The 64621-nt window shown below is 46.4% G+C and overlaps 1 protein-coding gene across 3 annotated transcripts; it reads right to left on the reverse strand.

Annotated features, from left to right (window-relative positions):
- Positions 1–27342: 27342 nt before the first annotated feature.
- LOC137421183 (methyl-CpG-binding domain protein 2) lies at positions 27343–57197 on the reverse strand. Of its 3 annotated transcripts, XM_068106981.2 has the most exons (8): positions 56902–57197; positions 55803–55967; positions 41772–41925; positions 37036–37173; positions 35721–35811; positions 32209–32386; positions 30993–31148; positions 27343–29463 (listed from the first exon to the last, which is right to left on the reverse strand). In XM_068106981.2, exons 1-7 carry the CDS (start codon positions 57012–57014, stop codon positions 31019–31021), a joined length of 969 nt encoding a protein of 322 aa, XP_067963082.1. In that variant the 5' UTR covers positions 57015–57197; the 3' UTR covers positions 27343–29463; positions 30993–31018. The 3 variants fall into 3 exon arrangements, with proteins under 3 accessions (XP_067963082.1, XP_067963083.1, XP_067963084.1); XM_068106982.2 differs by lacking the exons at positions 55803–55967; positions 56902–57197 and adding an exon at positions 47584–47863; XM_068106983.2 differs by lacking the exons at positions 55803–55967; positions 56902–57197 and adding an exon at positions 47561–47721.
- Between the last annotated feature and the right edge of the window lie 7424 nt (positions 57198–64621).

The raw sequence follows: 64621 nt of genomic DNA on the forward strand, positions 1-64621 counted from the left end.
ACACACACACATACACACAGAGATTAATGGAATTATAGATAGATAATAATAATAATATTAATTATTTTATTATATCATTAATTATATTATCTATCTATAATTCCAGTAATCTCTGTGTGTTTGTTTGTTTGTACGTTTGTACGTTTGTTTGTCTGTGACCGCTGTTTCTCGACAACCACGGGTCCGATATACTTTTAACTTGCCAGGTATATTGCTGGGGACCCGAGGATGTGCCTTTTCAAGGTTTCATATTAATCGGACAATTACTTACCGAGCTATGTCCAAAAAACGATTCAACCAATCAGAGAGCAGCGAGCTATCGCGTGTGCCGAACGTGGCGGACACACTCTGCCTCGGATGGCACATTTGAGAGCGTATTCATTTATTTCCCGTCGGCAAACTATGTTGGCGCTATGTTGGCGTTAAACGATGTTTTAAAACTAATTAAAACCCCGGGGGGATTGTCACTGTACTCGCAAGCCGTTCGCCGTTCGCTTTGGCGTTGCGAATGGACCAAAACATTTCATGCACCAAACCATTTCATGTAAAGCGTTCGCCGTTCGCTTTGGCGTTGCGAATGGACCAAAACATTTCATGGACCAAACCATTTCATGTAAATAGAGGGGGGGATATAATTTTAGATATAGATATAGTACGGGCATGCCCTAGTATTATTAATTATATTAAGTATTAATTATATTATATTATTATTAATAATTATTATATTATGATATATTAATAATTAGGCGCACCCCCTGCCGCACCGCAATAATAATAATAATAATTATTATTGTAGCATGTGGACATACATTACCCACAATGCAAAGCAGTGAACAGGTTCACAGCGTTCATTTCAAATCTACCTGATACACACACACACACACACACACACACACACACACACACACACACACACACACACACACACACACACACACACACACACACACACACACACACCGTCTACCTCCTGCAAACCGTCTAACTCATATCGTAATGTAACTACTATTAGTACTATAGTACCATGAAATGTAACCTTGGGCGATAAAAATTAATATTTTCTACTACAATTCAAAGTGACTTTTCCAATCCTCTTTCCTTCTTTCGTTCCCCATTCATTTTTTTACCTGATACATCAACTTGTTCTCCCACTGTCTGCTGCATGATACATTCCTGCTCTCCCTCAAACCAACACTGCATACAAGATAAATAAATAATGTGGACCCTCTCCAAGCCAACACTGTATATAATAATAAATAAATAATGTGGAACCTCTCCAAGCCAACACTGTATGTAATAATAAATAAATAATGTGGACCCTCTCCAAGCCAACACTGTATATAATAATAAATAAATAATGTGGACCCTCTCCAAGCCAACACTGTATATAATAATAAATAAATAATGTCGACCTTCTCCAAGCCAACATTGTATATAATAATAAATAAATAATGTGGACCCTCTCCAAGCCAACACTGTATATAATAATTAATAAATAATGTGGACCCTCTCCAAGCCAACACTGTATATAATAATAAATAAATAATGTGGACCCTCTCCAATCCAACACTGTATATAATAATTAATTAATAATGTGGACCCTCTCCTAGCCAACACTGTATATAATAATAAATAAATAATGTGGACAATCTCCAAGCAACACTGTATATAAAATAAATAATGTGGACCATCTCCAAGCAACACTGTATATAATAATAAATAAATAATGTGGACCCTCTCCAAGCCAACACTGTATATAATAATAAATAAATAATGTGGACCATCTCCTAGCCAACACTGTATATAAAATAAATAAATAATGTGGACCATCTCCAAGCAACACTGTATATAATAATAAATAAATAATGTGGACCCTCTCCAAGCAACACTGTATATAATAATAAATAAATAAATAATGTAGACCCTCTCCAAGCAACACTGTATATAATAATAAACGTCTCGCGAGATCTCGGAGACGGTGGGAGGGATTTTCGAAGCTCCACACGGTCTCCACGTTTTTCGAAGTTAAGTCTGTTCACAATTGTATTTTGTCGAAACTGTATTTATCTTTCGGTGTGTGTAGTTATTGTGTGCAACTTTGGTTGTTTCTCGGTGTTTATCTTTCATAAATTGATCGTCTGTTTGCCGTGTCGCGAGCAAGGCCTTTGCCGCGTCGCGAACGATTTGAAATCGAAGTTAAGTAATTGTTCCCATTTGTATTTTCGTTAAAACTATTTATTTATGGTGTGGTACGTATATTGTGTCCCGACGAAGATTTTTCGGTGCAAATCTTTCATACCTGTATTGAAAATCGTGTTAATTCGTGTCGTGTCTTGAGGCCTTGTACAGTGTGCACTGTACAACCTTGAGGCTTTGTTTTTCTCTCAGCGGTCCGTCGTTTGTGATCCAATAACTTTCGTTCTCTGTATTCCCAGTCTTTTCACCCATAGCCTACTTCCTTGTGTAAATCTCAACTCAAAAAAAAAAAAAAAAAAAAAAAAAAAAAAACATTTCCTTCTCTGTTCTCATTCGTTTATTCATTCTTATTCGTTCGTTCGTTCTTCGACCACGTGTTTCTCCCCCATTTCCCCAGATAGTTTTCACTCATTAACCTTCAATGTTTACACTTTCCCCTCAAGTTATGTATTCCGTCATATTTTATAACACCTTTTTCTTCTTCTTCTTTAAAAGGCTGCTTTCGACTTGCTCACCAAATCAATTCATCCCAAAAAAAATATCCATCTCCTATAGTGCCTTTTTTCTACATTCCCTAAACTCTCCTGCACTCCATCCTCCATCCAGCGTCCTTAAACGTATTTTTAACTCGAAGGTCACAAGAAACTCATTTTGCAATAAATGTTCGTTTCCCATAAATCGTACACTTTCAAAAATCCAATCTCACCCCTCCCCTCCAAATCTTCCCCATAACCCCTCCCCTCCAAATCTTCCCCATCACCCCTCCCCTCCAAATCTTCCCCATCACCCATCCCTTTCAAATCTCCCCCCTTGCCCCCTCCCTCCTAAACTACCCCCTCACCCCTCCCCGCCAAGACGCCCCCTCGCCCCTCCCCTCCTAGACTCCTGCCTCACCCCTCCCCTCCAAATCTCCCACATATCCCATCCCTTTCAAATCCCTCCCCTTGTCCCTTCCCTCCCAAACTCCCCCCTCACCCCTCCCCTTCAAATCTCCCCACCCTCATTGCTTCTCAATTTCCCCCCTCTCACTCCCCCTCCTCAAAGCGTCCTCCCCACTTCTTCCCCCTTCAAACTCTCACCTCCATCTCCCCCAACCTTCTGCCTCGCTCTTCCCCCTCCTCAAATAACACCTCATTGTGGCTCACCCAATCACCATCAAACCTTTTGTCCGCCCCATCCTTCCCTTTCTCCGAGCTATTCTGAAATCTCTGACACACCTTCAACAGCTCTCCCTACCTCTTCCACCTCTTCCACATCTTACCCTACCCCTCCTCCCCCCTGTTCTATATCTGATGCTCCCCCTTCCTCTTCATTAACGGTATGGACCTCAAACATCCGGGGCCTTCGTTCAAACTTAACTGATCTCTCCATACAGGTTGCTTCTGTCAAACCAGACGTGATCTGCTTAACAGAAACTTTCCTCCTTTATGATGTCTCTGATTCCATAGTATCTCTCCCGGGCTACTCCCTCCTCCGGTATGATAGACCTGAGCCTCGTCCTGGAGGCAGGGTTGCTATCTTTATCAAAAACTCTCTTCCTCACTCGCCCTGCACTGCACTCTCTCCACCTCACCCCCAGGAATACCTCTGGCTACGGCTTCCCCTTCGCTCCCACCTCTTGTTCATATGTGTGTTGTACCGTCCACCAAACAGTGATGACTCCATCTACATCTCGCTGTCTGATGATATGGACCAACTTCTATCTACCCATCCCAACTCTCTCTTCCTCATATGTGGTGATTTCAACTGTCATCATGCCAGTTGGCTGGGTGTGGGTACCTCTCTCACCAGCCATGGCTCCTCAGCAAAGGACTTCTGCGACTCACTGGGACTGACACAATCTGTCAATTTCCCGACCCGGATCTCAGTCAACGGAACATCTTCTCTTCTGGACTTGGTTATGACTAACTTCCCTGAAAATGTCTGCTGCTCTTCTTCTGCTCCGATCGGATCATCTGATCATGTCCTTGTTAAAGTGGACATCTCTCTGACCATCCTCAGGGAGCCTGCTCAGCGTCGACGAGTCTGGCATTTCACTCAGGCCAACTGGCACGGTCTTCAAGCAGCCATCAATCATCTGGACTGGTCTCCCATCTCTACCACCTCTGACATCAACTCATCCTGGGAATTCTTCCAAAGTAAATTGCTCTCTCTCATGCACAGATTTATCCCATCTCGTCTTCAGTTGTCATACCCTTCCTCCCGTCCATGGTACACGGAATCTTGTGGTGAGGCTGTTGCCCAGAAACAACTTGCCTTCGTCTCCTGGAAAGCAAATCCAACGGAAGGAAATCTCATTTCCTTTCACAAAGCCCGAAACAAGTGTGTGTCCACCCTCAGGAGAGCCAGGAAACAATATCTCTCTGTTCTCAAGACCGAACTCTCTTATCTGTCTCCCTCTTCCAAATCCTGGTGGCGTCTGGTCAAATCCGTTTCTGGTGTTTGTTCCCCCTCCATCCCCTCCCTTACCTCAAACGGCTACACAGCTGACTCCGCACGTGAAAAAGCTGAATGCCTCAACTCTGTGTTTGCCTCTAAATCTTGTGTCCCAAACCCATCCCTCTCTGTACCCACCATACCCAGTCGTACCCTGCTGCTCCTGGACTCCGTGTCCTTTCCTCCTGACAAGGTGGAAAAGTTTCTGTCAACCCTCGACTCTGATTCTGCAACTGGACCCGACGGCATCAGCCCACGGGTCCTAAAATCCTGCTCTGCTGCTCTATCTCACCCTCTCTCTGTTCTCTTCACCCTCTCTTTTGCTCAAGGTCAACTGCCATCTGCTTGGAAATCAGCCAACATCACTGCTTTGCACAAAAAAGGTGCAAAAACAGATCCTAGCAACTACAGACCAATCAGCCTTCTCCCAATTATCAGCAAAGTCATGGAATCCATCATTGCTTCGGATATGAAATCTTTCCTCTTCTCCAATGGCTTGATCTCTGATCATCAATTTGGTTTCAGACCAGGTCACTCTACTCTGGACATGCTGCTTCTGCTGTCTCAACAATGGATGGAGGTCCTCAATGCCAAACAGGAAATTAGAGCTGTCTCCCTCGACATATCACGTGCCTTCGACACGGTCTGGCACCCCGCTCTGCTCACCAAACTCTCCTCCTTTGGTATCCATGGAAATCTCCACGCATGGCTGGCGGACTTCCTCTCTAGTCGTCGTCAACGTGTGGCCCTGAATGGGTTTCTCTCATCTCCTCTTCCTGTTCAGGCTGGAGTTCCCCAAGGCAGTGTTCTGGGCCCCGTGCTTTTTCTGGTCTTCATCAATGATCTCTCTGACTCTCTCGAAAATCCTCTCTATCTCTTTGCTGATGACTCCACTCTCTGCCGCTCCATTCCTCTTCCCTCAGATCGGCAGTCTGCTGCCTCCTCACTCTCTGAAGACCTGGACAAAATCACAGACTGGTCAAACAAGTGGAACATGTCTTTCAATCCTGACAAATCTCACACTCTTACTATGTCTCTCTGAAAAGATCGACTGGACAACCCTCCCATCTACTTTCTCAACAATCCTCTCCAAGAAGTTCTGTCGCTCAAGATTTTGGGTCTCACTATCTGCCATGATCTTTCTTGGGAAAACCACATTTCCAAGCTGGCCTCCAAAGCCAGTCGCCGACTGGGCATCCTCCGTTGTGCGAAGTCCTTCCTCGGCACACCTGAGCTCCTCACCACATACAAGGCTTTCATCCGCAGCTCAATGGAATACTGTTCTCCCCTATGGGCCGGTGCTCCTGCCTCACACCTAGCTCGGCTTCACGCTGTTGAAACCAAAGCTTTCAGAATTATTGGAATCTCCCGCGATGAAGCTATCTCTGAGGGCCTTTCACTCACTCACCGCAGGCAGGTAGGTGGTCTTTCTGTCTTCTACCGACTCCTCTCCGGCCTTGCACCCCCAGCTCTCTCTGTGCTCTGTCCCCCAAATATTCCTACAGGTCGCACAAGATCTGCCAGCAACCCTCTGATGGTTAAACTGCCGAAATCTCGGCTCTCTGCTCACGTTCACTCTTTCATTCCTCTTTTCTCCCGCCTCTGGAACAAACTCCCTCACTCCCTTCAATCCCACTCCTCCCTCCAGGTCTTTAAAACAGCTGTTCACCACCATCTCTTATCTTCCCCCATCCAAAACCTTGATCTTTTCTACCCCCGCTATTTCACCCCAGATCCACCTTGTTTGAAATTCCAACTTCTTTCCTGGAAGTCCTGGCAGTGTCCATATGTTTTATACCTCTACCACCGCCCCCTTCCCATGCCCCCCCCCCCCAAAGCCCTCGCCCTCTCTCAGATCTCTCGATGTCTCCATGTCTCTCGGTCCCTGCTCTCAAATGTTGTGTTTGTGTCCTTCCCCCTCTCTCCCCATCTTGTCTACCGCTCCCGATGTTATATGTTTTATGTGTCGGTTTGTCTTTCTGTGTGATTAATGTTCGCGCTTTCACGAGCCTCGATCTTGTATACAAAAAAAAAAAATAATAATAATAATAATAATAATAATAATGTGGACCATCTCCTAGCCAACACTGTATTTAAAATAAATAAATAATGTGGACCATCTCCAAGCAACACTGTATATAATAATAAATAATGTGGACCCTCTCCAAGCAACACTGTATATAATAATAAATAAATAATGTGGACCCTCTCTCACAAACCAACACTGTATATAATAATAAATAAATAATGTGGACCCTCTCCAAGCAATACTGCATATAAAATAAATAAATAATGTGGACCCTCTCCAACAAACCAACACTGTATATAATAATTAATAAATAATGTGGACCCTGTCCAAGCCAACACTGTATATAAAATAAATAAATAATGTGGGCCCTCTCCAAGCCAACACTATATATAAAATAAATAAATATTGTGGACCCTCTTCAAGCAACACTGTATATAAAATAAATAAATAATGTGGACCCTCTCCAAGCCAACACTGTATGTAATAATAAATAAATAATGTGGACCCTCTTCAAGCAACACTGTATACAACAACAACATGCATTTTAAAGGCCATTTTCCCTGCAAGAGCGGGGGTTAGCCTTGCGGTCCCCATGACAATCTTCTCCATTTTGCCCTATTTTCTGCATCTCTCCTTGTTAACCCCCCCTTGCCCGCATTTCTTCTTCCACCATCTTTAGCCAAGTCTTTCTCGGTCTTCCCCGTCCTCTGCTTCCTTCTACATTCATTTCCATCACTCTTCTCAACCAGGCACTTTCATCCTTCCTCAACACATGACCAAACCATCTCAACCTGTTCCTCTTCACAGCATCAATCACAGGCTCTATTCCCATCATCTTTCACAATTCATCATTTGTCTTCCTCTCTCTCAACGATACTCCGCACATCCGTCGAACCATTCGCATTTCCACCCTTTCCAACCTTCGTTGCTGCTCTACGTTCATTACCCATGTCTCGCTCCCATAAATCATAACACTTCTCACACATGCAGCATACACCTTTCCCTTCAGCTTCAACGACACTCCCCTCATCATCAGCACGCCACTCAGTTCCCGAAACTTCTTCCATGCACATCTCACTCGAGCAACCGTTGCCGAGTCTGATCCACCTTCTCCATTCAGCATGTCTCCGAGGTAGCAAAATGTTTTCACACCTTCCAGCTTCACGCCGTCTCCAAGATCCAACTCAACATTTCCTCCATCTGCAGCTCCCTCTGTGCACACCTTACATTTGAATGTAGCTGCCACACTGGTTAATGACCCTCTCAGACCACTACATTTTTGATGAACCCACTCAGCGCACATTGTACATTGAATGGAGTTCACTCCGACACCCTTCCTACACACAGCACAGGGCCACTTCCCAGTTCTTTCCACCTCACCACATGCTTTACCACTTGCCATCACCTTCGTCTTTCCGATATTCACCTTCAGACCTTTTGTCTCCATACATTCCTTCCACGTGTTCATCTTTTCCTTCAGTCCATCCATACTTTCCGCAATCAACACCAGATCATCTGCATACAACAACTCCCACGGTAAACCCTCCTTTACGTTCTGAGCCAGCACCTCCATCACAGCTACAAATAGTAGTGGACTTAGTACCGACCCCTGATGCACTCCCACCTTCACCTCAAACTCACCACTGTTCCCGTCCTTCGTCCTTACAGCTGTGCGCGCTCTTTTGTACATTGCCATCACTACTCTGATCAACCATTCCTCCACTCCTAACTTCCTCAATGCCCATGTCAATACTTTGCGTGGAACCCTATCGAATGCTTTCCCCAGATCAACAAACCCAAGAAACAACTTCTTCCTCTTCCCCATGTACTTCTCCTGCAACTGCCTCACAATGAAAAGCGCATCTGTCGTTCCTCTTCCTGGCATGAATCCAAACTGCATTTCGTCGATCTTCACTTTCTTCCTTATCCTCCTCTCCAACACCCTTTCTAATACATTCATTCCATGCTCCAATAACTTTATCGCTCGCTACGAGCCACACTCCAGAGGGTCACCTTTCCCCTTGTATAGAGGACAAGGGTACTCAGTTCCCAACCCACTGGAATGCGGCCTTCTTTCACCACCAGATTACAGATCTCTGTCATTCTCTTCACACCCCAACTTCCTGCTGCCTTCAACATATCTCCCACAACTCCCGTCGGCCCTCCCGCTTTTCTACCCTTCATTGCTTTTATCGCTTCCCCAACTTCCTTCTCAGTTATCTTCTCTGCCGGTCCTAAAACTGGGTTACTCACTATGTTGCCATCCCATTCATTCTCTGTATTCAACAGCATTTCCATATATCTTTTCCATCTTCCTTTAATTCCATTTGGGTCGACAACGATTTGTCCCACTTCATCCTTCAAGCAACTCACCCCCATCACATCACACCTCTCTTTCGCTATCTGCTTTGCAATCCTGAATGCCGCTCTCTGACCCTCTTCCGAATCCAAGCGTTCTCCGAACATTTTCCTACATGCCTCCTGCGCCTTTGCTACCTCTTTCTTTGCAGCCTTCCTGGCTGCCTTATAACTTTCATGCTCTGCTGTTTCTGCTCCCGTACCCTTCGCCTTCTGCCACTCCTTGAACTTCTTCCTCTTCACGTCAATCCTCTTTCCAACTTCATCATCCCACCACCATGTTTCCGAGTGCCTCGGTGGTCCTTTTGTCCATCCACATACCTCACCAACGGCTCCCAACAGACTAGCTTTCATTGACATCCAACCACTTTCAAGCTCAACCACATCATCCTCGACCCTACTCAGCCTCTCTTTTAATGCCTCCCTTACTGTCACCTCTTTCAACCTCCACACCTTCATTCTCGGTTGGTACTTCACCCGCCGAGCTCTCCTCGCACCTTTCACCCTTACGTCGCAGACAACCAAGTGGTGCTGTGAAACAGCCTCCTCCCCCGGGATCACCTTTGTGTCCCGGAGGTGCCCCCTATCTCGCCTACGCACCATCAGGTAGTCAACGGTTGTCGTTGACCCACCTGACGTGTATGTAACAAGCTTATTATCCTCTTTCTGGAACTGAGTATTACAAATCAACAAATCAGCTCCATCAGCAAACTCCAAAATCCTTTCACCTTCTCCATTTCTCACACCATATCCGTAACCCCCATGAACTCCCTCAAAACCATCAATACTCCTTCCCACATGTCCTCCGGGCGGACGGAGGGCTTCCTCACGCTGGAGCTTGGAGCCGCGTGTGGACGGTGGACAAGACGACGGACAGACTGTATAAACTGTATAAACAACAACTGTAAAAACAATATATATATCAAGCAACACTGTATAAACTAAATAAATGATGTGGACCTTCTCCAAGCCAACACTGTATATAAAATAAATAAATAAGGTGGACCCTCTCCAAGCCAACACTGTATGTAATAATAAATAAATAAGGTGGACCCTCTTCAAGCAACACTGTATAAACTAAATAAATGATGTGGACCCTCTCCAAGCCAACACTGTATATAAAATAAATAAATAAGGTGGACCCTCTCCAAGCCAACACTGTATGTAATAATAAATAAATAAGGTGGACCCTCTTCAAGCAACACTGTATAAACTAAATAAATGATGTGGACCCTCTCCAAGCCAACACTGTATATAAAATAAATAAATAAGGTGGACCCTCTCCAACAACATGCATAAACTAAACAAATAATGTAGACTTTCTCCCTCAAACCAACACTGTATATAAAATAAATAAATAATGTGGACCCTCTCCCTCAAACCAACACTGTATATAATAATTAATAAATAATGTGGACCCTCTCCAAGCAATATTGTATATAAAATAAATAATGTGGACCCTCAACCCACAAACCAACACTGTATGTAATCATTAGTAAATAATGTGGACCCTCTCCCACAAAGCAACACTGTATATAATAATTAATAAATAATGTGGACCCTCTCCATGCCAACACTGTATGTAATAATAAATAAATAATGTGGACCCTCTCCAAGCCAACACTGTATGTAATAATTAATAAATAATGTGGAGGATAGACTGTAATTATAAGAAATCGTGGGTTTAGAATTTTTGGGCAGGTCATGCAAAGTCGTTGCTGCTTCTATTGGATGCAAAGTGAAGGTAAAGCACTGAATGTGAAACTCTAGAGCAACATGAAGACAATAGAGAGAGATACTCAAACGAGGCATGTATAATGATCATATTAACGGTCCACAAATGTTTAACAGCAAGTTTGCTACAAATGTGTGAACCATATTTGAGATTGCTCGAGTATTGCAAGGCCACCAACCTATCTGAGAGCTACTTCCACTCCAGGTGTGATAGACCCATTTGTGGCTCTCAAGGCCGCCAGGAGTCGAAAATACAATATTGCTTCAACCTTCTACCTGGATGTTTGCTAAACGTACCTGTAGTTAAAGATAGCTTTAATCGTTTACCTCCACCTGAGTAGCCTACACGACTAAGAGCCACCTTCAAGTCTCGTTGTGCTCCACGATGCAGCGCCCCCTGCGGCACCGCAATGTTTCAGCAATTTGAATCGTTGTACTCCCCGATGCAGCACCCCCTGCGGCACCGCAATGTTTTGTGGTGGATAACCTGAAGTGGAGAACCTCTAAGCTTGCTGCCCCCAAATGTTTGCTTCATAATAAAACAGCTTGAATAATGCTGTACTTATTTGGCCTTAAGGTATATTTATGTTCTTGTTCTCGCTCTTCCATGAGCTTCGATGAAGTATACAAAAAAAAAAAAAAAATCTTCATAAAAAAAAAAAAATTTTTTTAAAAATAATAAATAAACAAACAAACAAACAAACAAACAAACAAACGACCTTTTGGTGTTCCCATACAAGCACACACCTTATCATGCTGGGATCCCGGGTTCAAATCCCGTGTACGCCTTCGATTTGTTCATCGTCTGATAATATCTGTACAATCCAAGTGAAAGTACAATGTACTGTCTGCCAACGTCGTTGTCCTGTATGGGATGTAGTTGTAAATGTCTCCTACATGACCTGTAGATCATTATGAAAAAGATACCAACTTGAGGCGTGTTACCTGCACTACACCCAATGGTCGGCGCACCAATGAAAATGGCTCGATGGCGCCATCCAATGGTACGTCCGAGTAAAACCGCGAATACGGATTGCACGAAAAATTATGAGTACAAAGTTTGCGCATTCTCAGTGAACGAAGATCTTTCATCAGCTCGTTCGCATAGATACAGTACACCCCAGAGTTGCTTGTCTTTGTCTCTTTGCTGACGACTCCACCTCATCAACCATCTGGCGCAACATCCCTCATCGGACTTTGATAGAATCACGTGCTGATCAAACGCTTGGACTATGGTTTTCAATCCTGACAAACTTCACAATGTCACTCCGTCTCTCCGAAAGAACCGTCTCCCATCCACTTCCTAACAATCCTCTTGAAGAAATTCAGACACTCAAACTTTTGGGTCTCACTACCAGCGAATTGGGGGTTTTTTTGCTTGTTTTTTTTGTATACAACATCGAGGCTCGTGTAAGAGCGAGCACATTAAACACACATTCCCACATAAAACATCAAAACCATCAAAATTAGCACATCAAAACCATTGTGGAGCGATGCTCGCACGATAAAGCCGGACAAAATGGACGACACCAGCAAGGAAGTTTCACTGAGCTATTTATTCTAGCTCAACTCGAAAGAACTCAAAAGCACTGAATAGCCCGTTAACACGGGCGGCAATTTATATCAAAAGTTCACCACACAAAAGCCACGCCTCTCAACGGGGTGTAGTATGCAAATCGAGAGTCCGCCCGCGCAAGGCAAGTCCGGACACGTCCGGGCGAGCCCGGGCAAGTGATCGCCCGCCGGTTACGTCATCGGCCGGTGCAAGGTCATTGTGTCATGCTTCCGGTAACCGCTACATGCGCCCCCCCCAGAATTAACTTGCACCGGGAGTCAGTTTGAGGGGGGTCTTGATGACCCGGCCGAAACGACCCCTGGCGATTCGTGTGGTGGTGGTAGGTGGCGTGGCGGTGGATGGTCGGGCGGGGGGCTTGGTTGACGGGGGACGGCCCCGTCGTGGAGGAAGGGCCAACCGTGGAGGTTGGTCGAGGTCCAAATGGGCCGGCTTGAGGCGGTCCACGGAGATGTGGTCCGGTTTGCCGCCGATGTCAATGATGAACGACTTGTCGTCCCTCTTCAGGACCCGGAAAGGTCCATCGTACGGCGGCCGGAGCGGTCCCCGGTGTGCGTCGTTCCGGATAAAAACGTACTCCGCAGTGCGAAGTGCTGGGGGGACGTGGGGTTGGGGGCAGCCGTGGTGGGACGTGGGCATGGGGGCAAATCTCCTGGCGGCCTCCTGGAGGACCGAGCGTTGGCGAGCCGCGGACCAGGGGCCGGTGGCATCAGGGATGAACTCGCCCGGCACGCGCAGTGGCTGGCCGTAGACCAGCTCGGCGGTGGAAGCCTGGAGGTCCTCTTTAGGGGCCGTTCGGAGGCCCAATAGGACCCACGGGAGCCTGCCGGCCCAACCGTCGTCCTGGAGGCTGGCCCTGAGAGCGGCCTTCATCGAGTGGTGGAATCGCTCGCACAAGCCGTTGGCTTGGGGGTGGTAGGCCGTGGTGCGGTGTAGCTTGACCCCCAAGGCCTGGGTGACCGCACCCCAAAGCTCAGAGGTGAATTGCGGGCCTCTGTCGGAGGAGATGTCCGAGGGGGCGCCGAAACGGGCAATCCAGGTGCCAATGAAGGCCTGCGACACGTTGGCGGATGTTGTTGATGCCAGCGGGATTGCCTCCGGCCACCTGGTGGTCCTGTCCACCATCGTGAGGAGGTGGGTGAAGCCCCGCGAGGAGGGAAGGGGTCCCACCAGGTCCACATTGACGTGGTCGAAGCGCCGCGCGGGCACTTTGAATGGTGCCACCGGGGCCTGGGTGTGCCGGTGGACCTTCGCGTGCTGGCAGGCGACACAGGCGTTGGCCCAGTCCCGGACGTCCTTGTGGAGCCCATGCCAGACGAACTTTGCTGCCACGAGCTTCTGCGACGCTTTCCGGCCCGGGTGGGAAAGGCCGTGGAGGGCATCAAAAATGTGCCGCTGCCATCCAGTGGGCACGATGGGGCGAGGTTGGCCCAGGGAAACGTCGCACAGGAGAACTGTGCCTGTGTCCTCGAAGGGGACGTCGGCCAACCGCAGGCCTGTGTCCGCTGTCCGGAGGGCTTGCACCATGGGGTCGGCGGTCTGGTCGGCCGCCATGCGGGCGAAGTCCACACCGAGGTGGGCGGCGTTCGCGCCGGACCGGGAGAGGCAATCGGCCACAGCATTGTCCTTTCCCGCGACGTGCCGGATGTCCGTCATAAATTCGGACACGGCGGAGAGGTGGCGCTGCTGGCGGGCCGACCACAGCTCTGCATCCTTGGCCATGGCAAAGACCAGGGGGTTGTGGTCCACAAACGCTGTGAACGGGCGGCCCTCTAAAAGATGGCGGAAGTGGCGAACGGCCAGGTAAAGGCCGAGGAGCGCTATACTTGCGCTCGTTAGGGCGAAACTGCCGGCTGAAGAAGGCCAGCGGTTGCCAAGCCCCGTTCACGCACTGTTCGTGCACGGCGCCCACTGCGTAGTCGGAAGCGTCCGTGGTGAGGGCGATGGGTGCGTCAAGTGCCGGGTGCGCCAGCATGGTCGCGTTGGCGAGGGCCAGCTTAGCGCCCATGAACGCCGCGTCCATCTCTTTGGTCCAGGCGACGTCGTACTTGGCCGGCTTGCCCCGGAGGGCTTCGTACAGGGGGCGCATGAGTTGGGCGGCGCGAGGCACGAACCGGTGGTAGAAATTTACCATCCCCCAAAATTCCTGTAGGGCCTCGATGGAGCGGGGGCGCGGGAAACTTGTGACTGCCTCCACCTTGGTAGGCAGCGGGACGGCCCCGCGCTTTGTGATGCGGTGCCCCAGGAAGTCAACGGCCGTTACGCCAAACTGGTATTTCGCCGGGTTGATGATGAGGCCGTGCTGGCCAAGGTGCTCAAAAAGCATGCGCAGGTGGATGAGGTGCTCCGCCCGGGAAGTGCTGGCGACGAGAATGTCGTCCAAGTAGACGAAAAGAAAGGTGAGGTCGCGCAGCACGCTGTGCATCAGCCGCTGGATGGCCTGGGCCACGTTATTAAGGCCGAACGGCATGCGAAGGAACTCGAAGAGGCCAAAAGGTGTAATTACCGCCATCTTCGGCACGTCGGCCGGCCGGACGGGTACCTGGTGGTAGCCCCGAATGAGGTCGACCTTGGAAAAGATCACCCGCCCTGCCAAACGGGTGGAAAAGTCCTGTATGTGTGGTATCGAGTACCGGTCGGGGGTGGTGGCGTCGTTGAGGCGGCGGTAATCGCCGTATGGTCGCCATCCGCCACCCGGTTTGGGCACGATGTGCAGGGGCGAGGCCCACGCGCTATTCGAGCGCCGCACAATGCCTAATCGCTCCGGCGCGTCGAATTCCGCCTTCGCCACGGCGAGTTTGGTCGGGTCGAGGCGACGAGCCCTGGCGTAGACCGGTGGACCTGTGCTCGGGATGTGGTGTTCGACGCCGTGTTTGACGGCGACAGCCGAAAACGTCGGCTGTGTGAGGGCGGGAAACTCAGCGAGCAGGCAGGTGAAATCGTCCGTGGCCGGGAGCGTGCAGGCCAGCTTGGTTGGTGCGGAGCCGCTCAATGAGCAAGCAAGCGAGCTGAAGGTCTCTGCATTGATGAGCCGACACCATTTGACGTCCACCAAAAGCCCATGCGCGCACAGAAAATCTGCACCCAGCAAGGCCATGGGTACGTTCGCCGTGATGAAGTCCCACCTGAAGCGCTGGCCCCCGAAGCAGAATGCGACGCTGCGCGAACTGAAGGTGCGGATGGAGGAGCCGTTTGCGGCGACCAAGGCGGGGCCGCAAAGCGCGGCCTGTTTGTCCTGCACCGAGGCGGGTATCAGGCTCAGCTGTGCGCCGGTGTCGCACAAAAAACGCCGCCCGGACGCTGTGTCCGTAATAAACAGAAGGCTGCCTGAATGGCCAACGCTCATGGCAGGCAGCGAGCGCCGGCCTGGTCATTTCCTGACCTGCCGAAAGTGCATGGTGGGCGGCATGTTCTGGCCTTCTGCCCGAACCTGGCGTGGTAGTAGCACATGGTCCGCTCTGGTGGAGGCTCCGGCGGTCGCGTCGGGTTCGGTCGACGGGGCGTCGCGGCGGCCGCTGCCGCCAGTGGCGCTAACTCGGCCGGTGGTGGCGCCGGTCGTGGCGCGGGCATTGCCTCGGTCGGCCCAGGGTTCCAGGCGGCCGCTCCGACGTGTCGCCTGGCCGAGAAAAATTTATCGGCCTCCTTGGCCAGGGCGCGAGGGTCCATGATGGGCGAATTAGCCAAAGCTAATCGTACCTGCCCGGGTAGCTGCCGGAGGAACAGCTCGCGGAAGAGGAAATCTGGGCTGTGGTCACCGAGTAGAGCAAGCATGTGCTCCATGCGTTCGGATGGACGGGCCTCACCCAGCTCCGGGAGGTCGAGCAGTTGTCGCGCGTGTTCGGTCTCCGTGAGTGCAAACGCACCGAGGAGTAGGCCTTTGAGCGCGCCGTATTTGTCGGCGTTTGGCGGGTTCTGTAGGAAGCTCAGGACCGGGCAGCGGTGGAGGCGTTGAGCGCAGAGACCACATGGTGGTAGCGCGTCGTGTCCTCCGTAATGTTCCGCAGGGCGAATTGAGAATCCGCTTGGGCGAACCAGACGGCTGCGCGCGATTCCCAAAAGCCAGGGAGCTTCAAAGCTACAGATGACTCCATCGCCATGTTCTTGAAAAGGGGTCAACAATTGTGGAGCTATGCTCGCACAATAAAGCCAGACAAAATGGACGACACCAGGAACGAAGTTTCACTGAGCTATTTATTCTAGCTCAACTCGAAATAACTCAAAAGCACTGAATAGCCCGTTAACACTGGCGGCAATTTATATCAAAAGTTCACCACACAAAAGCCACGCCTCTCAGGCGGGGCGTGGTATGCAAATAAGTCAGCCACGCCTCTCAACGGGGCGTGGTATGCAAATCGAGAGTCCGCCCGGGCAAGGCAAGTCCGGACATGTCCGGGTGAGTCCGGGCAAGTAACTGCCCGCCGGTTACATCATCGGCCGGTGCAAGGTGATTGTGCAATGCTTCCGGTAACCGCTACACCATGACAAATCATGACTCCTCGGGGCTTGGCCTCGGCCTGTCCGTTATATGTGTGCCTCCCAAGTCGGGGTTGTCAGCGGTAGGGCTCAATGTCCCAGCTTCCAATAGGTTTTATTATTAATTAGTGCCATCAAATGCGCGATTCCAACTCGTGTCTAATGCGATGCCATAAGGGACATAGGAATAAATCACAGAGGGAATAACATACTAGGAATTAATTAACCTTTATTCCCTAAGCTAGTTAACATGCCCCACTCCTTGTAATGGGGACGAAGATATACCTTAATCCGAACACACTATCTACCGGATCCCGACTTATTACATGGTTGTTCTTCTTCTTCACGACAATCGGAGCATGCTAATTTATGCAAATCTACCTGGTCTAAAGTAATCGCTGCCTACCCCCAACAAACGTAACAATATTGATCAGATCTACAAATAGACGATTGTACATGTGTGCAGCGAGATAATCGATCAAACACAAACACATATATCCTACTTTATTGAAGTTATTAACATTTACGGGTAACAATATTTAGTTATTTCAGTGTTCTTTTGAGGCCACAAAGATACGCGGTTTGTCTGGATTCTGATATGTGATTGATCGATCAAAGCAGAAAGCAATTCATCCAGAAATGTAGGTATCAAATATGGCTTTTGGAGATGCATAGCACAGTATTAGACATGTGAACACATTACTGTAGTAAACATAGAAAGTAGTGTCTAGGTTTGGCATGATGAAGTCTGCCAGTGGACGTTCACATGTGCACATGCAGCACGCTACAAAACACATTTTAGAGGCAATCAATATCGATATCAACATCAAGTCTTTCTTTATCCCTGTACTGAAGCCAAACAAACTTTTGAAACATCAATATCCGTACAATCTTCGTTCCGTTTTTTGTAACCCAGTCCTAAACCATCTTAGCGACATGATAAATGTAATTGGATGTCAAATTTGAGTTAAGATAAATCTGTGAAAGAGTCAGAAAACACGAGCCTAAAAAAAGAGGCCTATGAAATCTCAGACCTACACAAAGTATAGAAATAAGGCAGCGGTGGTGTAGAAATTGTGGGCGGAGTCAGGCAAACTGTCTTGACCAATGGGTGCAACTACCGCACACGCACCCACCTTTTATAGCATATATATTGTTGTGGATCTCAACGTCGGCTTTTCCCCTTACCAAGGGAGGATTAGTCCCCTTGTCTTTTACTAGCCGACGCGATCCGGGGCTATGACGTTCCTTCCAGTCAGCGCTGGGTAGGGTCGTAGGCCGAATTCCTAATACCTAATTACCAATGCCTCCCAGGAAGCAAGGAAATAACCCCGCCCGAACCACGGTTGTAGTGGAAACGCCGAGCGATAGCGAGCCGTGATCCGAGCTGTTAACAGAACTAAACCCGATTTGAGCGGTTTCCGAAACTGCCACGCTTACCCAATGGAGGAAAGGACTGATATGATCGAATCAGGAAAAGCAGGAAGAACAGATTGGTTTATTTACAATGTGTACAGGAAGGAAGAGAAGAACACAAAGTGAAGCTTATGCAGTCTTAACTTATCCCTGGACAAACGGGCCCGTCACACACAGACACACTCACACGGGGATGTAGAAGGTCAGGGTGATGGTCCAGGGATGATGGCGTCCAGGCAGTCGCTCCGGTCCCCGACTCGTACCGCGAAGCAGATGGTCAGGGCAGCAGAAGCTCCCCGCGGGTCTTTACGCGGAGCGGACAGTTACAGGGCGAAAGGCACGGCTGGCTGGCGGTTACTGGCGACCACGGTCACGTACGTCTTAAATGCACTGGCGCTATATGCGTTCCCAATGCCGCTCAATAGGCGCTCCCCAATGCGTTTTCCTCACGGGGCCTCTTTGCACAATCACGTCGCATAAGCCCTTTGGTAGCAAGCGCGATTCCTTCAGTCCTCGTATACAGTTCTCTCATAAGGGCAGTCCTTTTCACCGAGTGCAGTTGCGCAAGTCCTCTTACAAAGCCCCTCGCTCATCAGTCCTGTACAAGGGCTTTGTGCGCGCGTTTATATAGCGCCGCCCAGCGAACCCTCTGGAACTTGCCAGCCGTGCCCTTACCATGCCCCTCACACCCTTTCACCCGAGCCCTGGTTGGTTGTTGGCTCTTACCGTCTCGCTGCCGCTCCCCGACCTCAACGCCGGCTCCACCCTCTCTCAGGCCTACCTCGTGGCATTTGGCTGGTTTCGAGCGAAAACCCTTGCCAGCAGCAAACGCTGCTGGCAAAGGAGGTGGATTAGCCGAATCAGGGCGCGGGATGGATGCTGCCCAACGAGTTCGATTTGGAGGGTGGGCCGCAAAATGAACGGGGCCTACTCTTATTTCTTTTACACAACGCAGGTATCGCTAATGGAAATGACCTTATTCTCACACATAATATGACGTAACTAATGTTCTAAGGTGGCCTACGTGTTGCTTGTGGACTAACTATGGGGGCAAACCTTTAATGATGGTAGATGTACATTCTCAGAACCGTAACAATATTGCTCACCCCTTTATTTGGGTGGTGTATAGACAATAGACCGCTGCAATCTGGATTCCATACATGAAGCAAAAACATGCCCAATGCTTGTGACGGGCGACCCGACTGTATTTTCACACTCATCAGCCTTGAAAAGTCGGGCTAAAACCAAAATTACATACAAAACCTTTCATTTATTATACAATGTGCTCATCCTTTTATCTGGGCGATGTATATCGGCTACAGACCGCTGCCACGATCACTCCCAAAAATAATAAAAACAACCCAAGGTACATTCATGAAGCAAAAACATGCCTACCGTTTATGTGCATATATAATACATCGTGGTTATTTAGCTCGAATAATTGCCTGCGCCATCAAAGGTGGACGGAAGCCATCTTTTCACACCTGTCTGTCCGTCTGTTTGTTTGTGTGTATGTGAACAGGATATCTCAAAGTTATGGACGGATTCAGACGAAATTTGGGGGACAAGTTGGGTGTGTGGTAACGATGAATCGATTCGATTTTGGTGAATGATCCAAATCTGGATCCGGTTACAAGAATTTTATTCAAAGTGATTCTTTGCCATTGAGAGATAGGGCCAAAAACGATATATAGCACAATATTTCAAAAAGTTATGTGTGGGTTATGGCACAACTAAGTGGATGCGCCAATTTGAATTTGGTTCCGGTTCAGGTTCAGATCTGGCCTATTAGTGGATACAAAATGCAAAACTGTTCAGGATGGCGGCGATATGCGCTCTACCGAGTGGAAAACCAGAGTGCCGTTCTAGTTCCAATTGTATTGGGCCATGGGCTGACACCAGAAGCCTATGGCCTAAGCCCAAAGCAAATGAGGCTTAACAAAATGGTGGCCGTATGAATTTTTTTTGAGGTTATAATTGTGGGTGGAGCCGGGCAAGCTGTCCAACCAATGGGGTGACACCAGTTCGTCCACATCGACATGGGCCAAAAACAAACGATGTTATATACAGCATGTCCCAGAAATCTTGACCCATCTTGAAAAAAATACACAATTTACACTTAGACTCAAAAAACAATTTGCACTGAAGAGCGAGGACGACCACTACGAAAATCTATCAGCAACACTTCCAGTATCTTTTAATCGTTGCAACACTTGGCCGAAGAATCGATGAGTTGGATTTGGCTTCTCAAGGTGTTTTTCGTAAACAAACAGGCTTCCCTCCCTCTGGCTTCTTCCGGAAACGTAGTAACACTAGCTCCACCTTCTATTGATTGGTATACTGCGCCATCAGGGTTGTTTCATCTCACTATAATTCACCAAATGTCCGTCTGTCCGTCCCTTTGAAGGTACCGCAAAAACGGCAGAACCGATCGCAACGATATTTTGGGTGGGTAAACCTGGGACCCCCTGGAGTAAAATAGGCTATATTGTTTTTCCAATTTTCCAGTTTTTCCAAACACGATGGAATAATATTTACCGATATGAACAGTAATGTGGCTTTTATTGAAATTCTACAAATACTGTTTAGATTTTGATGATTTTCATGTGATATGATTTAACGGATGTTTATATGAATCGTTTAAAATAAAATAAAAAGCCTTCAATTTCTGATATTTTGCCTTTTCATTTGGGCTTCCCAATTGAAGCCCTGCCCATAGGGCGGGTACCGTTGCTTGTTCCTGAAACATGTAAAACAGAAGTTAAAATGTGTGCAACTTTGGGAATAAAACGCCTATATTTCTTATGGGTCCAGACTTCTGGGACACCCTCTAATGCCATGCGCCTGCGAAACGAAAAGTAGGGGTTGGCATTCCGTTGCGTACGTACGTGCATGTCTTAATTTTCGCAGCAACCGTTGATCCGATTGACACAAAAGTTTACCATAGGAGCGCCTCCAACTGTATAATTTTTTATTCACAATGACGTCATAGGTCATGTGGTACGGTCGCCATATTGGAAAAACGTTAACCTCTATATCTCCAAAACCGGTCAATAGAAAAAAATTGAAACAAGGCTTTGTCCAGTACTCATCATGGGGAATAAGATATGTTAATGATGGTCATCGGTGCCTTTATTATGACGTCATAATTTGACAAGTACAACGCTTGATCCCATCAGTATGATATTTTTTCTCTGCAATTGTTGGTCCGATTGACATTAAATTTTCAACATAGGAGCACCTCCACCTGTAGAATTTATGATAATTATGACTTCATAGTTCACGTGGTACCGACGCCATCTTGGAAAAACTTCGCACCTCTATCTCTGAAAACACTCCATGGTAAAAAATTGAAACGTGGCTCATTGTAAAGAATTCAGCATGGAGAATAAGATACATCATAGAATATGATAATTATGACGTCAATGGTCACGTGGTATGTGCGCCATCTTGGAAATACTTCACACCTCCATATCTCCAAACCCGCTCCATGGGAAAAATTGAAACGTGGCTCATTGTAAAGAATTCAGAATGGGGAATAAGTGTCGTTAACGATGACATCATTGGTGCCTTAATATGATGACATAATTCGACAAGGACAATGCTTAGTCTGAACGGTTTGAAATTTGAGCGTGATCTACACAACCATTATATTAGAAAATATAAATGTATAATGTCATCACTCACTGTCTGGCAAGCATTTTGGATCAATTTTTTTTTTTTTCAAAAACAGAAGCATTGGCTCGCACCAAGTTGACTGTGCTGGGTAAGTATTATATGAATACCAACCATCCAGTTGTCATAGGTGAAAATAATTGAATGAAGATGTCCATATTAGAGGTATCTGGAGATTTTGTAGTGTGGGTTGGTGTAATTGTGTATTGTATTAGCCCCCTGTTGGACTTGGTCCGAAACAGGGGCCGATGGATTTGGTCTCATCCGTCCATCAGTCCGCAACCATATCTGAGATGTATGGACCAATTTTTTTTTTCATACTTGGCACAAAGACAATACATGACGGTGTACATGAGCACATCATTTTGTTTCACGATGCGATCAAAGATGGCTGACTGGCAACCATTTTGTGACTTTAAAGTGTCCCCATCCATTTCTCAGACAAGCATGCACCATTTTTCTTCAAACTTGTCACAAAGCCAATACATGAGTATACATATGCAGAAGATTTTGTTTTCTCATCCGACCAAAAAGATGGCCGACTGACGGCCTTTAACTCCGTACACCAAAATTACTAAAATCATGGCGGCTGCTATGACATTTTATGTATTTTTACCATCGCCTGAGGAGAGGGTATTGCATTTGAGTCCGTTTGTCCGCACAGAATAAATACGATTTTCTCTGCAACCGTTGGTCTGATCGACAGGAAATTTTCACCATAGTTGCAACTCCACCTGCAGAATTTTATGATAATTATGACGTCATAGGTCACGTGGTTCGGCCGCAATCTTGGAAAAACCGAAAATCTTTGTACCGCTATCCCCGAAAGCGCTGAATAGAAAAAACTGAGACATGGCTCATTGTAAAGAACTCTCCATGGGGAATAAAATACGTTAATGATGCCATAGGTGCCTCCATTATGGCGTCATAATTCGACAGGTACAAAACTTCATCGATCAAGATGAAATTTGAGCATAATCTAGGAATAAATGTTTAGAAACAAAAATGACGTCATCGGTCACGTGGTTCGGCCGCCATATTTGTTTTAACATAAAAGCCTTAAAAACCACTGAAGATACATCCTGGCGAGGGTTTGCGATCTGCGATTGCTCTTTCTTGTTCTTCTTCTTCTTTGTTGTGGGATTGAGACGGCAAATGTTGGTGGGGTAATTGTGTATATGCAAAAATTGTGTGTGTACTTTTTATACGAGTGAGCCCGTCATGGCCTGGTAGCATACCTGCCTGCAGTACTGTTTGGGCATTAGCTTACCTTTCACCAAGCCCAGGTGTGCAGGGGGGCCAGGGTGGAGGAGGAGGGCAGGGATTATACGTTCGTTATTATTATTGCTATATGATGCTACTATTATTATTGGTGTTAATATTATTACTATTAATGCACATATGATTTGTTACAATGTTATCATTCTTTTTGATATTTTATGATTAGAATGCCATGGCAGGGAAGGACCTATGAAGCTGCTCTTTTCACCTTAACATGGTGCACATTTAAAACATGAGAATTATTCCGGGTTCTTTATAAATAATTACCCTAATCAACTCAAGAGGTCATGACTATCATTTTGGGGTGTCACATTGAACATAAAAAATCTCCAGTAGAACTCTACAAAAAAAGACAGACAGACAGACAGACAGACACACACACACACACACACACACACACACACACACACACACACACACACACACACACACACACACACACACACACACACACACACACAATTTAATGAAGCCTGCACATTCTCCAGTGAGAAGAAAGACCAACTCATGAGGGGACAGGGATTTGCACCAAGCCAAGAGCCTGTGGATGTGCTTCCTGTCTCAAAAACGAAGCCCAACAAAAGGAACCTAAAAATGAACGTTGGAGCATAGAGAAGGAGGCCATTTACTACTGGAAGAAGTCACACAAGAAACAGTACAGAATACAGCCCTAACAATTGAAAAAAAGAAGAAAAATATAAAATGAAATATCAACTGATATACACCGACATCTGAGAAAATGAAAAAAAAAAAAGAGCAGGAAGGTATAAAAAAATAAAAAAATTAATAGAGTTGGACAGATTGGGAGTCGACAAACAAGGCTCTTTGGAATGGCTAAGAAGAGGTAAGCTCAACTGGGATGGAGAACGAATACTTATAAAAGGTCACGATCAAGGACACCACACCAATGGCTTTAAGTAAATGTCAGGACCGAGTCAGACAGGTGCAGGTTCTGAATGGTAGAAACAAAGTACGAGCCACCTACTATGAGGATGTAAAAAAAAAAAAAAAAATTCTAATAATAATAATATGTCAGAAGAGCTGTACACCCAAAGTCACAACAAAGTGTGTAGAGTAATCCACTGGCAGATCTGCAATTGTCTCAAAATCTCAGATCCACAAAACTCATGGAAACTTAAACCAAAAGCAATCACTAAAAACAAGGAAGTTTTGCTCACGTATGACCTATTGATCCCATCAAGCGTGAACATAGAAAACAAAGCATTGCAACCAGATATACTGTAGTACTGAAGTATCAAAAAGAAAAGAAGGCATTGTTAATTGTTGAGGTGTCAGTCCCCAGCGATTTTGGCCTAAACAATGCAGAAATCAAGAAAATGACCAAATACCAAGATCTCAAAAATGAAGCGAAAAGATCCTGGAAGTTGAAGAGCGCCAAAATTGTACCAGTGATTATTGGAGCAACGGGAACATTTGTAAGTCTTTATAATATTCCTAATGAATTTCCATAATCAAGAGTCCCTGCTTCAACGCATACAGTGACAGTCAAAAAAGGCAAGTGAGGTAACAAAGAAAATGGAACACAAAAAAAATCCTGAAATTTCTGGTTAATTAATACATCAAGCCTGATGAAATTTACAGAATGACTGCACAATGGAGTGATGATTGCCTGTCAAGGGTATTCATATTGTTACATTTATAGAGGGTAGGCAATTAAATACCTTTGGCCAGGTAGGATTGCAAAGGTAGTGTGCTCCGACTGTCGTGAAGAAAAAGAAACCTGTAACTATGTAGGGATCCGTTAGCCCGGATGTCGTGCAAGAGCGTATATTTGTTCCCATGGTGAGGGGTGGGGCTATGTTAATTAGGTAGGATTTAAGGGTAATTAATCCCCTGTATGTAAATTGCCCCTGTGACCTTTTTCTTTGTTCCTCATGACACTGCACTACACACACACTACCCGCTAAGTGATCGGTACGCAATTATAACACTAAATAAAAGTAACCGGAACCAGGATATTCGAGCACCACCAATGATACCACTGACCGGGTGATCACAAAGGCTGGCAAGTGGCCGTAAGGCCACGCCCCGAAGAACGATTGGTCAGGACGGCCATAGAGCGATGAGATGACACTCGCCGATAGGAGCGTGCGCGGACGTCATCGGATGACGTGGGAGACAGGGTACAAAGTCTCGGCATTTTCCACCTCTTGGGTCCTGGCTTTAGGGACGAGCAGACGCGGACGCATTCTTCTCTCTTGGTCCGGGGTTTGAAAGCAAAGTCATGGTTTTGCCCTCTTGGTGTCCCGCGTTTGCTGCAGACGGTCGCGGCTCGTGTTCTTTCTTTTGGTCTGGGCGATTGGTGCGAGCAGGCGGATCCTTTCCCTCGTTTGTTGGTGCTGAATCCGTGACGGCCGTGTGAGCTTGGAGAGACTGCGTGCTTTGTGGAGCGTGGGACAAGGACAAAACGAGGCCCTGCCCGCTTCACGTTCGGTGGTTGGCGGGTGAACGAACTTGGCACCTAAGCTTGTGTTTTCCCACGCACGGACCAGGGACCCATTCAAGGATCGACAGGGTCCAAGGGCCGCTTGAAGCCGTGTACTGATCAAACGCACCACATGAACACACATTTCCTTTCATTCTTTTATATCCCCTTGTGTTGTATACGAGTCCGTATAGAGGGTCCCTGGATTTAGGATTTTGGTTACCGTGCATTTCTTTGTTTCCTGGCATTATTTTTATTCAACCCTTTTGTTGTTGCATTTTAATTCCGTGTCAGTTTGATTTGATTATCGTGGTTCGAGGACGTCCAGTGGAATCCGTGCAGGTAAGTTTGTCACTCTCCTTTCCCTCGCGTATGAAGACGGTCCGCCATAGTTGGATTGAACGCCTCGGAGGTAAGCTCGATTGGTCATCCGTCCGAGACCAGTCTTTATTGGCACGGACAGGACAATATTAAAGCAATTTCATGGGGGAAAAAAAAAGATTTTGACAAACGAGGAAATCAAGAATGACACCTTTCATTGGTTTTACATGTGGTCCAAATAAGATTTATGAAAGCTCCTACAATAGGACAGGTGTCCAAAGTTGGAGAATACCTTGAATAGTATAAGCAAGTATTATTATTTTTGTGACGCGCATACATGTTTAGTTAAGAATAAAACTAGAACAGCACTCTTGGACGTTGTAATATGCCTCCGCCCACATTATTGCATCATTATAATACTTGTACCAATTTTGATTTAAATCCCTTCAGCTGTTCTCAAGCATCACATTTTTACCTGGCATGACCTCTGACCTTTGACATCGAAATGCAGTCGGTTCATCTTTGCATCAAAATGATGATGGATAATGATGATGATAATGATAATGATGGTGGTGATGATGGATGACATCTTTGTATTTTGACCAAACTTGTACAAACTTTGGTCAAAATCCTATCACTGGTTCACAAGTTAGCACAGTAACAGAACTTCTACCAAACGGAACCTCTGACCTTTGACCCCATAATCTAATCAGTTCATCTTTACATCATCATACATACTTGTACCAAGTTTGACTTAGATCCCTTCAGTTGTTAAGTTATCCCGGTAATGAAAACCTATCACGGACGTACAAACAGACGAACAGACGGACAGACAACCAGAAAACGTAACGTCTCAGGCAACTTCATCAGCGAAGGCATAAACATTCCAGCTGAAATTTTAAGCATCATTCAAAGCACCTGCAGTTCGTCAATGTCGATAAGCTACCGAAAGCCACCATTGTATTACCTTTCACCATGTTGCCTTTTCTGTTGAGGAAAATGAAGCAACAAAGCAGATAGTAAAGTTCAACTGAGGTACGCTGGAAGCTCGACCATGCTTGGTGAACTGCGCACATACGTTTGGGTACCAGGCTCGTCACAGTAACAGCCACAATCAAAAGCACAGCTTAGGGAATCACCAAAAAAACAGGGAAATCGCCATCCGCACAGCAAACTCGCAAAACCGCTTCCGAGTACACATGTGGTATTTCAGAATTGGGATCAAAGCAAATGTTGGCACTTCTGCTACCAGAAAGTACCATTTGTAGTTGCTCAAATGGTGCACATTTTTGGTAAACACCAAGCTATAGCAAATAACTCCTTAACATTTGCTCAACATATCAAACCAAGAAGAAGGAGTAAAGGAAGAAGAAAAAGCAGCAGCAGAAAAATAAAAGCGATAAATTCGACTGTTTGTGTTTATTATTTGAAACAAGGTATGATCCAGACGGTGAATGTGATCCAAAGTGATTTAGATGTACAATATGACAAAGCGGTCACTTTCATATATTATGCACGTTTGCTTACAAAAGTGTACATGCTGCTACATACTGTATTTACAAAAATAAAAAAATAAAAAAACACTTCAGGAACAAAACTTTGATACAGCAGAAACAGTTGCTATAGACTTGCAATGTCCAGAGGTATTCAATTGTATATAAACAAACATGGGTGATGTTTCCTTTCAAAAATAAAATAAAGTAAAACTACAAATGTTTCTGCCAAGTTCAAATACTAAATCACAAAGTACCTTAATGGTAATGGCATGAGCATTCTGCACAATGACGTCACGAGAACAATTTACAGCCTCAACAGACCTGTGTGACCAACACGCTTACCACGTCGCATTCAGTACAAAAGGCAAAAGGGGCATTTTCGGCTCAAAGTTGCCATGTTGCGAGATTCCCCCCTTAACCCCTTGAGTACGGATGATGTCCAGTGCCGCAACCCGCGAAAAAGTTTTGTGTATGGATGACGTTACTACACGTCATCGACTATACCTATAAATAGATCGTCAGTGGTTGCATTCCAAAACCAAAATGCCAAATTAATCCCGCACCGGGAGTATTTTTATCAAAAAAAAATCCCCTACTCGGAGGGTTAAGAAAACAAGGGGAGAATTGAAGACCTCATTTAAACATCAATATTTTAAAATGAGCAATTAAACACTCGACCGAAACATTTGAAGCGTGTGATCATTTAAGTCGACGACTTTTGGAACCGCACATGTCACACACAAGTGCGTACATTTCAAATTAGAAACCATTTCAATGGAAGCAACGAACCAATCATGATGTGATGCTTTTCGGTGAAATCCATCAATCCATTTAACATGATTGCATTGTACTCGAGTAAAAAAAAAAAAAAAGATCACATAAAACTGGTGAGGACTGAAGGGTAAATTTAGCCTCAAATCTCCAACAACCCCAGGAAATTCCATTTATTATCAAACTATTGATCGTCGCAAGGATTTTTGACCATTACATGTGACCAAACAAATCACAACGAATGCACAAATTACAGTACCAAAAATAAAAACCCATTCTTTTCCATCATCTCGTAACTCACGCCATGATCGCAATAGCTATATACATATATGCCAAAAGGAAACATTAAAAGGTTTTAAATGGCAGGAAAAAAAAATTCCACCCCAAAGTAATTCATTGTAATATGTGGGGTTTTCAATGCAATGCAAACATGTATATAAATTGCCATGTGGAATGTGCTAACATCGAAGGCAGCTTGCCACTCTGACAGGGTACAGTGCATGATGGGCAGCCTGCATTGCAGCTATGGTGGTGCCACGACCCTCCCTCCCCAAAAAAAATCCTTCAAGTTTGAAAGCACCTTTGAAGAGTCCACTTTACTGAAGAGAAAAGTAAGACACACACACGCACGCACACGCACACGGTGCAGCATATAAAACCTAAACAAGAAAAACAAAAAAACAAAAACAAATGTGTGCTCAACTCAAAAACGATTATTCATTTGTAAAAAAAAAATCCCCCAAAAACACTACGACAAAAATCTTTAAACAAAGTAAATAAATATCTTACGTTGTGATCGGAGCCAATATTAACCCTCAAAATGTAATTTTAAAAAATAGTATGGTGGCATCACCAAGCTAACTTCAAGCATTTCAGCAGCCACGGGCCAATTCTGTACAGATACAAAGAAAGCCAATAAGTAACAAAGGCAGAAAAAGAAAAAGAGCAGATCCATTAAATGTGGCAATTCATGTTATAAACACCGCAAGGAAAGAGCAAACTGCCACCGAAAAGCAAAGCGAATGAAAAGATTAACGGTGATTAGAAACCTAAAATTACTCCATAAATGGTATTGTTTTCATCATATGTTTTAACAGCAGAATGCACCCTCGAGACCTCGATCCAGCAAAACCTGAAGAATGATGTCGTTGTGTGCTGGATAATACAGCAGGCATGCTACATGGCACTAGGTCTTGACCATCTTCCAGGGGCTCTTAAACCACCCGCTGGCTGATGGCAAGACTTCAAACGGTGAAATCTAAAAGATAAAATAAAAAGGATAAAAACTTTTTTTTTTTAAATAACCAAAACACAGGATTTATAATCAGATCAAAGGTGACTTCACTTTTACAAATCTTACCAGCCCAGTATGAAACTTTGCAAAGTATTGTTACGTTTGTGGGGGTAGATGATGGAATCCCATAGTACAGATAAGATTGTATAATTATAGCATGGACCGTGGACGGTGGACGCGTAGGAGACATCTCAATGTATTTAAGTAGGGAAACTGGAGCTTAAGACTGGTTATGTCTTCACACGAGGGGTGAAGCTGTGTTAACTAGACAGGGATCAAGGTTAGTTTTTCCCCCAGTATATGCAATTGCCTCCTGTCACTTTCCCTACGTTTTTACATTTACAAGGCCGCCCATAAAAACCTCCGATACAACAATAACAACAACCGTCCCCTGAAAGCCAGGCAGAGCCAGTCGGCAATTAAACCCCGCCTCCATATGGAGATCATAACCGGCAGGCCACGCCCCGAACTTCGTCATTGGTCGAGGAGACATGGGGAAACCGATGGAGCTCGGCCATTGGAAAGTGTAACGTGAGGAGAGAAGCGCGTCTCTTGGCTCTCTCTCAGTAGTTCTCTTGGATATGCTCGAGGAGGAGGGGCGCCATCTTTCACCGTTTGTGTGCTGAGGTAGTTTTTGGTGTGCGCTTTTGCAAGCAACTCTTTCCTTTCTTTTTTTGTATACAAGATCGAGGCTCGTGTAAGAGCTAACATGAATCACAAAAAACAAACGGACACATAAAACATATAATAAAGGGAGCGGGAGACAAGATGGGGAGAGAGGGGGAAGCACACAAGAACAACATTTGAGAGCAGGGACATCAGGAGATCTGTGGGAGGGAGAGGGCTTAGGAGGAGGAGGCTTGGAAAGGGGGAAAGGAGGTCTTCCCTGCAGTGGTGGCTATTGAAGGAGGTTTTGGAGACTGCTGGGCCCGGGGTGGACTGAAGGCCGTGCATGTTTGGGGGAGGGACTGAGAGAGAGCAAAAGAGGGCAGTTGTCACAGCTCGCTCGACGGCTCTGTGCGCGTTGCCGTCATTTTGGGCTCCGGCGCTGGAGGCATTGGGACCAGATCATAGCAGTCACCTTTACAAAATAACTTGTTGGGACCAGCTAAGTGGCTGTACAACATAAAAAAGAACATTTATTTTACTTTATCATTGCTCTGTGTGTTCGTATTTGTGTCTGATCGAGGATCCTCAAAGTAGGAATTGCAATTAGTTGACTTCAACATTATTTCGTCTTGTAGTTATTTTTATTAAATCATTATGTGGCATTTTTTATTGTCGTGTTTCTTTGTTTGTGGGTTCGGGAATAAGCCCGTGTGTTTCGCCAGGTAAACGCTTTGTTTCCTTCCATCCTGCACGCGCCAAAAAGTACCGCCAATTTTCGGGCTGCCACCTCAGAGTTAAAAACAAACGGCCATTTGTCACCCAGTGGTCTTAATTGCTGGGCGACACGACTATTATTTATTATTATAACACGAATCAAATCTTACGTGGAAATGCCCAAACTCGAACACCATTAGTCCTCGACCATCTTCTCTGCCAGTGGACTTGAGGCCATCGCCAACTCCTCGGCCGAGGCCATGAGGTCAGCCACAAGCACCTGCTCCAGTTTCTTACGGATATTATGCACCCTCTCTTCCTGTTTCCTGCAACACGTGAACCAATCACAGACACTATGCTAAAAAAAAAAACAGCACAACTCGTTATTCTTATTCAGTTTTCAAAAATGTGGAAAGCCGTCAGGGCAAATACAACTTCAACTGCTTTCAAACTCTGCGTCTTCAACTGATTGGGAGTGCTTTACGATTGAGACTACTGGTTTCAAAAGAAATGTGGCCACAGCTTCTCCTTTAAGAAAAAGTAGTCCACAGAACGGAAGATGTGTACAGTGGTGGTATGGACTTTGCACCAGTATCCAAGAGGTCGTGGGTCCATATATGGCTGAAGGCAGCATTATGAAGAATTGGCATTTTAAGTTTCTAGAAGGAAGGAAAAGCTTAGAAGAACTACCACATCATTATTGGATTGTGGGAATGTGGCCTGGCTTGCCAATAATTGTTAGGGGATAGGTAATCTATCTGCCTCACATCGGGTCTACCCTACAGGTGGTGAGAGCCCAGCGCGCTTTGCGGCTGACTCAATCTCAATGGCCCAAGTCCTTGACAAGATGGTGCAGAGGTAGCACACTTACCATTGAGCTGACTAGTCAGTCTGCATTCTATTCCCAACTTACCTACAAACTGACACACTAGTGTTTTGCAGACAGGGCAATGCAACGCAGTGTACCATCCCTCTGTTGGATGTTATGCTGGGGATCCGTCCATAAGAATTAGTTAAAAAGGAGGTTTTTCTTCACAGAAAGAGTAGGCGAGTTATCTCTGGTACACCAGACAAATTCCAAATTCCAGCCCTAACTAATTGGGGGCACTGTATCGGTGGTATTGTTGCACTCCCCTGAAATTATGCTACCTGCGAGTAGAACTTGTAATCTAGACCCCGCCCAATTAATTATGCTTATAATAAAACGTAGGATGAGCACAAAAAAATGCCAGCACTGACCACAACCCCTGAAACAAAGAATTTGAAAAATAAAGCTTTTGTTGTTTATATGCTGGATCACTTGTAAACTGTATATACGAGTGTAATGGTGTCATATTGTTACAAAATGCATCAACAACACAAATGCAAAGAACTAGACCTCCGCACCTGATGTCATCATCTGTCACCGTGAAGGCCTTGCAAAGTGGCTGGTTGGTGTTGAGCCAGATGGCCGGATTCTTTTCCACCACAGCAGACAGCTGGCCGGTGATGGTAGCCGAGCTGGTATGCAAAGCGCTAGCGAGTGAAGATAGGAGCATCTCCGCTGACCAACCAGGCCCTACACCTGTGATAATGTGCACATGAGTTACCAGATGCCTTGCTATTTTATTAACTCGTAATGCACAGCAATGAGGCCATAGTTAACTTCGTTTTCACACCTCATGTTTCGAAAGTCGGATAACACCACAATTTGCTGGGGATAAGATAATCCTACTCTGAAGCAGTATCACCACCATAATTTTGGTGCCATTCCCAGAAATCAGATGAGACTGAGACTGAGACTGACACACACACACACACACACACACACACACACACACACACACACACACACACACACACACACACACACACACACACACACACACACACACACACACACACACACACACACACACACGCTTCACTGCTGCCCGACCCACATCACGTCCATCTTTTCCGTGCTCATTTTCAGCCCATGTTTCTCAAATTCCTTCTTCCATTTCCAGGACTTCCTTCCTGCATCTCCCGCTCATTCTCCACCACCACAGCAAATAACATGCTATATATCGTTTTTTTGGCCCTATTTCTCAATGGTGAAGTAAAAAAAAAATTCAGAAAATCTCATATCCAGATCCAGATATTCATTAAAATCACCTCAATTCGTCCTGGTCACACATCCAACCTGTTCACGAAGTTTTGTCCAAACCATTCCTTAACCTTTTTGAGATATCCTTCTCAGAGAAAAACAAACAAACAGGGGTGAAAACATAACCACCATCCATCTTCGGTGGTGGAGGTAATAAAGCAACCGGTGTATATTTATATACTTGCGTGTATCAGCTCACTATACTCCCCTCACCACACGTCGCTACAGAGGCACGGGCTTGTTTTAACCGAGGATAATGACTATGTGAGGCTGTGGTGTCATGATTTTCGACAACCGTAATAAAAACATTTATTTTGTACAAATTTCTTTGTAATATTGATGATATTATATATTTGTAATTTATTTGTAATCTAAAAAGGTCCAAGTGGTCTAAAGCTCTAAATGTTGTCTAAAGGGTACAAGCTGTCTAATCTGTCTGGAGGGTGCAAGGGGTATTCCATACCTCGTAGAAAATGCCAAACAATAGAAACGAAAGGACAAAATCAAAAAAAAAAAAATCTTATGCTACCAAGGCCTCAGACCTAACAAGGCCTCAGAGAGCTCTTTTGATCTAGACATGGTGACGCCGCACACTTCAACAACAAAGAGCAAACCAAACTAAATGTCTGAGGTTTAAATAAGACAGGTTCCTCCAAGATCCTCTCTAACGATGTTCTAATCATTTGCACCTGAGCTGGTGCACCCGATTCTAATTTTAGGTATTTGAAGTAGTGATAAATGTAGGGGTGTACTTACTTTTTCCACATGCGAAATTTGCATTTATGTTTATTTAAATTATACAATGGACTACAAAATGTAAATGCTTCATGATATTTGTTATATTATATCACCTTTATCTATCAATATTGTTGAAATGAAGATCAAATAGCTGCATGTTGAAATATGTTGAAAAAGTCAAAACTTTACATGGGGTGTACTTACTTTTTCACGTGACTGTATACAACTTATCCGACATCCAGGCTAAACAAGTACTTATTACATCAAGGTTATTCTTCTTCACAACAATCAGAGCAGGCTACCTATACAAATCTACCTGGTCTAAAGTCATCACTACCCCACTGACGTGTGTGTGTATGTGTGTATGTGTGTGTATATATATATACATACACATACACACACACACACACACACACACACACACACACACACACACACACACACACACACACACACACACACACACACACACACACACACACACACACACACACCAGTGGAAGCCAAGAAACAAATTTTCAGTCCCCATGTTGAAGTTGAATACAGAGTAACCATCCCAAAAAAAGGGAGGGCCCTTTGCACCTCCCTTGATTTCCATACAATAAGTAATTTGATGAGGTACAATTTCTTATTTTTTTTTGTATACAAGATCGATGCTTGTGTAAGAGATAACATTAATCACAAAAAAAACATAAACGGACACATAAAAACATATAATAAAGGGAGCGGGAGACAAGATGGGGAGAGAGAGGGAAGCAAACAAGCACCATAGTAGAGAACAAAGGGAGGGCTTCGGGGGAGGAGTTCGGGAAGGGGAGGGGGAGGGGAGGGAGAGGTATATAAAACAAATCGACACTGCTAGGACGTCCAGGAAAGAAGTCACTATTTCAAAAAAGTGGATCTGGGGTGAATTAACAGGGGTAGAAAAGATCAAGGTTTTGGATGGGGGAAGATAAGAGATTGTAGTGAACAGCTAGTTTCGTAGTGAACAGAACAGCCAGTAAAGACCTGGAAGGAGGAGTGTGACTGGAGAGTGAGGGAGTTTGTTCCAGAGGCAGGAGAAAAGAGGAATGAAAGAGTGAAGGTGGGCAGAGAGTCTTGATTTTGGCAATTTAAACATAAGAGGGTTGGTTGGCAGATCTTGTGTGACCTGAAGGAATATTTAGGGGACAGAGCGCAGACAGAGCTGCGGGAGCTAGGCCGGAGAGGATCGGTACAAGACAGAAAGACCACCATCCTGCCTGCAGTGAGCATGTGAAAGGCCCTCAGAATCAGCTTCATCACGGGAGATTCCAATGATTCTGAAAGCTTTGGTTTCAACAGCGTGAAGCCGAGCTCGGTGTGAGGAAGGAGCACCAGCCCATAGAGGAGAGCAGTATTCCATTGAGCTGCGGATGAAAGCCTTGTATGTGGTGAGGAGCTCAGGTGTGCCCTGAAAGGACTTCGCATGATGGAGGATGCCCCGTCGGCGACTGGCTTTGGAGGCCAGATTGGAAATGTAGTTTTCCCAGGAAAGATCATGGCAGATAGTGAGACCCATAAGCTTGAGTGACAGAACTTATTCAAGAGGTTTGTTGAGAAAGTATATGGGAGGGTTGTCCAGATGATCTTTTCACAGAGACAAAGTGAGAGTGTGAGATTTGTCAGGATGGAAAGACATGTTCCACTTGTTTGACCAGTCTGTGATTTTGTCCAGTTCTGCAGAGAGTGAGGAGGCTGCTGCCTACCGATCTGAGGGATGAGGAATGGAGCGGCAGAGAGTGGAGTCAACAGCAAAGAAGTAGAGAGGATTTTCCAGAGTCAGAGAGATCATTGATGAAGACCAGAGTTGTTAGGGTTAGGGTTAGGCTAACAAAATCAGTACGTATAGAGGTTGCCTGTGACATGCATACATTATACATCCAAAATGAACCCTTCAGAAACAGTCGCTATTATTATGCATCAGCAAAAGAGAATTTGTTTCGTTGTTTGATCAACCAACTATGAAGTTCTTCATGGTAGTCTGCTAATAGTTTGGTGGGTCTGCATACACCTTGAATACTTTTGGGCAAATCCATTGACTTCAGCATTTCTTCAGTTATGTCTGACGCACTCCATCCTTGAAGTCTCTTCTCCCAAAACAACTGTGGGAAGAAGGGAGAGCAAAAAATAAAGTCAGTAGAGCACATACCTCTGCCAGGCCGAATAGTTTACGTTTTGTAACCCACCGATAGGCCGGATCTGAACCAAAATGGAATCCCCTTGTTTTGTCATAATCCGTCCATAACTGAAATATCCTGCTCATAAAACAGACAGACAAACAGGGTGAATAAATCACCTCCTTCCACCTCCGGTGATGGAGGGAACTAGAGGGAACTAGAGAGTACATAGAACACCTTACCCCCACACAGTCTTGAGGAAAAAAAAGACGTTGGTACGGTACGAGAATAGCAAATTTCATTGGTCAAGATAATGTAAAATGCCATAATATTTTGTCCAAATACTGCTAGAAGAAAGTTTTTTGAAAGTGCCAAAAAAGCGATTGGTGTTCTCCAGTGTTCAAGTATATAATTCAATTGAAACAAGCATTCTGAGTATTGCGCTGCAATACATGTCCCCTACCGGCAGTCTGTCGTCCGGAAAACTGTTGGGGGAAATTACCAAAGTTCAAAGTGCCATAACTTTGTCAAAAATGATCGAAACGTCGTGAAGTTCGAACTTGATCTGTAACTTATCATGACGAAACCATGTACCAAGATTGAAATCATTAGCATTAAGAGTTTAGGAAAAAAGTCCGGAAAGCTGTTCTTTGCGTGACGGACTGACAGACGGACAGACGGACAGACTGACAGACAGACGGAGGGACGGAGTGCAAACCTATAGTCCCCTCCGGTGTACACCGGTAGGGGACTAATAAAAAAGATTTTTAAAGTTGAAGGGAAAAAAATGTTTTTGGAAGTTTACCAACATTAATGCTCTTTTATACCATCCGATCAAACATTACATTAGTTATTTGTGCCTGTTGTTTGTGCCCTTTATGACGTCCTTAAAAACAGCAAGTTTCCCATTTGGAATGATTTTCAATTTTTCTTTGACTGCCAGACAAACAGACAGTGTAAAAGGAAATTGTTATCTCGCTCTTCTCTGAACATGTGCGATTGGGACAAATTCAGAGACATTGCTAAACTACACGTTTGTTTACCGATTTGTGATCAAAATACAACATTCAATTGAAATAAAGTTGTTCCTCGACCATAAACTGATGTTTGCAGACAGCGAGTCAATTGCTTAATCCCGCTTTTCGCTTTGCGTGCACGGGGTAACAATATGACAGGTTACACAAAAAAAAAAACCAAGGAACATCTCACTTGTTTTGGTTGCTCGATCGCCCTGTGTGGGTCCGTTTTCACCTTGCTAGCAACGTGATTAACCACTTTTGTTACAGGTTGTTTGAAGATGGATGCTGTCTGTCTTATTGGCAGCGATGTGTTCAGGTCTGGCTTTCCCTACGGAGAAAAAAATAATAATTAGTGAAAAGCAAAACACTGAGCAACCAACTCAATATGCACATAGCTATGTTTTACAGCATATCTGTCCTCCTTATATATTGTTACGGGGTCCCCCCCCCCCTTTACCCCTGGTCTCGGTGGACCTCCGAACCCCGAGAGGGTCCCCGGCAGAAAGATGTGTTATCCCTGGTTGAAATCCAGTAGATAACGTCCCTCAATGGAACCAGCAAATGAAACAGCCGAACCAATGATGCAACCACACCAAGTTATAAGCAAACCATACTATATTGTAAATCACACACAAAGCCATACAGCAATGGGGCAATCACCCCTACTTTCAAATCTTATGATAATATCCTTGTCAAGCCCCTTAACCCCACTCACGGCACCTCCCCCAATGTCTCTGCTCTCCTCCAAGGTGAAGTCCCAATGTCTCTGTGCGCTCCCGCGATCGGGGAGTCAAGGCCCGGTGGTCAATTGAGGCGTGGACGAGCGAGACGACCCCGAGGTCACGTGCTCAGCCCCCAGCAGCACAGTGGTGGCGAGGAACCTCCTAAAGGTGCGCTCCCTCCCGCGATCGGGGAGTCAAGGCCCGGTGGTCAATTGAGGCGTGGACGAGCGAGACCCCAAGGTCACGTGCTCCGCCCCCAGCAGCACAGCGGTGGCGAGGAACCTCACAAAGATGCGCTCCGACGTACACGTTGCGGTTCCACCCGCGAGCCTCCGTATAATTCTCACGTGTCCCTTTCTGGCACAGCCGTTCCCGGCAATCCACCAGGGAATAATGTCCAGCCGACACGACGAAAGCCGGTTCCCGGCCGGGTGCTCGCGTGGCCAAGATGACGGACGGCTTTCGCTCCAACCCGGATTCTCAAGGCCTGGATCCTCCGGAACCTCAAGGAGAATACCCGACGACACCGGCTCCACGCACTCCTGCGATATTTCTTATCGACCGAACTTCCCTTCAAGGACGCAAAGTTCCCTCGCCCAGTACGTCGAACGCTCGGCCCGGAGCTTCAAACACCACCTCCCTTTTCGATCTCCTCCCACCTCCTTTTCTTCGCTCCACCTCTTCCGGTCTCGATCCGGATTTCCGGCCACATTTTACCAAGAGCGCTTTTAAATCTTTTACTCACAACAACCCTTTCCCTTAATTCACAATAAGCATAATATCTAGAATACTTCGAACCAGCAACAATACTCATAACCACAATCATTAAGGCCGTGTCTGTAACAATATTACTAAAAAGGGTTTTTTATATGCATATATACAGTGTGTGTACATACATTGTGTGTATGTGGATGTATGTGGATGTATGTGGATGCGTGGATGCGTGGATGTATGTGGATGCGTGGATGTATGTGGATGCGTGGATGTATGTGGATGCGTGGATGTATGTGGATGCGTGGGGATGCATTAAACAGTCAAAAATATAACACCCTAAAAATGCATTGCAGATCTTTCGAAATATACTTCTAACAGTAAAATATGTTTTGAATGTTTTTGTCATACAGAACAACTCAAAACAGTATTATCTTCCTTTTTATGTGTAAAATTTTGATCTACTTTGGACGTTTGTCCCAGGCCTTTATTGGACGCAATACGTCCTTTACAGGACGCATCTTTATTGTCCCAGGCCTTTAAAGATGAAAGGCGAAAATACAGAAAGGTATTTTTAAAAATTTTTTTGAGAACAGAACTTCTTAAAGCACAATTTTTTTCATTAAAATTTTTGCTGTCAACCACGTGGAGAGCTTTTACCTACTGTAAAATGAGTCATCAATTTAAACTGGAACATGTACTGCGCATATATGGTTCCAAATAAATTTAAAAAAACAGCTCGACTCGTTTTTATTTTTTGGCCCCAGAGTGTATGTATGTACGCGGACACAGTTAAGCGGACGGATGTAAGCGGACGTATGCAGAGCGTGCGTGCAGATGCGTACATACATGTGTGCATTATTTCCATATGCAGGTTTCAGAAGGTGGAACTGAGCCTTACCAGCTCTCAAAATATTTACCTCTATGTGTGTGTGCGTTTGCATATGCGTCGTTTCGTTCTAAAGGGTACCTGCCATCATAAAATAATAAAAATGGTACCATTGGAAAGCTAATAATCGATTAAGTTGATTGCAAAGCTAATTATCAAAATATTTGAAAGAATAAAATTGTCCGTTTAATTACGATGCCCGTTTTAAAAACCAGTGTTTCTCTGATCGAGGAAGACGACACGGGAATAGGAACTTCATGTAGCAGTTCCAAAGGCAACATTTGTTATTCCACGACTGCAGGAACCCTTTAGCCGGACACTGGAGGAGCACACAAACAACCACAACCATGACAACAACAATTACATGTTATAAAAGATCCTTTTCCATGCGTTTTGCTTAATTTAACATCTTCTTTGACAAACACTCATGCAGTATGTTTTTACATGCTCATGAAATATTGTCGCGTCGCCGAGGTTAAGACCCCTGGGTGACGGATGACCGAAACGAGCTTCAACTCCGAGGCGTACTTCGAACCTTGGCGGGATTGTCTTTTGCACTTGGAGGAAAAGCCCGAAACCTTATCTGATCTGACGGCCGATACTGGGTTAATCCGAACCCACAAACACAAATACGGGACAAGCAAATCCACAATTCAAGAATTAAATGCAAAAATAAAGGATTTAATGAAAATAAATGCAAGAGACAAAAATGAAAGGCGAGGTAAAAACTACAATTCCTAATTGAGACGTCTCCACTCAGACTCGTACACAAACAAGGGGAAAGATTAAATGAAAATAAATGATGTTCCTGCCGGCCGGCACTTAACTCTGGTCTCAACGAGAGGGGGTTGGGGTTCGTCGCCTCCAAATCACCGCGCAGGAAGCGCACCAACAAATGGTGCCGAAAACGGCCAGGCATGAACAAGCAGCTAACCGGCCCTTCTTCGCTTCCACCGCCAAGCGAGACGCGGCTCTCTCCTCCTCCGAAAAGCACCACATTCAACAACACGCCCACCTCCAACATTGCAAAACTTCCAAAGCTCCGCCACATCTCCTCACCAGCCCACCCGAGACAACAGCGCCCACTCGAGCCCAGAGCCAGAATGAGAGAAAATGCGACTGCCTCCAACGAACACCAGGACCAGAAAAAGCCCCCAAGATGGCGAGACGGCGTCTTCTTAATAATAATAATAAATCTTTATTGTCCCATTTTCAGGGAAATTATTCCTTCAGCTCTCGAATGTTTGACCGCTGACATAACACTCTGTCCAATCACCGAGCGCTACCCATCACCCCATCGCACCTCCACCAATCATGAAGGCCGAGACGAGGCCTCTTCGTCACGGGTCGTCGGGGGGGCGGAGTCTCATCGCTGTTCGGGAATGTTCGGATGATGTCGGGGTTTACTTGCCGATCGGCAAATGCTGTTTCTGTCGGCCCTGGCGGCTTGGTTGGCTAATGGAGCCCATCACTTGGCCGGCTGAGTTTTATACGAACATCAGGGGCAAAAAATAATAATCACAGGGAAGCAATACATGCTGGGGATTATTAACCATATGCCCTGTAATTAATTAGCACAAAACCACCCTCCTTATGGCGACATGCAAACACTTAACCTGAACATTTACCCTCCTTATGTACATCGAGACGGCTTTTTCTTCTTCATGTCCCCCGGTCCATACTAAAACCTACACATTCCTGACTTTCATAAGGTATTACTTCACCTACCCCCACAAACGCAACAATATGTTTATGAAGTCCAACATGCTGTCTTTTGATTAAACCTGTCAGAGAATCGGTCTAGGCACGCCTAGTACAGCCTGAAGTTGAGTATAGAGTGGGAACGGAATGGCCAAAGGGACCATTGCAACAGTCGTACCATCATTGCAATGGCAACTCGACGCTGACTGCACATTCGGCCAATTTTGCTGTAAGTGAGCTCTCCAAAGACAGGTATGCTAGCAGCAGGTTGTAGTTTTTCAGCGAACGAGGTGGTCGTGTTTTCAGTCAGTCAGTGACATTGGGCATTGTGAGATAACGTAGGCATACATTTAGTGCGTTGGGTTTGGTCTGGTCGAGCAGTTGCACATCGTGATGACAAAGACCAAGGCTTAAGAGATCTGGCCGCACAATAAATATGAAGGCTATTGGCAAATTGCAACACAATGAAACAGACTTGTAAACAAAACAAACAAACAAAAAATACAAGGACGTTCCAGAATTCATGCAAATGCTTTTAGGAATGTTAAAACAAGCAGCATTTGAATAAAATAATCAGATAAAGAGACAATAAGTCCTAGTAATGTGTCAGCACTTCTCCTGCCCAAGCTTTCGGTTCATGTTCAACAGTAGGTAGTGTTCTACCTCTAGTAGATCGAAACGATTCCTCAGCACAACCTTGCACGAGAGTGTTGGCCAATCCGATGCAGACCATATGCGACGAGAGAACCGAGCAACTCGCTCCCAGCTTTCGCTATGCCGCAGAAGGTGCCCATGCACGAAATTGGCAATTCTGCCCCATGTCTATTTACACCAAGTTACCTTTACTGAACATTGGAGAAGAGGAGAGGGGAGGGAAGGTGGGGGGGAAAAAAGAAACTTCACCTGGTTAAGTTGCTCATTACGAAGGCGAAGTTTCTGCTTTTGGAGCTTGCTGGGCATCATCTTTCCTGTACGGAAATCAAAACTGCTCAGGTCCATGGTATTTCCCAGGCATCGAGCCAATTGTGGTTTACTGCGGAACTTCTTCCCATTGGGGCTAAGAACACACGAGTGGGACAGGTGTGCGTGTGGGGAGGTAAGAGAGGAAAGGAAGAGGGGAGAAGTTATTTATTTTTAAGATAAAAACAACTTTTCATGCTTAAATAATAATAAATATATAGGACAGCCACAACAATCTGCACGACTTGCAAGGAGCACGCAAGGCCTCCTACCAGAGTTTCCCTGCAAACTACCATTGAAAGAACACTGCAAAGTACAGTTCGACGATTTCTCATTGAACTTCGACGAGCCACTAGTGAATGACGAGTGAAATGTGAAATGACGAGTGCAAGTGAAATGACGAGTGCCACTAGTGAGTGGCGTGCTGATGAGGAGGGGAGTGTCGTTGAAGCTGAAGGGAAAGGTGTATGCTGCATGTGTGAGAAGTGTTATGATTTATGGGAGTGAGACATGGGTCATGAATGTCAAGCAGCAACGAAGGCTGGAAAGGGTGGAAATGCGAATGGTTCGGTGGATGTGCGGAGTATCGTTGAGAGAGAGGAAGACAAATGATGAATTGCGAAAGATGATGGGAATAGAGCCTGTGATTGATGTTGTGAAGAGGAACAGGTTGAGATGGTTTGGTCATGGGTTGAGGAAGGATGAAAGTGACTGGTTGAGAAGAGTGATTGAAATGAATGTAGAAGGAAGTAGAGGATGGGGAAGACCGAGAAAGACTTGGCTAAAGATGGTGGAAGAAGAAATGCGGGCAAGGGGGTTAACAAGGAGAGATGCAGAAAATAGGGCAAAATGGAGAAGATTGTCATGGGGACCGCAAGGCTAACCCCCGCTCTAGCAGGGAAAATGGCCTTAAAATGCATGTTGTTGTTGTTGTTGACGAGTGACGAGCCAACATTTCGATCATGTGCCAATGAATGCCAATCAAAAATACAGACATTGTGTGCAAGTTTATAGGTTGCACAAAGGAATTCTCGGCTATTCAAAATGCACACCTTTTCATGTTGTGTGAGGAGATACTAAACCACAAAAACAAAAGTCATACAGGAACTGTATGAGGCCGAGTAAAAACCATGGAAAAGGAATAACATTCCAATTGCAATACAAAACTTGACTTTATTGGAATCTCCTGCGCCGAGGCCGAAGCACACGGGCCTGTTGCTCCCACATCGCAGGCAGGCAGGTAGATGGCCTCCGGTTTGCAAATCTGACTTCCATAGTTGGTACAACCACTCTTCGCTCCATGGCTTCAAGCGGCCGGTACACACTCATCACGGACTTTGTAGACGAGTACACTTTGGGACAAGTCGAATTTAGAGCTTGGCGAAAAAGGAAGAATGCCAGCTCGACCAAACTCAAAGGTGAGGAGACTCACTAGCTTATACAATGTGAAGAAGAGGAAGCAGAAATGTTCTTTTCAACTGGAGTATTTTTGAAGAGCTTGATGACAAAATGAATCGCATATTCAAGATGTCTTCCACGAGATCGTTTGCCACATCTGCTGCCGTACGCACACGTTGGATGTCTGCGGTTGCAGTTTGCTGCTCTGGTGACGATGCCAAAGCTACAGGAAAATTAAATAAAGGGACAAACTTGCAATGAAAACCCCAACTGTCTGTGCGAAGCAGCAACTTCGCAAACTTATCACTTAAACCACCAAGATTCTTACAGGAGGCTTGGAAAACAACAACAACAACAACAACAACAACAACAACAACCTCCACCGATGTTCAAGGATGTACTTGCACAGTAAACCTTCCATGGTGACGTTATAAACTAGCAAACACCAGAGGAAGCTCATCGGCCGTGCCTTGTCGCTTGGACCCGTGACGTATGGCATGGGGTCGACGGGCGAGCTGCACGTTGCACATGGCGAGCAGGTAATGGGGGACGAAGGAGAAAGCTTTAACCATCAGTGATCAGTTCATGCCGAGTGGGAATCGGTAAGTTGTTGGTGTCGTGTGGTTGTTTGGTTGAGGCATTGGCACACTTCCTTCGCGGTCAACCACCATTCACAAGACACCAAAGCCCCTTCTCACGTGGATAGTGAATACCTGAACAAGTTGCCCAAAAAGGAAACAACAACAGAAGCAACAACACAAATCACGGTGGACCCAACACAGAGGTGAAGAAAGTGGAAACACAATGGAGGGGGACGGGAGAGCATTGGTGAACACAACGGGAAGCCAATCAGGAAGCAGCACCCACCATGTCACACTATCTGTATGGAGGTGTCAACCACGGAGCACGTTGGAGGAAACGCACGCGGCAAACCGGCACAACAAACCGGCACAACAAACCGGCACAACAAACCGGCACAACAAACCAGCACAACAAACCGGCCATTCCTACAAACATTCCGATCTGTACGAGAAAACCGTCTCGTTATGACTGGAGCAACCGCGCCAACAACCACAACCATCGACACGGTCCCAACAAGCCACAACCGCGCCAACAACCACAACCACCATACCAATCAACCACAACCACAGCGGCAATGACAACCATGCCAATCAACCACAACCACCATGCCAATCAATCACAACCACAGTGGAAATGAACCACAACCACATCAACCATGCCAATCAACCACAGTGGCAATGACAACCATGCCAATCAACTACAACCACAGCAACCATGCCAATCAACCACAACCACAGCGGCAATGACAACCATGGCAATCAACCACAGCCACATCAACCATGCCAATCAACCACAGCAGCAATGACAACCATGCCAATCAACCACAGCAGCAATGACAACCATGCCAATCAACCAGAGCAGCAATGACAACCATGCCAATCAACCACAGCAGCAATGACAACCATGCCAATCAACCACAGCGGCAATGACAACCATGCCAATCAACCACAGCAGTAATGACAACCATGCCAATCAACCACAGCAGTAATGACAACCATGCCAATCAACCACAGCAGTAATGACAACCATGCCAATCAACCACAGCCGCAATGACAACCATACCAATCAAGCACAGCAGCAATGACAACCATGCCAAACAACCACAGCGGCAATGACAACCATGCCAATCAAGCACAGCAGCAATGACAACCATGCCAATCAACCACAGCGGCAATGACAACTATGGGAATCAACCACAAGCACAGCAACCATGCCAATCAACCACAGCAGCAATGACAACCATGCCAATCAACCACAGCGGCAATGACAACCATGCCAATCAAGCACAGCAGCAATGACAACCATGCCAATCAACCACAGCGGCAATGACAACTATGGGAATCAACCACAAGCACAGCAACCATGCCAATCAACCACAGCAGCAATGACAACTATGGGAATCAACCACAAGCACAGCAACCATGCCAATCAACCACCGCAGCAATGACAACTATGGGAATCAACCACAAGCACAGCAACCATGCCAATCAACCACAGCAGCAATGACAACTATGGGAATCAACCACAAGCACAGCAACCATGCCAATCAACCACAGCAGCAATGACAACTATGGGAATCAACCACAAGCACAGCAACCATGCCAATCAACCACCGCAGCAATGACAACTATGGGAATCAACCACAAGCACAGCAACCATGCCAATCAACCACAGCAGCAATGACAACTATGCCAATCAACCACAACCACAGCAGACATGCCAATCAACCACAACCATAGCAATGATGCCAATCAACCACAGTGGAAATGGTAACCATGCCAATCAACCACAGCAGCAATGACAACCATGGCAATCAACCACATCCACAGCAACCATGCCAATCAACCACAACCATAGCAACCATGGCAATCAACCACAACCACAGCAGCAATGACAACTATGCCAATCAACCACAACCACAGCAGACATGCCAATCAACCACAACCATAGCAATGATGCCAATCAACCACAGTGGAAATGGTAACCATGCCAATCAACCACAGCAGCAATGACAACCATGGCAATCAACCACATCCACAGCAACCATGCCAATCAACCACAACCATGCCAATCAACCTCAGTGGAAATGGCAACAATGCCAATCAACCACAACCACAGCAACCTTGCCCATCAACCACACTCACAGCAATGCCAATCAACCACAACCACAGCAACCATCTATAACAGCTGAGAGGATGTGAGCAACCATGCCAATAAACCACACACAGCAACCATGCCAATCAACACACACTCACAGCAACAATGCCAATCAACCACACTCACAGCAGTCATGCCAATCAACCACACTCACAGCAACAATGCCAATCAAACACACTCACAGCAGCCATGCCAATCAACCACACTCACAGCAACCATGCCAATCAACCACACTCACAGCAACAATGCCAATCAACCACACTCACAGCAACAATGCCAATCAACCACACACAGCAACCATGCCAATCAACTACAACCACAGCAACCATGCCAATCAACTACAACCACAGCAACAATGCCAATCAACCACTCACAGCAACCATGCCAATCAACTAAAACCACAGCAACAATGCCAATCAACCACTCACAGCAACCATGCCAATCAACCACACTCACAGCAACCATGCCAATCAACTACAACAACAATGCCAATCAACCACTCACAGCAACAATGCCAATCAACCACACTCACAGTAACCATGACAATCAACCACAATCACAGCAACAATGCCAATCAACCACACTCACAGCAATGCCAATCAACCACACTCACAGCAACAATGCCAATCAACCACACACAGCAACAATGCCAATCAACCACTCACAGCAACCATGCCAATCAACCACTCACAGCAACCATGCCAATCAACTACAACCACAGCAACCATGCCAATCAACTACAACCACAGCAACCATGCCAATCAACTACAACCACAGCAACAATGCCAATCAACTACAACCACAGCAACAATGCCAATCAACCACTCACAGCAACAATGCCAATCAACCACTCACAGCAACCATGCCAATCAACTACAACCACAGCAACCATGCCAATCAACTACAATCACAGCAACAATGCCAATCAACTACAACCACAGCAACAATGCCAATCAACCACTCACAGCAACAATGCCAATCAACCACTCACAGCAACAATGCCAATCAACCACTCACAGCAACAATGCCAATCAACCACACTCACAGCAACAATGCCAATCAACCACACTCACAGCAACAATGCCAATCAACCACACTCACAGCAAGCATGCCAATCAACTACAACCACAGCAACAATGCCAATCAACTACAACCACAGCAACAATGCCAATCAACCACTCACAGCAACAATGCCAATCAACTACAACCACAGCAACAATGCCAATCAACCAGTCAACCACAGCAACAATGCCAATCAACCACAATGCCAATCAACCACAATGCCAATCAACCACAACGCCAATCAACCGCAACCACAGCAACAATGCCAATCAACCACAGTCACAACCACAGCAACAATGCCAATCAACCACAACCACAGCCACAGCCACCATCCATAACGGCTGCGAGGATGTGAGCAACCATGCCAAACCAACACAATAGCAACGACGATGCCAATAAAGCAAAACTGCAACGCCAATGCCAACCACACCCCGATCCCCGTCTGCCGAGCTGTGGTGCGAATCTCGCACTAATACAGTTATAATCATGGAACGGACAATGCTGCATAGAAAGAACGAAACGCGCCCACGAACCCCTCGCGGTGCGACCAGCACACCTATAGTAGTACACGTCGCTCTTTCCCGCAGAGAGGCCAGATTTTCTCATGACCTCCTCCCGCTTCCAGCCTGGGGGTAACGCCGAGCATTCTCCCCGTTTCTTCTCCATGGCCGGCACTACTTCCCAAGCTCGGCGCGCGGAGCAGCACATACAGTCCGCCGCCGCCTATGGCGCATAACCCTCCACGTCGAGCACGATCGGCAATCGCGCCGCGATAAAAACATAGCGCTCGCTCCTTCATTCATTCAATCCTCGTAGTCAAAGCTACTTCCTGTTCTAACCGCCCATCCGCGTGTCTATCACCGCCCATCCCGCACAGTCACCGCCCAATCCACGTTATTGACAGCCTAACCTCTCGTCGTCAGAGTAAAACACCTTTACCCTCCGTCACCCCTCCCTTCATTCATTCATTCATTCATTACATTTTATCCCCGCCTTCATCCACAAAAAGCGTTCTTTTTTTTCTTTTAAAAACATTTTCCTCTTCTCCCTCCTTTAAACAATTTATCCCCTCCCCAAAAATTCCTCTTCCAATCAGTGGTTCAACACGAGGATAAAAGTGACCATATTAATGAACCAGATCAAATCGGCAACAGGTAACTAATATGTACGTACTTGATGGACAAAATGATCCTGGGTGGAGAGACAAGTTTGCCGGAAGCGATTTCAATCTCCATGTTCCGTACTCCGTACTCTTAGTCTTAGTCTTATAGAGCGTCGGTGCTGCTGAAGCACTTTCTTGGCAAGAGTTACACTGCCACTGGGTGGTTTGCCATTGCCTTGCCAGCCTCTGTCCAGGTTCAAACCACCGACCTCCCAGACTCAGATTGAAGGCTCCATCCATTACACCACCGAGTCTGGTTTATACTGTACTATGCTGTACTGCACCTGTAATGCACCTGTACTAGTTATAAAAGCCAAGTACAGACAACAAAGAGCGACGGGTTCCAATCTGCTCGTTTTTATCCTGACAATTGCACACCTGGCAGTAAAAACAAAATGTAGGCAGCATTTGACATACCTGGTGACATCTGTGAAACTTACTAGAAAACAAAATGGAAAACGACAGCAAAACTAACATGGAGTGAAGAATCAGGATTCAGAACCGCGCCTGTTCAGACATTTTTGGCTTCGGACGGCAGGTAACCTTCCCCGTGGGTTTCTTTCATTTGGCGGTGAGTACAAAGGGGTCCCGACAGGATGCTGGAGAGGTAGCGCAATTACCTTCGATCGGTCTCGTCTGAAGTACATTCCATAGCCGAATACAAACCGTCTGACTGCTGCTCCTCCTGCACGGCATTGCAAAGTGCTCCGTCCCTCAGCTGGACGTTACAAGCATCAGCAGGTGTATGTTGGCAGGTGTCGTTCGATAAAGACACCGAATAAACTCGAGATGTCACCTGCTTAGGGGACACTGCATCAGCTGCACAACCGCACTCCCGAGCAATGACTCGAACTGACAGCCACGTGTTGCATACGAGACGAGGTGAAGAAATGCAATGTGGGTAAAAGTCTTTCCAGTTTCCACAAAAAGTTTTTCCTTCCCTCATCGGCACAAAATAAGCTAGAACGCCACTCAGTAGAGCGCATACTCCCGCCGTGGGTCAAGTTGGAATAGTACGATTTCACAAAAGTTTGAGGGAGTAGTTCAGTGACAACACAAGACAAGACAACACAAGACAGACACTGCACAGGTATATATTTAGAATATATAGAAGATAATGTTTAAAAAAAACAAGGCAATTTCACTTACATTTTCGGATTCAGCGTTCAATTCTATATAAGTGAGTGTATTTTGAGGCATGTGTGACTTCAAATAAAATTGTAAGCCAGGAAAACGTACGTTTCATTCCTTAGGGATACAACATGTAAAACTGGCCCAAACGTCAAAACAAAACTCGCTCATTTTAAGTCGTACGAGCTAATGCGACCACTCATTCTTCTGGGAAGAATCCCGTGCACATGCTGATCACACTTATAACTCACCTAAATCTTTATAAGTTCATCAAATACTGACACCGCGATTGACATTCGCTGAGGTATTAAATGTTGATATCTTTTCTGAGGTAAAAAAAAAAAAAAAAAAAATCAAACGATACATTTTATGAAACGGGGAAACCGAATACACACTTTGGTGGTTTTAAAATGACAGAATATGTCTTTATTAGAAAAAAAAAAGAACCTTGAAGACGATGCTGCTAACAAAATACACCGCTCTAACGCATAACCACGAGTTTAAACTACATTTACAACAAATATGAAAACTATTTTCATATCACAATGTTAAATATAGAATATATAGAATATAATGTTAAAAAAAAAGAGCCCCATCTTCCAATGGTAAACAATCCTTCAAAAAATTCCTGGATCCGGAATAATATCCTGAGCTTCACCAAAAACGAATCAATTTTTCCTTATCCCAAGGGCAATCATCCCACCAACTTTCATCCAAATCCGTTCAAAACTTTTCCAGATATCTTGTTCACGAACACACACACACACGCGCGCACGCACACACACACACACACACACACACACACACACACACACACACACACACACACACACACACACACACACACACACACACACACACACACACACACACACACACACACACACACACACACACACACACACACACACACACACACACACACACACACACACAACTCCCTAGCGGGAGTAACTAGAACGAGCAACGACACATTGTAGACCCGCAATGAGACATTGTAGACCCGCAATGAGACATTGTAGACCCTCAATGAGACATGGTAGATTGTAGTCTTGTTTTGCGCCGGTGAATTTTGTGTGGCAAATAAATGGAAGGATGTACTAAATGAAAGGTCGTTGGTTGTAAATGAAAGGTCTAAATGATCTGGTAGTAAATGTGTAAAGGTCAAAGTTCTGAAAAGCTGGAAAGGTCAAATGGTCTGAAGATATATAGGTTGAAAGGTCTTGAAAATGTCTAAATGCGTTTGAAAGGTCGAAGGGGTCTAAAGAGTGTACATTTAAAGTCTAAAACGTTGGAATTGTCTTAAGGGTCCTAAAATGTATAAAAGGGTCTAATGTTCAAAGGGGTCTACATGACATTAAAAGGTATGAAAGGTCTAAAGGTCTAAGGATTCTAAAGGGTCTAAAGGGTCTTAGGAGTCCGAGGGGTCTGAGGAGTCTGAGGGGTCTGAGGGGTCTGAGGGGTCTGAGGGGTCTGAGGGGTCTAAAGGGTCTCAGGGGTCTAAATGGTTTTAGGGTTAAAGGGTGTTGGGGTTCTAAACGCTCTTAGGGGTCTTAAAGGATCTTAGGGTTTGAAAGCATCTTCAGGGTCTTAAATTAACTTACGGTTATAAAGGGTCTAAAGCGCCTTTGGGGTCTAAAGGGTCTTAGGATTCTAAAGGCTCTAAAGGGTTTTAGAGGTCTTAAAGGTCTTTGTGGTCTAAGGGTTTTAAAAGGGTCTTTGGGTTCTAAAGGGTCTAATGTAATTAATACACATTCACGTTCTGTGTGGACAGACAGACAGAGAGACAGACAGACCGACAAACGGACCCAGATGCAATACCCTCTCCTTTTGTGAAGGTAACAAACGAAGGTAACAAACGGCACCAGATCAAGCACTGCACCAAGGTATTCCCATCGGTTTGCTGCTTACAATTTCTCCCTTTGCCAGCGCAGCGTCATCACGATCAATGTTCTGCAGAATTGAGCGACACAACCTGGGACGTGATGTCCTTACTGGATATGGTGTGGCGCTAGCAAATAGGTTCATTAAATGCATTGCTATCATTGCCTACAGGTAAAGCAAACAAAATCCTGTATTATCAAAAACAGAGGCATCGACACAAACTATGATCTGGAGGGGACGAGAATCAATATTTTGTTGCAGTTGGCCTAATGTACATTTTAACGAGCACAACACCTTAGCGAACTAATATATTATCCATAAAGGTGCAAATGAATTGTGAAGAAAACAAAAACAATATTTAATCATTATAACAAAATGATCATCAGGACCTTAATTCAGAAGGAGTTACAAATGACCATTTTAGTACAATTATACAGGTAGATAAAACAGAAAATAAATGTGGCTTTGATGGAAAGCCTGCATCATCGATCACAATATGGGGGTATCACTTAAACAAGATGCAGGGGTATCGCATGAGCACCATGCGGGTGTGGGTATCTTGGGAATGCGATGCAGGGGTATGGTCGGAACGCAATGCAGGTGTATGGTCGGAACGCGATGCAGGTGTATGGTCGGAACGCGATGCAGGGGTATGGTCGGAACGCGATGCAGGGGTATGGTCGGAACGCGATGCAGGGGTAGGGTCGGAACGCGATGCAGGGGTAGGGTCGGAACGCGATGCAGGGGTATGGTCGGAACGCGATGCAGGGGTATGGTCGGAACGCGATGCAGGGGTATGGTCGGAACGCAATGCAGGGGTATGGTCGGAACGCGATGCAGGGGTATGGTCGGAACGCGATGCAGGGGTAGGGTCGGAACGCGATGCAGGGGTAGGGTCGGAATGCGATGCAGGGGTATGGTCGGAACGCGATGCTGGGGTATGGTTGGAACGCGATGCTGGGGTATGGTCGGAACGCGATGCTGGGATATGGTCGGAACGCGATGCAGGGGTATGGTCGGAACGCGATGCAGGGGTAGGGTCGGAACGCGATGCAGTGGTATGGTCGGAACGCGATGCAGGGGTATGGTCGGAACGCGATGCAGGGGTATGGTCGGAACGCGATGCAGGGCTATCTAGTCATCTGGAGGCAGAGATGTCAATACACCTGCATGCAGAGGTGTCGATACGTCTGGATGCAGAGGTGTCGATACATCTGGATGCAGAGGTGTCGATACATCTGGATGCAGAGGTGTCGATACATCTGGATGCAGAGGTGTCGATACATCTGGATGCAGAGGTGTCGATACATCTGGATGCCGAGGTGTCGATACATCTGGATGCAGAGGTGTCGATACATCTGGATGCAGAGGTGTGGATACATCTGGATGCAGAGGTGTCGATACATCTGGATGCAGAGGTGTCGATACATCTGGATGCAGAGGTGTCGATACATATGGATGCAGAGGTGTCGATACATCTGGATGCAGAGGGGTCGATACATCTGGATGCAGAGGGGTCGATACATCTGGATGCAGAGGTGTCGATACATCTGGATGCCGAGGTGTCGATACATCTGGATGCAGAGGTGTCGATACATCTGGATGCAGAGGTGTCGATACATCTGGATGCAGAGGTGTCGATACATCTGGATGCAGAGGGGTCGATACATCTGGATGCAGAGGGGTCGATACATCTGGATGCAGAGGTGTCGATACATCTGGATGCAGATGGGGTCGATACATCTGGATGCAGAGGGGTCGATACATCTGGATGCAGAGGGGTCGATACATCTGGATGCAGAGGTGTCGATACATCTGGATGCAAGGGTGTCGATACATCTGGATGCAGGGGTGTCGACACATCTGGATGCAGAGGTGTCGACACATCTGGATGCAGAGGTGTCTACACATCTGGATGCAGAGGTGTCGACACATCTGGATGCAGAGGTGTCGACACATCTGGATGCAGAGGTGTCGACACATCTGGATGCAGAGGTGTCGACACATCTGGATGCAGAGGTGTCGACACATCTGGATGCAGAGGTGTCGACATCTGGATGCAGAGGTGTCGACACACCTGGATGCAGAGGTGTCGACACACCTGGATGCAGAGGTGTCGACACACCTGGATGCAGAGGTGTCGACACACCTGGATGCAGAGGTGTCGACATCTGGATGCAGAGGTGTTGACACATCTGGATGCAGAGGTGTCGATACATCTGATTGCAGAGGTGTCGATACATCTGGATGCAGAGGTGTCGATACATCTGGATGCAGAGGTGTCGATACATCTGGATGCAGAGGTGTCGATACATCTGGATGCAGAGGTGTCGATACATCTGCATGCAGAGGTGTCGATACATCTGGATGCAGAGGTGTCGATACATCTGGATGCAGAGGTGTCGATACATCTGCATGCAGAGGTGTCGATACATCTGGATGTGAAAGTGTCGATACATGGATGAGGAAGTGTCGATACATCTGGATGCGCAGGTGTCGATATATCTGGATGCGCAGGTGTCGATACATCTGGATGCGGATGTGTCAATACATCGGGATGCGGCGGTGTCGATACATCGGGATGCGGCGGTGTCGATACATCGGGATGTGAAGGTGTTGATACATCGGAATGCGGAGGTGTCGATACATCGGGATGCGGAAGTGTCTGTACATCGGGATGCAGAAGTGTCGATACATCGGGATGCGGAAGTGTCAATACATCGGGATGCGGAAGTGTCGATACATCGGGATGCGGAAGTGTCGATACATCAGTATGCGGAGGTGTCAAACATCGGGATGCGGAGGTGTCGATACATCTGGATGCGAAAGTGTCGATACATCAGGATGCGGAGGCGTCGATACATCGGGATGCGGAGGTGTCAAACATGGGGATGCGGAGGTGTCAAACCATCGGGAGGCGGAGGTGTCAATACATCTGGATGCGGAGGTGTCAATACATCGGGATGCAGAGGTGTCAACACATCTGGATGCGGAGGTGTCAACACATCTGGATGCTGAGGTGTCAAAATATCTGGATGCGGAGGGGTCAATACATCAGGGAGGGGTCAATACATTGGGATGCGGAGGTGTCAATACATCTGGATGCGGCGGTGTCAATACATCAGGGAGGGGTCAAGACATCGGGATGCAAAAGTGTCAATACATCTGCATGCGGAAGTGTCCATACATCTGAATGTGGAAGTGTCAATACATCTGAATGCGGAGGTGTCAATGCATTGGGATGCGGAGGGGCCAATACATCTGGATGTTGAGGTGTCAATACATCTGGATGCTGAGGTGTCAATACACCTGGATGCTGAGGTGTCAATACATCTGGATGTGGAAGTGTCAATACATCTGGATGTGGAAGTGTCAATACATCTGGATGTGGAAGTGTCAATACATCTGGATGTGGAAGTGTCAATACATCTGGATGCAGAGGGGTCAATACATAGGGATGCAGAGGTGTCAATACATCTGGATGCTGAGGTGTCACTACATCTAGATGTGAAGGTGTCAACTCATCACGTCCCAGAGGTGTCAACTCATCACGTCCCGGAGGTGTCAACTCATCACGTCCCGGAGGTGTCAACTCATCACGTCCCGGAGGTGTCAACTCATCACGTCCCGGAGGTGTCAACTCATCACGTCCCGGAGGTGTCAACTCATCACGTCCCGGAGGTGTCAACTCATCATGTCCCATAGGTGTCAACTCAGCACGTCCCGGAGGTGTCAACCCATCATGTCCCAGAGGTGTCAACTCATCACGTCCCGGAGGTGTCAACTCATCACGTCCCAGAGGTGTCAACTCATCACGTCCCGGAGGTGTCAGCACAATACAGTACCCATTGTATAAACTGTATCAAATACAACATTACAAGAAAATTGCTGAGAATATTGAGGTGGGTGGCACACAACCGGAGATTCAAAGCATATTCAAGAGTCGAACGGCACTCGGTAGGGCGCATTCCTCCGCCAGGCTCAATAGTTTACGTTTTTGTTTCCCACTGATAAGCCAGATCAGGATCCGGATCTTAACAAAAAATCTCATCAGCTTGTTCTCGTCACATATCCAACTCATCCACCTAGTTTTGTCTCAACTCGCCCACGATTTTGAGAAATCCTGCTATGTATCATTTTTGGCCCCATCTATTAATGGCGAAGAATCACATTAAAAAATACGAGTATCCAGATCCATATTCAGATCTTCACCAAAATCTAATAATTTCGACCTTATCACACAACCAACCTCTCGACCAAGTTTCGTCCAAACCCGTCCATGACTTTTTGAGATATCCTGCTATGTATCATTTTTGGCCCCATCTATTAATGGTGAAGAATCACTTCAAAAAATTCGAGTATCCAGATCCGGATTTAGATCTTCACCAAAATCGAATCATTTCGTCCTTGTCATACACCCAACCTTTCCAGAAAATTTGGTCTGAATTCATTAACAACTTTTCAAGATATCCTGTTCACAGACAAACAAACAGACAGACAAACAGCAGGGGTGAAAACATAACCACCATGTATTGACCCCTCCGCACCAGCACCACCAGGTAATCAACGTGAGATTACCACCAGCAAACTGTCCTCACCTGACAATCTCACCACTTGCCATGGGCCTCCTATTCACCGGAGGGAACATGGACATGGGAGCAGGCTTCCTTGCGGTGGACAACATGGGCCCGTTCTCACGTCGGCCATCAGGAAAGTGGCAGCTGCAGACCATGGAGTGCTGGCTCGGGTCTCGGTCCAGTCGGCTGAAAGAGAGCAGGGAGACCATCAAACGGAGGATCCACAATCACTTTCATTCCGATATTAAATAACCACAGATTACAATAGTTTGAAAAAAATGAATATCGGGTTAAAGTTAGAGCATCCATTGCAGACGTGAGGACAATTGGGTTGGACAGGACAATGCAGATTATGGCTGGGTTGATCAGACTCCCAGAAGTAGTGGTTACTGAGTTGCAGGCATTGTCTCTCTCTGTTCCAAAGTTTTATTCAAATTTAGAATTAATTAATTTTTAAAAAGAAATAATTAATTAATTAATATTGACCTGTCGGAATGTCTTGAGCATTCCATTCCGAGAACTTATTGAACGCCGCTCGCACAACACGTGTCCCACTACAATCGTATAAAACTAATTGTAGTTGGATTGTATTTTGCCAACTGTACCGAGGACACATGTAATCGCGAGCACACGACTCCAGTCGCAGAGTAAACTTTTTTTTTAATAGCTACAAACTTTCGCTGAGCATTAACGAACAGTGAAACTTGGGGTTCGGAGCACGTGTCCACCAAGGGCACAAAGGGGTTCCCGCGTGGTCATCCCACCGACCCGCACCCGCTCCAGCACATCCCGAGATTCCCGACTGGAAACTTTGAGCCTTTGTTCTGGGGACAGCATCGGCCGGCGTGGTGTGTGCACCGCACACCGAGCGACAAGACCGTACGACGGAGCGGTGTGCGAGTGACGAGCTCGGGAGGACCCCGGTGCAGGACGCGGAGGGGGGACGTGGTGCGTGCGGTGCGCGTCACGTGGTGCATGCGGTGCCGGTGGTGCGGTCACTCGCGCCTAATTAGAGTAATTAGAGTTCCCTTACCGGGGTCGATCAGGGAGATGAGAAAGGGGGGTTCCGTGCTCGGAGGAGGAGGAAAAGGTAACCCCAGCCCCATGGCCGGACCCTCACCTGATGAGTTTCCTCCATTTCTCAAATTCCTGTCGCGTCTTGGGAAAATGGAAGAACTTGCAGGCGTCGCGCTCACTGTAATGCCGGCAGTTAGCCACGAAGCACATCACCATGTCGGAGGCCGTTCGTCGCGGGCGATGACGGACGAGAAGGAAGAAGAAGCGCGAAGAGGAAGAGGAGGAGGAGGAGGAGAAGGTAACGGGTGAAGAAGAGTATGGCAGTTCCCTAAAGGGGATAAAGGCGAAAGAGAAGTGATAGCGTGGGATAAAAGGTGCAGCTGCCCTCCTCGTCCTTCCCAACGTGGTGCAGACCCTCCCTCCAGGCCGCTCTCAATGGCCATCTGCTTAAGAAAGGGTCCTCCCCACGGGCCCCACCCACCCCGGACACGACCCCTCCCCCAGCACCAATCACACACACGGCAGAACAATAGCCCAAGACGTCCATTATCTATCAATGCTAATCACCGATAACCACGTGATCTCACGTTGCTTTTCATGACACCAACACTAAAACTCACCTTTCCTTCTTGTCCTGCTCCTCCACTCTGTGCCCTTCATTCATTCATTCTTGACTACATCGTTCGACAATTACACCTGCTCTCTCTCTCTCCCTCTCTACGTGTTCATCAAGTTTGTTTCTTCGTCCGAACGAGGAATGCGCACACTTCATCATTAGGAATCGCTAAATGCTGCATTCCATTCCTCCCGCCAAAACTGTTCAGCTCGCATTGCCCTTTGGGGGTTTTAAGGTCAAATTGTCACGGATATATGATCTGAATGTCCGAGGGTCGTGCATGGGGTCACCTTGTCGGATACAGGATCTGAATGTCCGAGGGTCGTGCATGGGGTCTCATTGTCGGATACAGGATCTAAATGTCCGAGGGTCGTGCATGGGGTCTCCTTGTCGGATATACGATCTGAATGTCCGAGGGTCGTGCATGGGGTCTCCTTGTCGGATACAGGATCTGAATGTCCGAGGGTCGTGCATGGGGTCTCCTTGTCGGATACAGGATCTAATGTCCGAGGATCGTGCATGGGGTCTCCTTGTCGGATATACGATCTGAATGTCCGAGGGTCGTGCATGGGGTCTCCTTGTCGGATACAGGATCTGAATGTCCGAGGGTCGTGCATGGGGTCTCCTTGTCGGATACAGGATCTCAATGTCCGAGGGTCGTGCATGGGGTCTCCATGTCGGATACAGGATCTGAATATCCGAGGGTCGTGAATGGGGTCTCCTTGTCGGATACAGGATCTGAATATCCGAGGGTCGTGCATGGGGTCTCCAGGTCGGATACAGGATCTGAATGTCCGAGGGTCGTGCATGGGGTCTCCTTGTCGGATACAGGATCTCAATGTCCGAGGATCGTGCATGGGGTCTCCATGTCGGATACAGGATCTGAATATCCGAGGGTCGTGCATGGGGTCTCCTTGTCGGATACAGGATCTGAATATCCGAGGGTCGTGCATGGGGTCTCCAGGTCGGATACAGGATCTGAATATCCGAGGGTCGTGCATGGGGTCTCCTTGTCGCATACAGGATCTGAATATCCGAGGGTCGTGCATGGGGTCTCCTTGTCGGATACAGGATCTCAATGTCCGAGGGTCGTGCATGGGGTCTCCTTGTCGGATACAGGATCTGAATATCCGAGGGTCGTGCATGGGGTCTCCTTGTCAGATACAGGATCTGAATATCCGAGGGTCGTGCATGGGGTCTCCAGGTCGGATACAGGATCTGAATATCCGAGGGTCGTGCATGGGGTCTCCTTGTCGCATACAGGATCTGAATATCCGAGGGTCGTGCATGGGGTCTCCTTGTCGGATACAGGATCTCAATGTCCGAGGGTCGTGCATGGGGTCTCCATGTCGGACACAGGATCTGAATATCCGAGGGTCGTGCATGGGGTCTCCTTGTCGCATACAGGATCTGAATATCCGAGGGTCGTGCATGGGGTCTCCAGGTCGGATACAGGATCTGAATATCCGAGGGTCGTGCATGGGGTATCCTTGTCGGATACAGGATCTGAATGTCTGAGGGTCGTGCATAGGGTCTCATTGTCGGAAACAGGATCTGAATATCCGAGGGTCGTGCATGGGGTCTCCTTGTCGGATACAGGATCTAATGTCCGAAGGTCGTGCATGGAGTCTCCTTGTCGGATACAGGATCTAATGTCCGAGGGTCGTGCATGGGGTCTCCTTGTCGGATACAGGACCTGCATGTCCGAGGGTTGTAGGGTCTACTTGTCGGATATAGTATATACATGTCCGAGAGTTCTGGGGTCTCCTTGTCAGATACAGGATCTGAATGTCCGAGGGTTGGGGGGGGGGGGGGGGGGGGGAGGAGTTCCTTGTCGGATACAGCATCTGCATGTCCGAGAGTTGTAGCGTCTCCTTGTCGGATATAGTATATACATGTACGATAGTTCTGGGGTCTTCTTGTTGGATACAGGATCTGAATGTCCGAGGGTTGGGGGGGGGGGGGGGGAGTGTTCCTTGTCGGATATAGCATATACATGTTTGTCTATCTGTCTGTTTGTGAACAGGATATCTCAAAATGTTGTGGACGGATTCAGACGAAATTTGATGGAGATTGGAGATGTTGGATTGTGACAAGGACGAAATTATTCGATTTTGGTGAAGATCCAGATCTGGATTCGAGAATTTTTGAAGTGATTCTTCAACATTGAGTGATAAGGCAAAAACGATATATAGCGCATTATCTCAAAAAGTTATGGACGGATTCATCCGAAACTTGGTGGACAAGTTGGGTGTGTGACAAGGACGAAATTATTCGATTTTGGTGAAGATCCGGATCCGGATACGAGTTTTATTAATTTTTTAAAAATAGATTCTTCATCATTGAGAGAGAGGGCTAAAAACGATAGATGGTATGATCTCTCAAAAAGTTAAAGACGGATTCGGTCGAAACTTGGTGGACAGGTTGGGTGTGTGACCAGGGCGAATCAATTAGATTTTGGTGAAGATGCGAATACGGACCTGGATACAGGATTTTTTAAAGATTTTTTAAAAGTGATTCTTCACCATTGAGTGATGGAGCCAAAAACAATATATAGCATGTTATCTGAAAAAGTTATGGACGGATTTGGACGAAACATGGTGGAGACGTTGGGTGTGTAACAAGGACGAATCAATTCAATTTTGGTGAAGATCTGGATGCGGATCTGGATACAGGATTTGTTTGATTCTTTTGAAGTGATTCTTCAACATTGAGTGATGGGGCCAAAAACAATATATAGCATGTTATCTGAAAAAGTTATGGACGAATTTGGACGAAACATGGTGGAGACGTTGGGTGTGTGACAAGGATGAATTGATTCCATTTTGGTGAAGATCTGGATACAGATCCAGACGTGAGATGTTTTGCATTTTTTAAAGTGATTCTTCACCATTGAGTGATGGGGCCAAAAACGATATATGGCATGTTATCTGAAAAAGTTGCGAGTGGATTTGGGCGAAACTTGGTGGACAGGTTGGGTGTGTGACAAGAACGAATCAAGTCGATTTTGATGAAGATCTGAATACTGATCCGGATTCGAGATTTTTTGCATTTTAAAGTGATTCTTCACCATTGAGTGATGGGGCCAAAAACAATATATAGCATGTTATCTGAAAAAGTTATGGACGGACTTGGACGAAACATGGTGGAGACGTTGGGTGTGTGACAAGGATGAATTGATTCCATTTTGGTGAAGATCTGGATACAGATCCAGACGCGAGATTTTTTGCATTTTTTAAAGTGATTCTTCACCATTGAGTGATGGGGCCAAAAACGATATATGGCATGTTATCTGAAAAAGTTGCGAGTGGATTTGGGCGAAACTTGGTGGACAGGTTGGGTGTGTGCCAAGAACGAATCAATTAGATTTTGATGAAGATCTGAATACGGATTCGATATTTTTTGCATTTTAAAGTGATTCTTCACCATTGAGTGATGGGGCCAAAAACGATATATAGCAAGCATGTCATCAGAAAAAGTTGCGGACGGATTTGGGCGAAACTTGGTGGACAGGTTGGGTGTGTGACAAGGACGAATAGATCCGGATCCAGATCTGGTCTATCAGTGAGATTAAAAATGTAAACTGTTCAACCAGGTGGAGGTATGCACACTACCCAGGGCCGTTCTAGTTTTGCATGCAACCTGTAGCTGCTCGATTCGTAATTTCTGGGAGCGTGGATGTGCCACTGATGGTGCCCCTTGTTGCCAGCAAGCTTGTATTCATTTCGGACTGTTGCCAGCAAGTTCATTTTTCCGACCTTGGAAGGATGACAGTCTATGTCCACCACGTGGTGTTCTTTCAACAGGACAACAGGGGATCAAACTCGACACCTGAAGATCTCAAGCCAGACACGCTTTGGTACATAATAATACCAAAATTTACCTTGCTGAACTTGCTCCATTATTATAATTATTACATGTCTGACAGTCAAACCAAATTGAAAATAATTCCAAACAGGAAACTTGCTATTTTTTAAGAACATCATAAAAGACACAAATAACAGGCACGAATAACTCATGCAATGTGCTTGATAAGGTGGTGTAATAGACACTGTGTAATTGGCGGTAAAATCCGAGATTAATTTATTTATTTTATCTCTTTCATTCCCACTTTGCTGTCCCAAATTCCCACATTCCCAATATCTTTCGAAATTAATTTATCTCTTTCATTCCTCTTTTCTCCCTGGTAATTTTTACCTGGTAATTCCTGGTAATTCCTGGAATTGGTAATTCCTGGTAATTCCTGGTAACCTGGTAATGGTGTAATTTTATCCCTGGTGTTGGGCTAGCGGCTAGGGTGCCGGCTTAGGATACCTAGGATCCTGGGTTCGAATCTCGGTCGCTCGCCGAATTAATGCCAGGGGGGTTGACTCAGCCTGTTCATCCTTCCGAGGTCGGCTAATTGAGTACCAGTTCACTGGTAATTCCCTGTTTGTCGTTGAAGGCGGCAAAAAGGGTTGGCGTCAGGAAGGGCATCCGGCCGTAAAACATTACTTCAAAAAGGGGACCAAAAAAAACCCCAAAAAACCAAAAAAAAAAAAAACAACAACTACCACGGTCCCCGAAAAGGCCAACCCCCGCTTTGCGGGGAAAAATGGCCTCTAAACGGTGGTATTCCTCTTTTCTCCCACCTCTGGAACAAGCTCCCTCACTCTCTTCAATCCCACTCCTCCCTCCAGGTCTTTAAAACAGCTGTTCACCACCATCTCTTATCTTCCTCCATCCAAAACCTTGATCTTTTCTATCCCCGTTAATTCACCCCAGATCCACTTTTTTGAAATTCCAACTTCTTTCCTGGAAGTACTAGCAGGGTCCACCTGTTTTTTTTTAACATCTCTCCCCCCTCCTCCTTCCCATGCCTTCTCCCCCCAAAGCCCTCTTCCTCCCCCAGATCTCCCGATGTCCCTGCTCTCCATCTTGTCTCCCGTTCCCTTTATCATATAGGCTCTAACAGGCCACACGCCCAGCCAATTCACTCCACTAATGCACCCATCCAAACACCATTCTTCCACACGCACCACAGATGCCAATATCCAACCACAATTTACCTATACCCTCTACCTAACTCTTAAACTACCCTCCCCGGGTATTCGTGATGGGGGTCCATCCTCCCCATACACTCTTTCGCACCATCCACTCCACTCCACAGTTTCCACCATACTCACTCCACACCATCCATTCCATACTCCATATATTCCACACAACCATTCTCCATACACCTGTATTTGCACACCAGTGCCATCACACCTGGTGCTTCCTGCACCCTCCTTCCTCCCAGGCTTCTTCAATCATTCAATAAAATGCACAACCACAATTGTTCCTCATGCACTGCTCCATACACTTCCACGCTCAATACAACTCACAATCACCTCACTCACTCATACACTGCTCCATACACTTTCGATCCTCAAACACACGCATCATCTGATCAACCTGGTTTCTTTCTAACTTGGTGCTCCCCGTCTTCCCTTTAAACTAAGCACATACCACGTCGTTATCATCCAAACTAATCTAACTACGTCCCCACTACAGGTGTAATGTCGCTACTTAACGCTACTGTTACCTATGGTCCTCTCTAGGTCCCTAATCCATTATCCAAACCCTCCCTTGGCGAGCTTACACTGCCATAAACCCAATAACTAGTGCTCATGTGCCCCATTGTGCGAGGGATGGTGGATTCGCCATCCCACCACATCGGGCATCTTCTACTATCAATTTGGCCCATCCAATTTCCTGCAAATCAAAATTTGCCAATCACTGCCAATCAGTCTACCAATCATTTGCCAATCATCAAATTTTGCCAATCACTTCTGCCAATCCTATTCACTATTCTAAATTTCGGATCCAAAACACTATTACCATCACAGTCCGCTATATCTGAGCCTCGGTGCATCATGACATCATTAAAACTCGGCTTCGCAAAGCCGAGCAATGAATTCGGGTGGTTTGGTCGCCTGCAGGTTGAGTCCGTCCGGCATTCGGTTCAAGGGAGGTGGCATGCTCGGACCGAGATTCCACGGCCCATCGCGGCGCGGAGCCTTCCGGTCTCCCTCCCGAAGGCCCGATCTCGCCCGGCCGGAATGCCGCCACCACAAGGGGGCACCGTTCCGATCCCTCCTACCTGCCCTTGAACCGGACCGGTCGCCTTGCCCGGCAAGGCCCGGACTCGACCGTGCGGGGCGGGGCCAGGCCCGAATCGGCAACAACGCTTCGAAGAGAAGCGACGCAGCACCGATCCGCGCCGGGTCTCGCATCCAACAAAGCGCACCGCACCCCGAGTGCTCGCCTCGGCTATCCATCGCCCTAAACGCTGCTCCGGTCCACGTCGATGCCTTACTCGCATGCTCACACGCATACGCGACCCTTTTTACACTCACCAAGCCCGGCGTTCCAACGCCGCCCGTACACTCCACACACTCCGTCCATTCCACCACCGCACTCCCTGTTACACACCACACCTCTTGTGCACCCTCCTGCGCACACTCGTCGTTCGCACACTTCGTTCCACACCTCTCCTCCGTTACGTCCTCCGTAACACTCACCATGGGTGTGCACTCTTGCATCCACCCACTCACGTGCTTCCATGGGCTCTCCCACACCCGTGCCACAACCAACTCAGGTGTGCTTCCTCGCACACTCATCCCAAGCATGCATCCTCGCACCTGCTCCTCCACCAACTCACTCCCCGGGTCACTCTCACCCTCGCACGTACACTCCGTATCGCTCTCACTCTCTGTGTCACACTCCGTACACTCCGACGTGCATTCCCGCTCGCACTCGGTTTTACTCCCACACTTTATAACACATTCACTCGCCGACGCACACCTTTTCCTCACACGAGTGCCATTCTTTCGTACACCACGCCCCATGGACCTCGCACAAACGCCCGGGTGCGATATCGACCCCAATCACGCGACAATTCTCTTCGCGCCAAACACTTTGCCGAAAAACCTCTTAGCACCATATACAGCACGACTCACCTTTGGGATCCTCTTCTCCACGCGCACCTGCAAATCTTTATAAGGATTAGCAAGTACGGCATCAGGATGTGAATTCAGACTTTGTGCACAATCCATTTCTCCCTTCAATTCCCGGGCTACCTCCGTCGTCTTTCCAATTTCAACTATACCCATTATTTTTTCTTTACTCACCTCGACGACCGCTGGCTGTATTAAAATTCCCTCTACCTCAGCGGTCGCCGGCTTTT

The sequence above is a fragment of the Myxine glutinosa genome, chromosome 2 (assembly GCF_964187855.1).
Source record: "Myxine glutinosa chromosome 2, kmMyxGlut1.1, whole genome shotgun sequence".
In the NCBI taxonomy this organism is placed as follows: domain Eukaryota; kingdom Metazoa; phylum Chordata; class Myxini; order Myxiniformes; family Myxinidae; genus Myxine; species Myxine glutinosa.

Excerpts from the sequence above, each read along its gene's own strand:
- LOC137421183 (XM_068106981.2), bottom strand. The coding sequence starts at position 57,014 with ATGGTGATGTGCTTCGTGGCTAACTGCCGGCATTACAGTGAGCGCGAC. Across the intron at positions 37,174-41,771 it reads GTAATGAGCAACTTAACCAG|GGAAAGCCAGACCTGAACAC; the intron begins GTGAAGTTTCTT and ends TTTTCTCCGTAG. Across the intron at positions 32,387-35,720 it reads TTTGCCCAAAAGTATTCAAG|GTGTAGGGCCTGGTTGGTCA; the intron begins GTGTATGCAGAC and ends ACATTATCACAG.